General features: G+C 45.8%; 1 long non-coding RNA gene across 1 annotated transcript; it reads right to left on the bottom strand.

Moving 5' to 3' along the window:
* Positions 1 to 27985: 27985 nt before the first annotated feature.
* Positions 27986 to 53280, bottom strand: LOC109245862 (uncharacterized). Its single transcript, XR_002071126.2, has 3 exons — positions 53090 to 53280; positions 32937 to 32997; positions 27986 to 28209 (listed from the first exon to the last, which is right to left on the bottom strand). It is a non-coding gene; the product is annotated as an uncharacterized LOC109245862 (long non-coding RNA).
* Between the last annotated feature and the right edge of the window lie 18809 nt (positions 53281 to 72089).

Raw genomic sequence — 72089 nt, 5'->3', positions numbered from 1 at the left:
ATTGATTTTATCAACGCTAAGCAGATAGAAGCTGGTTCTGCTCAGGGGAAAATCCCACGGGTTAATTTATTTCCTCCTGACCCGGAAAGAAGGAATCTCTGGAACAACGTGCAGTGTTTCGCACCCTGTAATTTCCCGGATCCAAGAGGCCAAAAATCCACCAAAGAAGGTGACTTCTTTGCTCTTTCTCAAAATGTTCAAGCCACACGGGCTCCTGGACTCCTCTGAGGTTTCTAAGCGAGGGGCGAGCTGCTCTGAGGATGAGCCAGTGCCCCACGCAGCACATGAAAATTTGATGTGTGCTTTACAAAGCCTGCCTTGCTCAATGCAGGCGGCCCTTTTGTCCACAAGAGCTAATACCCTTTTGGGAAATGTGATTTCAGCTGAAATGTCGAAGGGGGAGGGTGGAGAGGGAATGTGGGACTCTGCCACGTAACCCCCTATCTCCAACCACTTAATAACTTGGCTAAAAGCTGCAATCAATACAGAGCCATCAGCCGGGCTCCGGCCCCTCACTGCCTTCCCAATCAATCAACAAGATTTAGTAAGCTACCAGTTGGAATTTATGTCACTTAAAAAGTGTGGGTTCCTAGACCCGTCCAACAGAGACTGATTAATTCCTCCCGGGCACTTTGATAAGCTTCCATTTGGAGAACAGCAGCCTGTTGATAGAGGCCCAGCTGTTAGACCTTCCAAATGCATACCTAGGAAGCGGAGGCATTTAGCACAGTGTCTGCTCAGCCGTACGTGTTCCCCACTGAGCATAACTCTGCCATCAATTAATAGCACCCTTTTGTGGCGGTGCTGGGGTCGAGAAGAAAGAGAACCACTGGAATCTCTGACAGGCGCCAAGCTTTTTATATTCGTTCTTTTGCACTTAGTCTTACAACAGCCTCAGGTGGTAGTTATAATTAGGCCTCATTTTGCACACAAGGAAACTGAGGCAAGGCCTCCCTCTCCCTCCGCAGGAGTCAAGAGTGAACCCCGGCCATCACATCTATTCACCTTGCCAGGAAACGCAGCATGTGCCTCAACCCCCTCATCATGTCACTTGGTTTTACCCCCCCCGCTCCATGCCTACAGCCACAGCCACATCGTGAGAGCAGCCCCAAATCACAACTAAACAGAATCTTTTATTTTTTATTACCATTAATTTTTTTTTTTTTTTTTTTACAAATTTAACGTTTACCTGTTTATTTTGAGCATGTGAGCAGGGGAGGGGCAGACAGGGAGAGAGAGAGAGAGAGAGAGAGAGAGAGAGAGAGAGAATCCCAAACAGGCTCCATGCTATCAGCACAGAGCCCGATGCAGGGCTCGAACTCACGGACCGCGAGATCATGACCTGAGCCGAAGTCAGACGCTTAACCGACTGAGCCACCCAGGCGCCCCATGGAATCTTTTCTTCCTATTCATAGCTATAGACTTAGTGTGGCCAGCAGCCATGCCTAATTTTCTCAGTTCACTCACTCTCCTCCACCCCCAGATTTCTACTTTACGTCTTCCTCTCTTGCCTTGAAATCCCCGGAACTTCCTCACTCACCCACACTCTCAGATACGACCTTGCTTCCTGTCTCGCTGGGAAAGGGAAACACTTTGAAGAGGGCCTCCCTGGGCTCCCGCCACCAAATCTACCTTCTCCGTGCACTCTGCCTTCTCGCCTGTTCTTATCCACGAACCATTAATTCGGTCCCTTCCCCCCTCTACCCCGTGACATCACATTAGTTGTTCTGCCACATGCCTTCTTTAACATCTAGTTCCCCTTCTACTGGATCGGTTCCATTCATAGCATAAGGACACCTACTTAAAGAGGCTGTTCCATCTTGGAGTGCCTGGGTGGCTCAGTCGGTTAAGCCTCTGACTTCGGCTCAGGTCACGATCTCATGGTTTGTGAGTTCGAGCCCCGCGTCGGGCTCTGTGCTGACAGCTTAGAGCCTGGAGCCTGCTTCAAATTCTATGTCTCCCTCTCTCTCTGCTCCTCTCCACTCATGCTCTGTCTCTCTCCTTCAAAAATAAATAAAAACATTTAAAAAAGAATTTAAAAATAAATAAATAGATAAATAAATAAGAGACTGTCCATCTGAAAGAGAAAACTTTCTCTTGACCCCATTCTCACCCCCCACCCCCCACCCGCTGTCACCTTCTTTCTCTGCTCCTTTTTGGATTTAGCAATAACCTTGACCAAAGCATTTTTGATGGTGTGATTGGGGCAAAAGCCTAATCGGAATGGGTTGAGGAACGGAGACGGTGAGCCTGGACCGTTACTTCAAGGAGTTGGCTGCAAAGAGTAGTACAGACCTCTCTTACACCAGCAGTATAGTTTTAAACTTTGAGACTTAAAGGTGAAGGAAGGGAGCCTGAGAAAGTAGGTTTACGTCGGTGCGATGCTCCCAAGAAGCCAGGCATGTTCACAAGCCTGGGAGGCAGATGATTGTCGAGAGATAGGGAATTCCGCCAAAGAACTCTGGCTGGGTTGCGGGAACACGTGAAGGGGACAGGTTGGTGGGGAGGGGACTGGATTGCATGTGACCAACCAGACAGGGGTCTTTGCTCTGTCTCTCTCTGCCCTAGGACCTCAACTTGCACACTCTCTCAACTTGGCCTTCTCGAGCTCCCACTCTGGATCTTTTTATAGCCTTACCTGAGCCGCGCAATATCTCAGGCCAACTCTTTGTAGGACTCACCTAGGGGCAGACCTGAGCCCGCGTGAGGTAGAGCGCCTCCTTCATCCAGCCCTCAGGGCTCCAATCTTGCATCCCTACGGTGGGATCGGTTGTCCTTGCCTCCGGGTGCCATCCCATGGGAGACAGCCAACCAGCTCAGCCTGCCCTCCAAGGCTGTCTCTTGGCTTCTTGCCGCATTTTCATCCAAGGAATGGGGCCGGCCGTCTCTGTCCTCAGGTCTTCACCCTGCTCCTGCTGCAACGCAGATAATGCTCACACACCCATGCTTAGCCTACACCTTGGCTTTCACTCTCCAGAAAGCATGTCAGAACACAAGTAAACAAGAATACAAAGTTATTCCAGGGGTAACTTTGGTGCTACTCTGATTAGTTCTGAAAGTGAATCACTTGCAAATATTGATGCTCTAACCTGTCATTAGCAACTTATAACTAGCATCCTACCTCGCAAGGGGTCAGGACACTCCCTGCAATTGAAAACTGTAATTAACATATTCAAGCTAAGTGCAGGCAGAGGCCAGACAGATCAGACAGAGGGGGAGAGGGCTGGGTGGGGACTAAAACGGGTGTCTATCAGCAAGGGGTAGAAAACCAGTCCCCTCCGATCCATTGCTATTGTCGTCCGCCAGACACAACCCATTTTCTGAGTTTTCCAAAGAAGCTAGAAATTCAAATTTTAGGGGAAACTTCTTTAAAAAATTTTTTTAATGTTTATTTATTCTTTAGGGATAGAGACAGAGGGTGAGCAGGGGAGGGGCAGAAAGAGAGTGAGACACAGAATGGGAAGCAGGCTCCAGGCTCCAAGCCATCAGCACAGAGCCTGACACGGGGGCTGGAACTCACAGACCGCGAGATCATGACCTGAGCCAAAGTCGGGCGCTCAACCGACTGAGCCACATGGGTGCCCCTAAATTCTTGATTTTTAAATACTGAACGATAATGCAAAACCTTCAAAAACACTTTGCATGCCAAAATCCAAATGCAGGCTGAGTCTGGTCCCTGGGCCCTGCCAACTGGTTCTCCACCTCTGGGTCTGTGTTCCCCAGATGGCTCCCTCCCTGTCTCTCCAGCTCTGTGTGTCTGTCTGACCCCACTGTGCTTCTCTTCCAGATGGTGTTTCAGCACCGTGCCCTGAAAAGCGTGGTGTTCACCCTCACTGGCAGAGGGGCCTGGAGGTGGGGGGCAGGGGGGGATGCACCTGCATTGCCAAGAGGTGGCCAGACAGGAAAGAGAGCAAAAGTGCTGGGGTAAATGCCAAGAGAGGCAGGGTCTGAAGACTCGGGCCACAAGGCCAACCCACTTCAACTGGAGTCACAGGGACAGAGAATGGGGTCACCTCTGCCACTTTCTGTCACCATCACATCAGCTGGGACTCCAGATTCCGTGTGCACTTGAGGGGCGCCTGGGTGGCTCAGTGGTTAAACGCCTGACTCTTGGTTTCGGCTCAGATCGTGATCTAGAGGTTCATGAGTTCAAGCCCCGCGTCGGGCTCTACGCTGATAGCATGGACCCTGCTTAGGATTCTGTCTCTCTCTCTCTCTCTCTCTCTCTTCCCCTCTCCTGCTCACTCTCTATCTCCCCCTTTCTCCAAAATAAATAAATAAATAAACATTAAAATAAAAGACTCCGCATGCATTCGAGAGTTGGCTTTAACTTGTGGGAGGAGACTCTGAAGGCTTGTATTTGGTTAGGGGGCAGGGGTGCACCTAATCTCCAAAGGGCTCTTCTTTTTTAAGGAAAGAGAACAGTAAGGCGTTGATGAGTTTGCGGAGAACCTGAATCTCTGGTCCCTATACTGAGTCCCCGTGAGGTCAGGGAACAGTCTCTGTGAAATCACTAGGTTCAACACAGTGGCTGGCACATAGTAGGGGTTCAAAACTCTTGTGGAAAAGACAGACAGAAGACAGAAAGGAAGAAGGAAAGAAGAGAAGGAGGGAGAGAAGGAGGGGAGGGGAAAGAGAGGTGTCTCTGAGAGTCGACCCTGTAGGTGAAGCCTTGCAGAATGTCTGATAAAGACTATTTCATTTTCAGGGAAAGCGTGGGCCGAATACCGGTCAGGCCTTTCTCTTAAACACCCCACACAGAGGAAGGAGGAAGGAGAAGCCTTGCAGGCACAGATTTTCGATCTTATCTTATCTATCTTATCTTATCCTTCTGTTAAAATATAAAACTTTCCCTCCCATCTGGAGAGAAATCGTTTTAGTAATGTGGCAGCTTCAATTCGCAGCTGGAGAAGTAATTTAGGAACAGGAACATGAAACAGTTCTGGAAGAATGACCATATAATTTAAGGCCCAGAATGATCACATTAATGGTGTAGTTAATATTGTGCCAGCTTTGAAACAGGGAGAAGGAGGCCGGCCCACCGGCGTGCAGTCTCCCTGAACCACCAACCAGTGGGTGCTGTGAGGTTACTTTCTCCGGGTTGCGGTGGACCTTGGTTCCCTAGGGTGGCCGTGGCTTCCCAAAGGCGCTGTTTCTGGAGCTGAGTGAACAGAAGGCACGCACTTCCCTGGCTACTGAACTCAAAGCCCAGTGAAGACCAGGTTCCGACCAGTGCGTCTCACTAATGGGTACAACATCTCCAAAAGCACTGACTGCATGACCTATTAACAACTCTGATGCGTCCTCTCCGTCTGGAAAAGGGGCCGCCATTTTGTCCTGGGAAGGAGAATGCCAAGTTCTTTTCTTCTCATGCAAATCCCTCAGTGACTTGCTCCCTCTGTTGATCCAGTGAGCCTTCCGGGGGTATCTTCCACAGGCCCCCAATGCAGTTCTCTGGGCAAACCCCAATGAACACAACACCTGCTGTCGATGGGAGCCATTACTCCCTCTTCTCTTAGGAGGAGAACTTCCATCTTTCTTCACTGCTCTATTGCTGTTTCTTCTTCAGAGAGGAGGAGTGACTTATCCAAATGCCAAAACTGGAGAACGGAATCTTGCCTGTGTAGCTCAGCACGCTTCCCTTTTCTGCTTCTCGCTTGGATTCTGCTTTGCGTGGTAAATGCCTTGCTCTGCCTCCCTCTCTGGTGTGTGTGTGTGGGGGGGGGGTGAGTGGGGAAGAGGGAAATATGAAGTTAAACCACAAGGTAATTTCCATGGGTGAAGGATAATTGTTATGGACTAAATTTAGTTCCCCAGGGCAACTTGCTAATAATAGAGTTAATGTTGTGGTTCTCATCTAATTTTTGTGTCAGTTGGTTCAGACTGTGAAGGAGAGAAGGGCATGATCAATGGCCCCCATATGCTCCATCATCTGTCTTTAAGGAGCCCACGGTCAACTTGGGAAGCAGAGGAGTAACCCAGTGATACAGTGATAAGAGTGATAAGTATAAAGGACTGTGACAGCCCAAGTGAGCCACATCGAGCCACGGAAGGCTTGGGGAATGAATAGAATTGGCCAGATGAAGTCCAGCACGAGCCTTCAACATGGTGGGAGGTGGGGAGCAGGAGCAGATAAGCAGAGACCAGGGAACAAAGAACCGTATGACTCTTTGTGGAGGAGTTTGGATTTTATCTTGAGAACAATGGGGGCCAAGCCAGGGTTTTGAGGAAGGGGGTGAAAGAGTGAATTGATCAGACTTAGAAAGATCGCTCTGACCTATAATGTTGAAGAGGTTGGAGGGAGGCAGGTTTGGAAAGTGAGAATGTTTTAGGAGACCGTTGAGATTATTCTGTGTGTGCCAGTGGTGGCCTGAAGTGTCGTATCGGCATAGACGAAACATTTAAGAGACTTTCTGCTGGTAAAATCCAGAGGGCTTGGTGAGTGATTAAGTAGGCAGAGGAAGCCTGATAAAGGAATCTTTGATGACCCCCAGGCTTCTAGCTTGGGTCTTGGGTGGATGGTGCACCTTTCACTGAAATAAGAAACAGGAAGGAAACAAGCTTTGAAAGAAGGAGGCTCAGGAGAAGCTGTTTGAACTAGTCTCTGTGGACAGTAGGAGAGCCTGCAGCCTAAGGGAGCTTGGAAGTGTTCTTGGCAACTGTTGAGGCATCATCCGTATTTCGAGTTCAGTTAATGCAACTGGCTGGGCGTGGGTTTATTACTGAATGTCTCCAACCTACGAATCTATGGCGTCCCTTCTTCCGTGGTCAGTCTTCACCTTAGGCCACACCCTTAAGTAGAGGAGGTCGGTTCTGAGTGGATGGGGACACTCAGGGCTTCCAAGTAAAAATGTCAGGGAATGTCTTTGCCTTCATTACCTTCAAAAGAAACTGATCTCCGTGACCCTGCCGTTCAGGGGCTGCTGGGCTGATGTCTACACCTGTGTTTACACCCTCCCTGTCTGTCTAAAGGCACTCTAGCAAACACAGTGCACACTGGAGATACCTGCAGAGCTTTCCAGAGTAACGGATGCCCCGGACCCTGCCCCGGTCCATCTGAATTAGAACCTCCAGTGGTGGAGCGCCACAGGCACTGACATTTTTTAAAAGCTCCCTAGGAGTTTCTAATGGATGGTCAGGACTATGAGCTACTGATCTAGGTACACTCTAGCCCTCTGAGCCATTAACCTTCACCAAGTTAAATAACCAGTCCTCCAGAAATAGGAAATACCTGCAGATCCGGAGATTTTGTCAATAGTGTTATAGAAAGTGATTTAAAAAAAAAAATTCCAGAATCTTCCAGCTGTAGGATAAGCTGATGTATCCTTTGCCAGAATGAGCCAGGGAGGACTGGGGGCAGTGGTGTCTGGGCTTGTCTGCTGGGGCCGCGTTAAGCCTCTGGCCGGTTGGGAGCACATCTCCCCTAAAGAGGGCAGTATTCCTACCTGTAGAGTTAGGGTGGAGATCGCAGTAAATGTTCAGCTGAGTTTCCAGAGAATTGGGTTCTGCCATGTGCCAGCCTCTGTGAAGATTGCTCTGGGCCGGTATTCCCAACGTCTGCCTGCATTTGGGATCCCACTTTACTTAGACATCATCAGGAGAGAGACTGAAGGTGATGTGCTGGCCATTGGGAATCTGCTTCAACCCTGGCGGGTTACAAACCAACCAAATCCTAAGCCCCAGTGAATCAAAGAATTGTTGACCTCTGCCCATGGGGTGGGCTCCCACCTGTGCCCCACAAGTCACTCAAAGTCAAGGACCAGACATTTGTCTTTCTTCTTTCTGCTCAAACAGGGCACTGCCCACTTTCTTGTCCCGTGGGCACCTGTCCCAGTAAGCACGGGAGCCCACAGACAGGGTTTGCAAGCCTTCAGAGGACAAGAGGGCGCGCTCACGTTTTTCCCTAAGCTACACTAGCTTTTTCACTCACAGGAGTTGCCAATTTTCTACTTTTGCAACAACCAAATGAGCTTTGTCCTATGCCCAAGACAACTTGTAATTCATCAAATCCATTTACACTCTTTTCCCTTGCTTTTTACCCAAAGAACGCAGCAGAGAAGTTATTAAATCCTTTCCTAGGGGTGAAATATGTAGAAAGGCTATGTGATTCAGCAATGCACTCCAAGAATTTAAGTAAATTTGCTATGCTTGATCTCACTGTTATGAAGCCAAATTTGCTGCTCTTTACAAGATAATACGTAAAAAAATATATTCAGCACACACAGCTCCTAATATTCCCTGCTGTTCTCAACAATGAGAGCTAAGCTTCCTGCTTTAGCTCATTTTTTCTGAATAAGAGGAAATGGAAGGACAATTTTCTGTCCCTTCCTCCTGTGCCTGGAATTTCAACCACATCCCCAGAAGGTTTTTCGGTGTTTCTTCCCCATGGTTCAGCGTTTCTACTGGGCCATCATTTATCCCCATTTCGTGGTACAGGAAAGTCCACTCTTAGAGAACAGTGCAGATGTGGAAACTATGTCTTGGAAGTGACTTGCTTTTAGGTGAAATTAACTGCATGTTTGATAATTTTGCTATATTTGGACATCTAGGAAATGATCGCGCGAACTTTTGTTGATTGAGCATGAGATATGTGCCATGCTTTACACGGATGCTTCGCTACGTCAGTTCATGGGATTCTCATGGTAACCTTGCAAGATAAACACTATGATCTCGGTTGACAGATGATAAGTCAGTGTTAAGAGAGGTTAAGTTTCAGGGCACCTGGGTGGCTCGGTCGGTTAAACATCTGACTCTTGATTTCGGCTCAGGTCATGATCTCATGGTTTGTGAGTTCAAGTCCCATGTTGGGCTCTGTGCTGAGAGTGTGGAGCCGGCTTGGGATTCTCTCTGTCTCCCTCTTTGTCTGCCCCTCTCCTGCTGTCTCTCTCTCTCTCAAAAATAAATAAATAAACATTTTTTTAAAAAGAGAGAAGTTAAGTTTCATGCTCAAGATTAGAATTAAAATCTAATGAATTTATCCATTTATTAGCTTATTTGATAGAAAAGTTCATGTAGAAAAATAAACAAGAATAGCCAGGACAGCTCTGAAAAGGAAAAGCACGATCAGGCTTTGAAATATATTTGAAAACCTCAATGGTTAAAGCAGTATGTTATGGTCCTTGAATAGACAGGAAGAACAAACCATGGAAGCAGAAATCCAGGCACGGGAGTAAGCGTGTTATGGCAGGAATGTTACCACCTGGTTAGACCCAATGGATATCTTGGAGAATTCTTCCCCTTCCTCCCACCCCTCCCCAGAGCTGGGGTTCTGCCTTCCTGCAGCAGGGCTCACAGTGAGGACTGAGGAATATTGCCAGGCAACTTGGACTTGAGTTATTCCAACCCTCTTATTTTAGAGACAAGGCAACAGAGATCCGGACATGGGAAGGGACTTGCTCATTCATCATTGGCGATGTGGTAGGATGACATTTCCAAGTATTAGTAAATATCCCACTTCCCACCTGATGTGGTACAGCTGGCGACCCCCTCCCACCCCCAGAAAGAGAGTCGAGGCTTTCACCACCCCAGGGCCAGCCCACCACCAGCAGTGAAGGCACCAGACCCTGTCGTCAGCTCAGAGAAGATCCCAAGATTCGCCCAAACACGTTCAGATAGAACTACTTCTACAATTCCTACGGTCTAGGTCAACGGTTCTCAACGAGGGAAAGTTTTGCACTGGGCAATGTCAGATGACATTTTCGGTTGTGACAATAGGAAGTGGGCATTGCGCCAACTTTGTGCATCTGGCGTCTAGCGTCTAGAGTCCAGTGATGCCACTCGTCCCACAGTGCACAGCACAGCCTCACGACAAAGAATTATCTGGCCCAAGATGTCAGTAGCAGCAAGGCTGAGACACCCTGTTCTATAAAGAGAGCTGAAGGACGGAAAGAAGGAGAATTTAGGATCGAAGAGATAGATGGAGGAAAGCAGAAGAGAAAAAGACACACCCAGAGCAGGGGCACCCGAGGGACCTGAAACAGGGACCACTTTAAGAGAAAGAATGTATTCTCCTACAAGGAAATGTGCTTTCCTTTATTCACATATTTCTGATAGCAGAGGGCTTCTGTCTTGACCAAGCACTGATGGAAAACAAATCTTCACTTACAAAGTTATTTGCCTGATGGGATGGGGAGAACGTTCCACAGATGGGATTCTGGCTCCTAACATTCCCAGGTGTTACTTTCCTGCACCGTGCCTACATTCTGTCTGCTGTGAGAGGCAGGGCATGTTCATATAGTGGTACAACTCTGGCCCTGAACCTACCTTGTACAAAGTCAAGATCTGGGTGATTGGCACAGTGGACCAGAGAGGGTCTTCCTGGAAGCCATTCCTGGACCAGGATGGTTGGCAAAGACTTTGCTATATTCGGAAGTGACTGTGAACCTCATAATTATATCCCACTAAACCCAAATTGTATTCCCAACTCAACTTCTCCCAAGCTATACACACATTCATGGTCATCCCAACGCCATCCGGTCTGAGAGGAGGTGTGGTAGAGGGGAAGTTGAGGTAGAAAGAAACAGTGACCTTATAACCAGTTGAGATGAAAATATTTGACTTCCGCGAATTTGACAATAGCAAGCGACCGCTGTGTGCGCGTGTTGCTAGGTACCTCCCAGGAACTCAGAGAGGGTCTGTGCAGGTGAGAGGCATCGAAGCTTACTTACGCTTTGCTCCCATCACCACAAATACACCTTGGTGGGTAGTCTTCGCCTACCCTGCTCCCTGCCGCTCTGGTCCTGTGTGATATAAGAGAACAAGAGAGCACATTCGTGAACAACAGAAGTTGTACAGCAGGTTATTTCTTGACTTGGCAACTAAAGTTCTGATGGCGTGGAGCATGTAGGCACTCTGGGGCCTAGACCCCTTCTTCGGTTTGCACATTTCTCTTGGTTGTAGTGATCTGAAGGGTAATAGAGAGTCTGTTAAGAATGCCAAGCGGGGAGGGGAGGGGGGGTCCCAGAGCCACACAACATGGGCGTTCAAGATGGATGCAGCCAGAATCACACAGAAAGGACGGAAGGTACCCCCAAATCTCTTGGAGTTGGAGTGGGTGTTGTGATATAATAAGAGATTTGGGCTTTGCCCCAGTTTCCTGGCACAGAGCTCCTAGAATCCTTGGGATTTCCTGAGTGATGGGAGGCCGGGAGTATCTTTTGCTCTTCATAATAAGCCCCTTTCAACCACACCTGAGTTTATGCTAATGAAGTGGCTCTTGGAGGAAGAGGCTGGTTGCCAGAGGAACCAACCATGTGATTAGAGAGTGGGTGGGAACTCTCAGCTCCATTAGAGAGTGGGTGGGAACTCTCAGCTCCAGGGAAGGTGGAGGGGCTGGGATTGAGCTAATCACCACCGGCCAAGGATCCAATCAGTCATGCCTACATAATGGAGCTGCCGTCAACAGTGAGCCTCTGGGTTCCTGGTGACATGGCGGTGCATCCTGCGTGGAGAGGGAATGGAGACCACTTTCGTGCCTTCGCCTGTCCGTCTCTTCCAGTTGGCTCTTCCTGAGTTGTACCCTTTATGGTAAGCTGATACTGGGAAATGAAACACTTTCCTGAGTTCTGTGAGGGGCTCGTGGAAACTCCTGATTTGCAGCCAGTCTCTCCAAAGTATGAAAGGCCCAGACTTGCCATTAGCATCTGAGGTGGGGACAGTCTGGCGGAACTAAGCCCTTAACCGGTGGGGTCTGTGCTGACTCTGGGTGGTTAGTGCCAGGAGTGTTGTGAATCGACAAAGCAAACAATTTTTTCCATTCAGGAGTGGATAGGGGTCTCGCCCGGTGAGGCGTGCGGAAACCAGTCTGCCCCAGGAGACACGGCTGACTTTCACTGGCCAGAGCCCAGCTCCCTGGCCAGTGTTGAAAGTACGGACAAGAATACGCAGGCAGGTACTAGCAGGAGCCAGCTTGGAAGAGCCCAAGCCGGGCCCCTCGTCATCCCCACCCATGCTGGGGTAATGGAAAGATCCATCCGCTGTTGCCTCAGGTGAGGCCGGAAGGGCCATGCGAGCCCCAGGGAGTTGAGAGCTGGTTGCGAAAAACGCAAGGCAATTACAGAAAGGAATGGCTTTGCTGTAATTTCTAACTCAGACTGGGAAAGAGTTAATGACCCTAGATTTCATTTTTAAAATATCACATTGGAATGTGAAAACTCTGATTGGACCGTATGATTTTTATCTGCCCCAGGACAGGTTAGGTTTCAGAGCCAGAAATTAAAGTCAGCCCTAGGAATTAAGAATGCTTCTTTTTTTCTTTTCTTTTTCTTTCTCTTTTTCCTTCCTTCCTTCCTTCACCCATCCTTCCATCCATCCATCCACCCCTCTGTCCGTCCATCTATCCATCCATCTGTCCTTCCTTCCTTCCTCCCTCCCTTCCTTCCTTCCTCCCTTCCTTCCTTCCTTCCTTCCTTCCTCCATCATTCCATCCATTCATCCATCCACCCATCCTTCCTTCCTTCCTTCCTTCCTTCCTTCATCCATTCTTCCATCTTTCTTTCTTTCTTTCTTTCTTTCTTTCTTTCTTTCTTTCTTTCTTTCTTCATCCGGAAGCCTGGGATTCTTGAAGTACTGATTATGCCTGTTAGATCAGCATCCAGGCTGCCATTGCACCACGGATATGTCTTACTCCTGCAGACTGCTCTCTCCCTGGCCCTTAGCTGAGTTTCTTCCTGGAGACTGAGGGGTGCTCCTGGAGTTCCAGGAGAACCAACCAGAGGAGTGCAATGAGGGTGGGCGGCACCAGAGAACTGAATTCTGTGACCTGGGACCAGGAATGGAGCGCACGCATTGGTGTGACAGCCTCACCAGATGCTAAGTTCTACCTGTACCCTTCTCCCCATCACCACCAAGACTTGTCTTGAAGCAAAGGTGAAGATGAGCAGGATTTGAAGCCTCTCATCTATGGAGAGGGGCCTGGAGTCTCTTGCTCGACCTCTGGGATAGGGAGCTGTCCTTTGTGGGACTAGAGTAGACTATTTGGGTCAAAGCCACCACTTTTAAGCAGGAAATGAGCCTTTTGCACAATGATTTATGTTGCTCACCATTCAATAGACTGTAACATTTTCTGCTCAGCTCTCATGGGAATGTTGCTAAAACATTGTGTCCACTTTCACCTCATGAAAAATGGAGGTGGGTTGCACAATGAACCCTAAATGCCAAGGGACATAGGTCCTACCTCCAGGAAAGCCAGTTTTCTTCAGCAGTGCCCAGAGAGGACAGGTGCATTTGGCTTTGAGGGGAAGCAGGGAGGGCTTCTTAGGAGGGAGGAGTCCTGAAGGCTGAATGGAGATCTCTCCTCGGGCCCAGACAGGAAAGACTTTGTGAGGTTAGGAAACAGGGAGAACGATCTGAACATATTATGTTCTGTTTGGGAAGCTCTGTAACTCCTGCCTCACAGCCAGAGCCTCTGGTCCAGAAACAGAGCCTCGATTCTACTCACTGCCTGAAAATCACAGCCCAGGAGAAGGTGGGAGGGAAGATTTTATTTCACTGAATGAATATGCTTTCTCATTTCCCGTGACCTTGGGGCCTCTGGGGAGCCTTGCAAGCACTCTGAGGGAGTCCTGTGGAGTCTGGAAGCACTGCCTTCTATACTGATAAGCATAACCGAGGCAGGCTGCGTGCTCCCTCTGCAGGGTGGAGTAGAGGATGCCCTGGGGTTTGGCTACTGAAAGGGGTGAACACTCATGCTTCACAAATGAGTCTTAAGACGGTGTGGAGTGGAAGAGAATTGCGTGGGTGTGCCTCGTGCCTGCCAAGGGCTTGTATGTAGAAGATGGCAAGCAGCAACTGGGGAAATGGATCTGTATCACGTGGGGGCTCAGATCAGGGAATGGGGAGACTTAGGGTTGACTCCCAGCTCTGCCCTCTCCTGCTCTGTGGGCTGAAACCAATGTCTATACCTCTTGTGCCTAAGTTTTCTTATCTATATATGTCATCCATTTGAACAGTATTTATTGAGCCCCTTCTCTGTGCCAGACCCTGCCGGATGTTAAGGATACCAAGAATAAAAGGCACTAAATCTTGGCTTCAAGGTGTGTGCCCCATGGTGGGTCAGAGGAGACAGCCTTTGGACCTCTCTAGTCCCATACTATGTGTTCTATTCTGAGATTTGAAAACCCTCCTGAGAAATTCCTAGAGGATCTCTTCTACTTCAGTCTCCTCTCTTTCCAGGTGCTTCGCAAAAGTTGTCCTTGGCCCCCATCCCTCATTCTTTGTCCTTCTGGAGCCCCACCCCCACCCCCATCAGGTTCCCAGGGCTCCAGGGACAGCCGCTCTCCCCATCTCCCACCTGCTTCCTTCCCTCCATGCCATTGCTGAAGCTGGGGACTCTGATGGAACTACCTAATTCCAGCCAGGGTATCTGTTATTGATTTGCATGTTTACACATTTAATCTGTTACTCCTTTCACGTAACATTTACCTATTAACGGCAATTTCCAACACGTCGATCCCAACATCGATCTCAAGAAGGGTTTGATGGTTCTTGAAAACTCATTGATTACAGAGAAGAAATAAAGGGAAGGGAGGTGTCCAAAACTAGTATTATAGATCTGAGTCTGGGTGATTAAAGAAGAATGGCAGTATTAGCCGATATGGGAAATTGAGTGGGATAATCAGGGTTTTTTTTTTTTTTTGTAATGAATTATTACTCAAATAATATATGCAAACATTATCCTCACTAAAACATGACAACATGACAGTCGTTATCACACTTGATCTTAGCCAAAAGGCCAAGAAGCGATGACAGTCGTTATCAATGACTTTCCAACAAACCCAATACCGTGCTTAGATATAAACACTTTTATTATTTTCATATGTGTTTTTCTAAGCCTTTCTTTTTACACTTAATGAGTGAAGGACAGTGCCCCAACATTGTAAGCTCTATACAAAATAACAATTATTGTTCTTTCTGACAGCGTGCGATTTCACAGTTGGAATCTGCCATAGTTAATGGGTACATTACTCTCTACTGATACATTATTGGGTGCTTGCCATTTTGCCATTATGAATGATGATGAAATTATTGTACCTGCTTCCTGTACACACGTGCCTGTGTTTCTCTACATCAATGAGGCACTCATCTTTTAAATGTCAGTATTTACCATCACCCTGCCATCTGGATGTGTTGCCTCGAAAGTGGCAGTGCCCCCCTCCACACGGAGGCAGTGTTTGCGATCTAGTTTAGAGTATGTTGAGTCTGAAGAGTCAGCACAGAGCATCTCTACTTGAGTACCTCGCGATGTTTGGGGAAGATGATGGGGTGAAGGTTTAAGGTTAGATATGTGGAGTTTTAGAGTGATTCTGTAAGATCTCCAAGAGCGTGGGAAGAGTGGGAGGTAATCAGGGCCAAAGACTGATTTAGTGGTGAAGGGAAACATTTGCACCATTGTGCAGAAAGAGAGGAGAGGAAAGCTGTAGGTTAGGGTAACTGTCCACTTAGCCAAGATGGGAAGAGTTTCCAGAATGTTGGACTTTCACTGGTAAAACTGGGTAAGTCTCAGGCAAACCTGGATGAACCTGTCACTCTACTGAGAGGAGGGATCAATTTGAAAGAGGAAGGACACTGTTTTCCCTAAAACAGTGTAAGGAAGGAGGCTCAAGTCAGGTGACTTAAGGCAGCTAGAAAACACACAGATTTTGGAGGGGGAGGCTTAGCTTCTATCCTGGAGGAAGTTTTGAAGCCCAGCATGATGGTTCAGGATCTAGCATCACAGGATGATTTGGTTGCAAGCAATAGAGAGCTAACTTCAGCAAGAGGGAAAGTACCAAAAGACTGTTAGAGATTCACAGGAGGAGGAAAGGTTGGGAGCTGGCCCCATCAACACCGGCAGATAGGAGCAGAAACGTGGCTATGATTTCGTGTCAAAGAGAGCTTGGTCAAAACAGTGGCATCCGGGGGCACCTGGGTGGCTCAGTGGGTTGGGCGCCTGACGCTTGATCATGATCTCATGGTTCATGGGATCAAGCCCTGCGCGCTGGGCTCTGCACTGACAGCTTGGGATTCTCTCTCTCCCTCTCTCTCTCTGCCCCTCCTCCACTTGCACACATGCACACACACGCTCCGTCTCTTTCAAAATAAATACAGAAACTTAAAAAAAAAAAATTGGTACCAGATAGCACGGAATAGCCACACTGTCAATAGGGAGAGACCTACTGGCCCAGCTCAACACCTGACCAGGAGAAGGTAGATATCAGAATATCAGAAGATACTCTGATCATATCCTTCCATGATGAATCCAAGAAGACAGAGGTGACTCCTCAAAAGGAAATTAGGAGATTGTCAGAAGGTAGAAATGGATAGCAGTCCACCAAAAACATTAATCGAGCTGCACTATCAGTCCCTAGAGATGGAACTCATTTCCTGGACATTCCATGTGCTGCGTGTATATATTCATATAAATGTAAATGAATGTATTAATGTGCAACACAGGTACAGTTTTGTTGGGTATAGAAATGGGTGAACATTCCTACAGAGGCTCATATACTCCATTAGCAGTGAGCAGGATGGGCTATTTTTCCCATACAATACCCTTGGTTTATACCAAGGGCAACCCCCACCCATACTAAGCCACAGACTCTTGTTTGCACCAAGTGGCTCCCACAAGAGAGCATATAAAATGTCCCAGACTTGCTGACATAAACCTGCTCCAAAGATATGGGTCCCTTTGTATCACTGACATCCTCTTAAAAAGTCATCCTTAAGTTTATTTTATGGAAAGAGTTAAACGTTTTTATGTATGTATGTATGTATGTATGTATTTATTTATTTATTTATAATATAATTTATTGTCAAGTTAGCTAACATAATGGTGTATACAGTGTGCTCTTGGTTTTGGGAGTAGATTCCCATGATTCATCACTTACTTACAACACCCGGTGCTCATCCCAACAAGTGCCCTCCTCAGTGCCCATCACCCATTTTCCCCTCTCCCCTCCCCCCCCCCATCAACCCTGAGTTTGTTCTCTGTATTTAAGAATCTCTTATGGTTTGCCTCTCTCCCTCTTTGTATGGAAAGAGTCAAATATTAGATTTAGTAGGGGAACTTTCTGTTTATAGGAATATTACAGCAGTTTTTAATACCATATTATTTGTTTTATAATTCTAGATTTTCTTCATAGATTGGATTTCTTTAAAGTGGAATAAACTCCCCATTAGGGGATTGGCTATCTGAGTTACTTAAAAAAAAAAAAAAAGACAACCCTTAGCTTCTTATACCGGATTTTAGACGCACAACATGAATTGGTGACAAAGTGTTTCTGAGTGGAGACCCTGGAGGACCACTTTGGAAACTCTCTAAAACCCATTGGTAATTGGTTCTATCCATCTTTATTCCAACGATTAATGTGCCGACGTCCTTATAATCAGTTTGTCCTAGTAATTCCCTTAAATGGGATTTATGTAATCTATTTTACTTTGCAAACCTTCTTTTGTTGCAGGGAATGCAAGTGTGAGCTTTACTCCCAATTCAGAAGCCCGATTAATAAGATTTAGGTATAATTTCAAATAGCAATCCATGAATGCTCTTAACTCTCCCATCATAGGGCCTGTGCTTCCTTTTGGGGACTATTCAGTCTGAGTTGGGGTAAGCCACGCTGGGCTTTCATTAAGGGGCAGGGGTCTGAAACCAAGCCTCCCTTGGCTAGTACTTCACGTCTCTTTTTTTAAAGACAGAGAGAGAGAGAGAGAGAGAGAGGGAGGGAGAGTGCAAGCGGGGGAGGGGCAGAGGGAGAGGGAGACCCAGAATCGGAAGCAGGCTCCAGGCTCCAAGTGTCAGCACAGAGCCCGACGCAGGGCTCGAACTCACAAACTGCGAGATCATGACCTGAGCCGAAGTCAGACGCTTAACCGACTGAGCCCCCCAGGCCCCCCTCGCTTCTCTTTGATCTTTCGGTTAAATCCTGTTGTTGCTCAAGAAAACTCTGCATTTCCATATGTACAGATGGGCTGTCTGGAGATTCTAGCTTGCATTTCTTCTGATGTCCCAGGATTTGCTTTCGCTGTTCCCCCAATACGTAGGATTTGTGTCCTTTGCATTTGACTTGTCTTTTGTTGCTTGCTATTGGCGATGATGCGTGGATCCAGGATCCAGGATCCGATTCTGGATCCATCCAGGTTTTGCCAGGACTTACAATGAGGTGCTGTCTTATGCTCTGAGGTGCTTTACAAGCATACGACGAGAAACTGAGAGTATCGGATGAGATCTCCAAGGAGAAACAGCTCCAAACCTGGGCGATAGGACCTACATAAACCTTTGCCAAGACTCACTTCTGGTAGCTGGACTTGTCATATTCCTTGCTCCCAAGCTGCTGGCCCAGGGGGCCAACGGTCTTAACAGTTCTCCACACAGGCTGGTTTCTGCCTTCACGTGTCATCCCAGGGCTACGGGGGCCAGGCCTATTTTGTGAGAATGGATCTTCTCACCAGCGACACTGCCCACAGCTGCAGTCAGAGAGCGCAAACACCTCGCACAATTGCCGTGACTTGCTCCCACCCGGGGCCTTCGTCAGATGTCACATGATACTCCTTCCTGATGAACTCAAATGTGGCCTTCCAGACCTCAACTAAGAGAGGCACTCACCGATCACGTTTAATTGAAACGGAATTAAAACCCTAGATTAATTAGATCATGTGGGGTGGTGGTTAGGAAAAGGATTCCAACATCTGGCAGTGGATGGGTTCTGATGAGCTTGGATGTCTCTTTGCGATTCTGTAACTTGGTGCGGGGCGCCCTCACCGCGAGCCCTGCTTTGCGTGGAAAGAAAGTGTATCTGTTTGCGTGGAATGCACCCTGTGCTTTGCCTGGGCTTCCTGTTTTTCCAGCTGGTCTCCGTGAAGCTGTGTGGATCCCAGGGTGACCTTGCACAGGCCGGCTTTTCTGCACTAGGTGCTTCATCTGCTTCTGTCACTCCGAGCGAACTCACCAGCTGATGAAAGCCTCGTCTTTCGGAGCAGAAAATGAAATCTGAAAAGTAAGGCCATGTTGCTGACACCTTTTGGGCAGAGCCTTTTATGAAGGGGGAATGTTAGCTTTCGTGGGTCCCATTTCCATATCCTGCCTGAGCCCCGGCAACCCAGCTGACAGCTGGCAGCAGCTGAGAGGCACCGAGAGCAGAGAAAATCAAAGCTCTCCCTCGCCACCGGAGAGTTAAACCCCAAAGGGCCTGTACAGAATGCTTACTTGGAGAGCTGCAAGGGGCTTTTTATTCTCTTCAGGTTAGCTTTGCTGATATCCAGGGGCTAAGTATAACTGTAAGCATGTGAATTTCAATAAATATGTTTCCTTCAATTACCCAGCTGGACAGTTTAGTTCACCAGAGCCTGTAATCACACAAAAGCTGCCAGGGAATTGTTGTGATTTAGATAATTTCTAATCTCCTCTCTGCTTAACCTGCAGGGGCTATGGGCAGCCTCAGAGACCAGGGGGTGGAGAGAGCCTGTTCTCATCAACCCAGAGAGGCAGTTCCTTGGCTCAGCCTGATGGACTGGTGCTGTATTCAGACAGAGAGGCTGAAGAACAGGGTGGGGGGCGAAGGTGTGAGTGTTGGGGTGTGGTTTGGGAGTGAGAAGGTTTGGGGTGTGGTTTGGTGGAGAAGGTAGAGTAGCCATGGGATGGCAGAAAAGAGCTGCTAGCCAGCCTGGGTGCTAAGAAGCAAAAGACCTCCCCCCGCCACCCTCCAGAGGCTCCCCCTCTGAGCGAGGACTCAGATTTGAGTCCCCGATCTTGCACCCAGCACCCCTTCTGCAAGTTCCAGAGGGGCCATCCATGGTCAACAGAGATCACCATTTTAATGTATTACTTGTAAATGCAATTTGGTAGACTCCTTGCCAACACAGTGTTCCCTGCGATGTCTGTTTAGCTAAACCACTAATTGTATGGAAGATTTCTCCCTAAGTTACTTGTTAGGGGGGGTCAACGATCAAGGGACTCTTTCTCGGTCTTTATGGAAAGCTGCAGAGGACAGTGGGGAGCCAGCGCTGTCGTTTGGGGGCTGGGTAGCCGTGCTGTGAACTTGGAGGTTCTCTCTGGTTGCATGTGTGGTCCAGGGCCGTTGGGATTCTAGACTGCAGGGGAAAAGCATTCCTCAAAGAACAACAGCATTTGTCTCTCCTCTTTCCTGTTTCCTGGATGCTTGGCATCTGTTTCCGTTCTTCAGCGCCTTCTGATTTCCTCTGAGGCAAAGTTTCTTCCTTGTTAAATGCAGTCTGATGGAGAAGTCATTGGAGGTTCATCATCTCATGACCCGGTCTAAGCCAAGGAGGTGAATTCCCCCTTGCAAAGAGACAGGACGCCCGAAAATGGCTGGCATTCCATTGCATCCAGGGACAGGGTGCCAGCCAGTCACTCTCGTTATGGGACAAATGTGGCCCCGGCCTCTTGCCTCTGGAATTCTGCCATTCCCAAGCCCGACTCTCCCAACACCCCTGAGTCCTTTATGACCCATTATCCCTTGAGCTTAACTTAGCCAGAATTGGATGCTCTTCCCTACAAGTAGCAGACTCTGTCACCGCAAAGATCCACATCTGGTCCTGGCAGCAAAGGCATAATGATTCGTTTATTGCAGGTTTTATTCATTCCAGGGCAGGGACTTTAGAGAATTCCAGAATCCTTCGTGTTTTGTTTTGGCTTTTCGTTTTTAAGATGTGGGGAAGCTAAGAAATGAGATGGGTTGACTCGCCTGGCGTCCTGTGGCTGGTTAGTGACAGAGCAGGGACGCCAAGTCGGGACTTGGGTTGAGTCTCAGTTCTTCCTGCGGCAGCCCACATCTGCCTCAGCTGAACGTTCTGGCACCTTTGTGGCCGGTCTGCCCTTTGGCTTGCGAGCAGCATGGAGGAGAGGCACACGGCCAGCAGTCGCGCCCTCTGCAGCGGGGGGCTGGCCGGGGCGTGTGGCAGGGCTTCGGGGAGAGAAGGGAGCTGCGTTTCAGAAACTACCTTCATCTGCCCTCTGCTTGGTCAGAGAGGTCGAGCCCATGGTGGTTCGAAGTGGCACATAATAAGAGGACATTAATATAAATAGGAAATAAATAAGCAATAACCACAACACGCACATCTCAAGATCACCTTGGAAAAAAGTCCTACAGATCCCCCCAGGGACAGGTTCTTCCTCCCTCTGCCTTATTTCTCAGTGTGACCCCCCCCCCCCCCAGGCCCTGCCAGCTGCCATCTCTTCCACTCACTTCAGTGTCTTAGCAGGAAGCTGCCCTCTGACACTCCCCAGGGCCCTGGGTGGGCCCTTCCTCCTGTGAATAACCGCACTAACGAGGGTGACATTTCCACTTCCCCTCCTGTTGGCTTTGTCATCCTACAACATCCCCGGCCTGGTCTCCTGGGATACCTAATTAAAGAATTGACAGTGTTCTTACCAATAGTCATGTTCGGAGGTGAGCAAAAAAAAAGCAAACAAAAAACAAAAAAACCCCCAAAAAACCCCGACGACAACAACAACAAAAGCATCTTTGTATCTGTTGCAGAGGCTTACTTTCCATACGGTAACGTAGCCCACACCGTAGGCTGCACACGGTAGGCAGCCGGTGTCAGACCGCATCTGCAGCCCCTGGGGACACCGTATATCATGGCGCAGGGTAATAATGGATGGTTTTCACGACAACCCAGACTATGTTCATTTGTTACGCTGATGCGTTTACCAAGCATGAGCTGCCTTGTATGTGCTCGGCGCTACGCGAGGAAAATGAAGATACATGAGAGAACAAGAAGACAAGGTCCCTGCTCTCAAGGCGTCTAGGTGTACCGGGCCTCTGCCGTGTGTGACTCACTTTGGACCTGGCCCGTCCGAGTACATTTGCACTCCTTCCAAGCTGCAGTGATTGGCTCCTGGAGGGAACATGACCCAGGGCGGTCCCAGGGAGAGTCAGTCCAGGAACTCTTATCAAGACTCTGGGGACTAAGGTGTTCTTCTTCTGCTAAGAGGCAGAACGGAAGCCTGGAGATTCTCACAGCCATCCTGGCAGCCTTCTGCTTTGAGAAGGAAGTCACACTCCTGAACTCGTCATTGGAGCCCCTGTATCCCATGGTGACAGAGCCACCCACGAAGTTTGCAATTCCACAAGCTAATCAATTCTCTTTTCTTCTTAAGCCAAGTAGAGCTGGGTTTCTCCCTTTGAAATAAAAGTAATCCTGTTACTAATACTACGAGAAGAGTTGATTACTTACCACAACACACTGTCTCAATCGAAAGGCACAGAAATGCCATAGGAGTAGAGCGTGGGGAGAGCCTCACTCCAAAAAGAAAATCGGGGAGGGATTTGGAAAAAGATCCCAAGAAAAGAGACCACTCGGATTTAATCATGACAGATGAGTGGGAATTGACTGGATACATGGGGGGCATTCCAGGCCATGGAAGAACACACATAAAAACAAGCTCGCATTTCATTTTTTTTTTTAAGTGGCATTGATGTCCAAAAGGAGGAACGTCCGTTTCATTCATTGAAGAATGTGGGGTAATGATGCCGTATAGTTATGGCTTATGATGCCATATAGTTAACTACTGCTGTATTGATGAGCTAACTATTCCTGGACATCCCCTTCAAGTTCTTTAAGAATTCTGGAAGCAAAACATGCCCACATCGGAGAATGGGATCTGTGGCAGTGGTCCACAAACCTGGACGCTCATGAGAATCGGTTGGGAAAGTGAAAGCCCAGACACGTACACCCCACCTCTGACTGAATGAAACTCAGAGTGGCATCTAGTGTTATATGAAAGTTCCTCTGGTGATTTGGCTGTGTAGCCAGTTCTGGTGCACTTAATCTAAAGAGAGGAGAAACAAACAAACAAACAAACAAACCCAATGATAGAAAGCACCAAGATTTGGAAATCAAGCCTATCTGGGACCCCAGGTTCATCATTTTATCCGCAACACTAAAGTTGACCTCATTTGTGAAACAGAAACAATCATATTCATAGAGTATTTATAATTATTTGTGGGATGTTTCCCAGGTACTGGGTGCTATATTATATGCCTGGGATATATTAGTGAATAAAACAGATGAAGATCTCTGTCCAGCAGAGACAGATTGTGAAAATAGTTCAATGGGTAAGTTACATGTGATGCAAATTAATAGGTGCCGGGAGAAAAAGAGAACAAAAGGAAAGGGGGATTGAGAGTGATGGGGGTGGTCAGGGTACGTGAGGCTGGTCAGGGTGGGCTCATTGAGAAGGTGATTTGAGCAAGTACTGAGGGAAGAACAGGAGTTAGTGCTCATGGGTTAGAATCCCACAGGCAGAGGGTTGGGATACTGAGATTCAGAGAGTCACCCCAGGGATGACTCCAAATTCTAGGTCTGAGAAATTGGAAGGATGTAGCTACCATATATGGAGACAGGTGATCAGCTTGTGGATAAAGCAGGTTTTGGAGGGAAGATCAGCAACCCAGTTTAGGACATGTTAAATTGGAGATATCTATTAGATCTCCAAGTGGAGATGTTGAGCACGTGTTGCTTATATGGTTTCAGGTTTGGAGTTTAGAAGAGGTTTCTTAGCTGGAAATGTAAATTTGGAATCCAGCACAGATGAGTTTTGAAAACCTTGGAACTCTAAGAGTCCAAGGAGGGAGAGGGTAACCCTGCAGAAGAGAGGAGGATGAAGAATTGAGCCCTGGAACTCTCCAATGTGGAAATGTCAGAGAGGAGAGGAGGAAGCAGCAAAGGAGACTAAGGCTATCCAGTGAGGTGTTCTGGAAGCCAAGAAAAGGAGTGCTTGAAGGACGAGGGAATGATAAAGTATGTTAAATATTGCCACTGTTGCCATATAAGTAAGAGGAATGCGAAGAATTGACCATTGGCGTGGAGAAAATTGTTAGCCATGACCAAAGAAGCTCTGAAGGATTGGTGAAGTCAAAAAGTTTTGTCAGAGAGAGTGTGTGAGTTTCCATCACATGATTGTTATGAGGATTATATGATAGCTCTAATGTGTAAATTAATTACTATCGTGGGTGGTATTTAGCAATAAATCTTAATCCTCCTTTTTGATCTTGAAACACCTGAATGTGTCTTCATTCCCAAATGAGAGCATAGCCCAATACTACAACGGTGGACATAAACTCAGGGATTTGGTTTGGGATTGCACTGAATCCATAAATCAAGTGGGGAAGAATTTGATATCTTAATAAAATTGAGTCTTCAATCCATGAACATGGAACACCTCTTCATTTATTTAGATCTTTGATTTCTTTCATCAGTTTTGTTGTTTCCACATGTACTTCTTGTACATTTTCTTAGACTCATACCTAATATTTTCCTTGTTTTTTTTGCAGTGCTATTGTAAATAGTATTATAATTCTAGTTTCAAATTCCAGTTGTTCATTGCTGTTATATAGGAAAGCAATTGACTTTTGTGTGTTAGCATTTTATCCTGTGACCTTGCTGTAGTTGCTTATTAGTTCCAGAATATATGCTGATTCTTTGGGATTTTTCACGTAAACAATCATATCGCCTCTGAACAAAGGCAGTTTTAGTTCTTCGTTCCCATTTTGTACACTCTTTATTTCCTTTTCTTTAAAATTTTTTAATGTTTATTTATTTTTGAGAAAGAGAGAGACTCAGAGCACCAGCAGGGGAGGGGCAGAGAGAGAGGGAGGCACAGAATCGGAAGCAGGCTCCAGGCTCCAAGCTGTCAGCACAGAGCCCGACACGGGGCCTGAACCCACAAACCGTGAGATCATGACCTGAGCTGAAGTTGGACGCTTCACCAACTGAATGACCCAGGCACCCCGTTTGTTTCCTTTCCTTATCTTTCCCCTCACCCCACACACTGGCTAACACTTCCAGTATGATGTTGAATAGGAATGGTGAGAAGGGACATCCTTGCTTTGTATGTATCTTAAAAGAGAAGTATCTGGACAGTTTCTCACCATTATGGTGTTTGCTGTGCACTTTTAATAGATTATTTTGGTCAAGTTAGTTTCTCTATATTCTTAGTTTTTTGGGAGTTTTTAATCATAAATAGGTGTTGGATTTTGTCAGAATATTTTCTGAATTAGTTGATATTTTGTGATTTTTTTTCTTCCTTTGTTGATGTGCTGCATTATACTGATTGATTTTCAAATGTTACACCAGCATTCATACCTGCAATAAATCCCACGAGATTGTGGTACATAATTATTTTTACACTTTTTCCCCTCTTAAGAAATTTTCTTTTTTTGCCTTCTCTGATTATAATAGAGCATTTCGTATGATTCCATTTTGTCTCATGGAATACCAATTATACTTACTAAAAAAAAAAAAATAGTGGTCGCCCTAGAGTTTGCAATATATATATTTAAGTAACCTAATCCCACCTTCAAATAACATTATACAATTTGGCATTTAGTACAACCACCTTATAACAGAATAATCCCAATTCCTCCTTCCTATCCCTTGTGGTATTACTGTCATTCAATCCGCATATCCATATGTCCTAAATACCCAGTATATATACTGTTGTTACTTTAAACAGTTATCTTGTTGATAAATTAAGCATAAGAAAAAACATAACACTTTATTTCACCTTCAATTACTCCTTCTCCAAAGCTCTTCCTTTTTTCATGTAGATACGGATGCTTCAAAATTTTTCTCTTTGCTTTTGATTTTCTGAAGTTTGAACACAATATGCCTAAGTGTAGATTTCTTGGTATTCTTTTTGCTGTGTTCTCAGAGCTTCTTGGATGTGTGGGTTGGTGTCTGCCATTAATTTTGACAAGTTCTCAGTTATTATTATTTCAAATATGTCTTCTGCTTTGTCCTTTCTTTGCCTTCTAGAATTCCAATTGCATGCATGTTACACCTTTAAAATTGTCCTACTGTTTTTGAACATGCTGTGTTGTTGTTGTTGTTGTTGTTGTTGTTGTTGTTGTTTTCATCCTTTCTTCCCTTTGCATTTTAGTTTGGGAAGTTTCTCTTGACCTCTCTTCAGGTTGGTGATTCTTTCCTCGGTGATATCAGAGGAAAGAATTTTCCTGACGAGCCTATCAAAGACGTTTTACGTTTCTGCTACAAAGTTTTTTGATTTCTAGCATTTGCTTTTTTATTCTTTCTTAACATTGCACCTCTCTTGATTACATTACATCTGCTCTCGCGTGTTGTTAATTTTTTCCATTAAATCCTTTAACATATGAATCACAGGTATTTTTAAATCCCCTAGGTGATAATTCCACAATCTGTGCCATATCTGTGTCTGGTTCTCATGCTTGTCTCATATCGTCAGACCATGTAGACGTCTTGTAGCTTTCGTTATCCTTTTTAGTTGTGAAGCAGAGATGATAAATCTGATAAGAGGGCCTGAGTAAATAAGGCTTTGGAGTGAGGTTTTATGTTAACCTGGCTAGGAGTTGGCTTGTGGTTACAAGTACCAGAAGCTTTACATTCCTCTCGTGCCCTTGTTTTTGTCACCTCCTTTATCTTTGCGCTTCCCTAAGAATTCCTCTTTTAAAAAAAAAAAAAGTTTATTTATTTATTTTTGAGAGAGAGAGAGAGAGTGTGTGTGGGCAGAGGAGGGGCAGAGAGAGAGAGGGAGAGAGAGAATTCCAAGCAGGCTCCATGCTCTTAGCACAGAGCCTGACACAGGGCTCGAACCCATGAACCATGAGATCATGACCTGAGCCGAAATCAAGAGTCAGATGCTTCACCGACTGAGCCACCCAGGCGCCCCCACTAAGAACTCCTCCTTAAATAGAGTCTGTACCTTGCAGCCCTTTTAGCTGTAAAATGTTATTATATTGGAGGCCTGTTGATGTGGTGATAAAAAATCAGAGAGGGAAGCATTCTATAATCTTAGGATTAAATCTCAGTGTTCAGTGGGTCTGTGTCCTGGGTTGTGACCTTTACAAGTTTTTCATAGCTTTTATTTTACTTCTTAGGTGACAGAAGAAAACTACAGGGTCTGGAGTTAGAGATATGCCCTTCCCCTGAGTGGGATGTGTCTTTCCCTGTGGAGAATAGTCCCTGTGATGGCGAAGGGTCTCGGTGCATTCACAGCGATCACTCTCCTCCTTACCCTGCCAGAGCCAGGAGGAGCTCTTTCCCATCTCTTACTGCTGTCTGACCTCGGGTGAGGAAACCAAACTTCCCTGAGACTCAGTATTTTCATCTCTAAAATAATTCAACCTCCTCACAGGGTGGTGGTAAGGATCAAGTCCAATGACTCATGTAAAACACATGATGCTGTGCCTGACACGTGTTAAGACCTATTTTGGTCACTCATTGCCACTACTTTATATGTTCCCATTCCAGGCTCCAACCTCGTGTCGTTTCTGGTAAATATAATAGAAAAGCCTGCTTCGTGTAAATATGAGCCCGAGGAGACCTCTTTTATCTCCTTGATCTACTCATTCAACTACTTTTTCGCCCTTTAATGTTAGAATCCTCCAGGAAATGAGGATTTTTCAGGTTAATTTCTGTATTACTTTGCTAGGGCTGCCGCAACCTAGGACTGCCGACTGGGGCATGAACAACAGAAATGCATCTTCTCACAGTTTTGGAGGTTGGAAGTTCAGGGTCAAGGTGTTGGTAGGGTTGGTTCCTTCCGAGGGGTCCAGGGGAAGATCTGCTCCACACCTCTCTCCTTGGCATGAAGATGGCCATCTTCTCTCTGTCTCTTCACATGGCATTTTCCCTCTATGGATAAATTTCCTTGTGCCTAAATTTCCTGTGCCTAAATTTCCCCCTTTTAAGGGACCCCAATCAGAGTGGATTAGGGACCACTCTGATGAACTCACTCTAACTTGACTACCTCTGTTAAGACCATATCTCCATATAAGGTTACATCTGAAGGTACTAAGCGTCGGGATTCAAAATGCGAATTTGGGGGGGACGCAGTTCAACCTGTAACAATCCCCTCGCCAGTAGCTTCTTCCCGCTGCTACGCCTTTCCCGTCTTGCATCCTGCTATTGCCGAGACTGAGGGACCTCTGTAAAAGTTAGTCATTGCTTTGCACACCTTTCCCTATTTCAGAAGTTTTTGGCTTCATTCATTCTCTGCTCTTGGGCTGTCATTACCTTCCGTGACTCTTTCCTGATCCACTGAAGAGAAATGTTATCACGAGTTGGCTGTTCTCATCTTCTGGCTGCGTTGTTTGTCTTGGCTTTGAAAAAATTCCAAAAATAATTCTTGGTAACCTGTAATTTTATCTCTGTGTTGTCTTTTGTTTTTCCCCACGTTTCTGGAACCATGACAGAAGATTCTGAGTAATTCTGATCAGCATATATTCATGACAGCTCCAAAAAAAAAAAAAAAAGGTTATTTTATGCTTCGGCAGATGCACCTGTAACTTTGCATCTCTTAGTACTTTTGGACGTACCGGGGAATTAGTATCTGGACTTGGCTTTGGAATGCTATGTATTTGCATACCTAGAGATTTTGTTTAATTTATTTCAACTCAACATATATTTATTGAACACTTAACTAAGCTTCAGATCCTGAAGGCATAATAATTTATAAGATGTTGCTAATTGCCAGAAGCACTTGGTCCAGCAGAAAGGACACAGGTAAATACCATATTGACCCAGGGTGACAAATGAGATACCCATATGGTAGCTATAAAATGCCGTGAAAGCTCATGTTGCTTTAGTTTTTTCATTTTATTTCATTTTAGAGAGTATTCTGGAGCTTTTCTTCTCCTCCCTCCCTTGAAGTTTTGTCATGGAGGTTAGCCTGGAGTATTCATGATGATTTACCTTGATTTCATGGCTTTCCAGAGTTCTCAGGATATACTTAAAAGCCTCTGGGGGCACCTGAGTGGCTCAGTCAGTTAAGTGTCGACTTCGGCTCGGGTCATGATCTCACGGTCCGTGGGTTCGAGCCCCACATCCGGCTCTGTGCTGACAGCTCGGAGCCTGGTGGCTGCTTCGCATTCTGTGTCTCCCTCTGTCTCTGGCCGTTCCCCTGTCTCTCTCTGTATCTCTCTCTCTCTCCCTCTCTCTCTCTCAAAAATAAATAAACATTGGGGAGCCTGGGTGGCTCAGTCGGTTAAGCGGCTGACTTCGACTCAGGTCATGATCTCGCGGTCCGTGAGTTCGAGCCCCGTGTCGGGCTCTGTGCTGACAGCTCAGAGCCTGGAGCCTGTTTCAGATTCTGTGTCTCCCTCTCTCTGACCCTCCCCCGTTCATGTTCTGTCTCTCTCTGTCTCAAAAATAAACGTTAAAAAAATAATAATAAAAATAAATAAATAAATAAATAAATAAACATTAAAAAAAATTTTTTTTTAATCCTCTGAGTGTCCTACGGGGCTCTGTGTGATCTGGCCCCTGCCCCACTCCCCTGCCTGCACTTGAGTCACCCTATTCCCTAAAACACTGGTGGTCTTCCTTTCGGCCAGAGCTCTGTACTTTTTTTCCCGCTCCAATGTTTGAGCACAGGCCTCTGCCCGGGATGTCCTCATCCGCCCCACTTAGTCAATACCTCTGTTTCCTGCGGCCTTCAGATGATTAACCTCTTGTTCAAAAGAACTCTGCTGGGCTCCCCTCTACCCATCTCATCCAATTCCACTGTATGGCCCCCCTTGTCACTCTGAATAGCACAGTTTATTTCTGTTGTCATGTGTGTCTATAATAATTCTTTTTTTTTAATGTTTATTTGTTTTTGAGAGAGACAGACCATGAGGGAGGGAGGGGCAGAGAGAGAGGGAGACCCAGAATCGGAAGCAGGCTCCAGGCTCTGAGCTGTCAACACAGAACCCGACGCGGGGCTCGAACCCATGAACCGTGAGGTCATGACCTGAGCCCAAGTTGGAGGCTTAACTGACTGAGCCAGCCAGGTGCCCCTGGGATCCACACTTTTGAGGGCAGAATTCTGAGTGTTTTGACAAAGCTATAGAGTCATGTGACCAACACCACACAATCATGAGACACAAGAGTTCCATTACCCCCACGTTCCACTGTGCCCGTTCCTGTCTCCCAGCCCTTCTTCTCCCTGTGTAATTTTGCTTTTGCCGGAGAGTTATGTAAATGGAATCAAAAGTTTAGCTTTTTCAGTCTGGCTACTTTTACTTACTTATAATCCATTTGAGAAGTCATCCATACTGCTCATGGGAACAGAGTTTTAATGCAAGTTTGTAAAAAAAAAAAAATCAATACAATGGATTTTCATTTACCTGTTTAAAAATATTTATTGAACTAATCTTTCTTTCCTTTCTCTTTCTTTCTTTCTTTCCTTCCTTCCTTATCTATCATCTTTATATCTGTATCTCATAAGTTATCATAAAAATTTTTATTTTTATTTTTATTTTAAGCACATTTGAAATGGGTACTTAGAGACAGTAGTTTCTGAGAGCATTCCCAGGAGAGAGAGGTGTTTCTTTACAACAGGGGATGTTTTCGTAAGGTGGATGCATTGGAGTGAGCCTTGAAAAACGGCTAGGGCATTGCTTCAGGAAATGTCAGATATCACTCAGAAGGCATCAAAGTATTCTCTTTGGCCTCTTAGGGACTCATCAAGCCTCCCCTACGTCTAACCCAACCTTACATCTGTGCACAAGCTGGACAAGGAATGGCCTGATAGATCTTATCTTTCTTTATCTTTCCTTAACAAACATTCACTAACCATATACTAGCTGAGAAGTTCAATGCAAGGTGCCCAGGGAAATGTGAAAGTAATAAGAGAGTTTTGCCTACTTGATTTATCCCCTGTCGATACTCCACTTTCCTTTATACTAGCCTCATTTTTCCATTTTCTCTCTTCTTATCTTGTTTCATAAGTAAGAGGCAGCTTGCAAAAATATATGGAAAATAAATCATGGAAAATGTTGGGACAAAGAAATAATGTGGGTGAAAAAACAATCCGAGGGCAAATTTACCTACCTCTCATTGCCACATTGTTTTATAGAGGCACCCAAGATGGACCACTGATGGGGTTGTATGTTTCCCGGAAACCAAAGTAAGTAGGGAAATACGCGCTGTTAAAAGATCCAGATCGTCCGCAAGATAGAGACAAACCCGTTGTTTAAAGTTTTCTCATCTTGCTGACCTAAGAAAAATTCTTCCCTCGGGTCTTCATAAAGAAAACACTTTTTAATTCAGACAAGAACATCCTGGACTCCAGCCCAGCAATAAATACAAGAGTAAAGTTTGCCCGGCTGCTTCTTACAGCATCCCTCAATGCAAGCCAGTCTCACAACAGTGAAGTTCAATCCTGTCAAGTAAATTTGACAACAGTCAGAATGATGCCATTCCGATATGCAGCTCTCAGATGGTGTTATTTGATCCAAGGGTAAAATTTATCATTTCCAGAGAATAGATGAATAACATGTCCTTCAGGCAAATCCTCCATAAATATCTGTTCTCATAAACAGGATTTTGATGGGATTTGGACAACAGAGTTATCTGACAAGCAGCTAGGGTGCATCTGTGTGGGCTTTCCATTAAGGGCTGACACCAATCAGACCCAAGGTAGGATAAAATTGTTGATTAAAAATCATGGAGACTGTATAAAGCATATTTAAACAGGTTATTCCTCTTTATAATGGCACCAGGGTGTACTTATTCCAGAAGAAGGCAATAAGCTGAGAGCTTTAAGTGTATCCTGTCGTATCAATATCCTATAACATTCCTATTAGTACCTTCTGTTTGTCACCCCATTTTACAGAAGAGAAAACCAATATTAGGAGGAGTTCAGTAATTTGTTAAGCATTACACAGCTTGTAAAAAGAGCCAGGATTCAAACCAGTTCTCTCTGGAATCGGAAACAGCATGAACCTTTGTTTTTGTCTTTTGTTTGTTTAAAAACATTTTACACATAGGGACACCCGGGGGCCAACTTCAGCTCAGGTCATGATCTCACAGTTCATGAGTTCGAGCCCCGTGTCAGGCTCTGTGCTGACAGCTCAGAGCCTGGAGCCTGCTTTGGATTCTGTGTGTGTGTGTCTCTCTCTCTCTCTCTTCCCCTCCCCTGTTTGCAGTCTCTCTCTCTCTCTCTCAAATATAAATTAACATTTAAAAAAAATTTTTTTAAATAATGGCAAAAGACATTTGCATAGATATTTCTCCAAAGAAGATAAACCAGTGACCAAGAAGCATAGACACAGATGTTCAACATCACGAATCATTAGGGAAATTCAAGTCAAAGCCACAAGACCCCACCCTCCACCCATTAGGGTGGCTATTATCAACAAAGTAGGAAAGAAGGATTGGTAGGATGTGGAGAAACTGGGACTCTTGTTTATTGCTAGTGGGAATGTAGAGTGGTATAGCCACTGTGGAAAAGGGTATAGTGGTTCCTCGGAAAGCTTAACATAGGATTGCAAAAATGGTCCAGCTGTTATACTTCTGGATATATACTCCAAAGGACTGAAAGCATACTTGAAAAGATGTTTGTAAACCATATTCATGGAAGTGTTATTCACAATAGCCAACTCCAGTGTCTATCAATAGATGGATAGATATACAAAGGAATATTATTCAGCCTTAAAAAGGAAGGAAACTCTGACATATGCTATAATATGGATGAACCTTGAAGACATTATGGTTTTTGTTGTTGTTGTTTTTCTTAGAATGGTTTTATTTATTTATTTGCCTGTTTGTTTGTTTTTAATATAATTTATTATCAAGTTGGCTAACATACAGTGTATAGAGCGTGCTCTTGGTTTTGGGGGTAGATTCCTGTGATTCATCGCTTATGTACAACACCCAGTGCTCATCCCAACAAGTGCCCTCCTCAGTGCCCATCACCCATTTTCCCCACACCCATCAACCCTCAGTTTGTTCTCTGTATTTAAGAGTCTCTTAGGGTTTGCCTCCCTCCCTCTCTGTCTGTAACTGTTTTTCCCCCTTCCCTTCCCCCATGGACTGCTGTTAAGTTTCTCAAGTTCCACATATGAGTGAAAACGTACCAGATCTGTCTTTCTCTGACTGACTTATTTCACTTAGTGTAATACCCTCCCGTTTGAAGACATTATGTTAGATGAAATAACCCCATCTCAAAAGGATAAATATTGTATGATTCCACTTACATGAGGTATCTAGAGTAGCAAATTCATGGAGACAAGAAAGTTGAATGGTGGTTTCCAGGGACTGGGGAGAAGAAAGAATAGAATAGTTATTATTTAATGGGTATGGAGTTTTCTAACAGTGTGGATGTACTCGGTGCCACTGCAAATGGTTAAAATGATGCATTTTACATTATGTATATTTCGCCACATCAAAAATACATTTTCTTTAAAAAAAACCCACAAAATACTTATGTATCAAAATAATATAATTTTATTATAATTTATTTCCTTTTGAAATTACAGTTGTCATACTTTTATGAGTTTATAAATATAATATCTTTAATTGAAGAATCAAATAGCATTACATTTTTTTTAATGTTTATTTATCGTTGAGAGACAGAGAGAGACGGAGCATGAGCAGAGGAGGGTCAGAGAGAGAGAGACAGAATCCGAAGCAGGCTCCAGGCTCCGAGCTGTCAGCACAGAGCCCAACGCGGGCTTGAACTCACGAACCGCAAGATCACGACCTGAGCCGAAGTCGGATGCTTAACCAACTAAGCCACCCAGGCGCCCCATTAAGTAGCACTTTAAAATTATGTTAATTTCTTCAAGGGTTTAATGCTCCTCAAAGGAGACTGTTCCTATCTTCAAGATAAAGTAAAGTTGCCTTCCTACTCTCCACCAAATGCTCAAAACCACACCAACAATTTAGTTTGCTTCATAGGAGATCCTAGAATATCTGTTTTATGTTGACTTGTTGAAAACAGAAGAACAATAGAGAAAATCAGTAAAACCAAAAGTGTTTTTGTTTTGAGAAGACAAATAAACAGATAAATCTCCAGCAGGCTAACCTAAAAAAGATACATAGTAAGGAGCCGCACATTAACTATACCAGAAATGAAAGAGGAATCAACCTGACTGATCACATGGACATTAAGAAAGTAACAGAACAGGAAGAGCATGTACAGGACCAGGCATTTGATACTTAAATGAAACTGATCAGTTCCTTGAAGGATACAAGCTACAAAAGCTCATTCAAGAAGCAATAGACAATAGGAACATTCCTGTATCTGTTAAAGAAATAGAACCAATCCTTAAAAAGCTTCCACAAAAAGAAAACACCAGGACCAGATGGTTTTGTTGGAGAATTCTATAAAATATTTAAAGAAGAGGTAGCACCAATTTCCCACAATCTCTTCCAGAAAATACAAGTAGAGGGAGGAACACTTCTCAACTCATTCTATGAGAGCAGTATTAGGCTAATACCAAAACCAGATAAAGACATTACAAGAAACTCCCATAAACATAGATATAAAATCCATTAAAAATTTAGCAAATCAATGAGGCACCTGGGTGGCTCAGCCGGTTGGGCGTCCGACTTCAGCTCAGATCATGACCTCACGGTTCACAGGTTCGAGCCCCGTGTCGGGCTCTGTGCTGACAGCTCGGAGCCTGGAGCCTGCTTCGGATTCTGGGTCTCCCTCTTTCTCTGCCCCTCCCCCACTTGCACTCTGTCTCTGTCTCTCAAAAGTAAATAAGCATTAAAAAAAAATTTTTTTTTAAATAGCAAATCAAATCCAGCAGCATATAAAAAAGGATACTTGATGGTGACCAAGTAGGGCTCATCCGCAAAGCCAGTTTAACATTTGTAAAGAAATTAATGTAATTTATCCTATTAATAGACAGAAAAATCAAAACGATGTGATCATATGAATTAATGCAGAAAAAACTTTTGACAAAATTCAACACCTATTTGTGACAAAAACTCTCAAAAAAACCCCAAAAAAACAAGGAACAGAAGGAAATTTCCTTAACCTAACAATAGCTAACGTAATAATTCATGGTGAAAAACTGAATGCTTTTCTCTGAAATAGGGAATAAGGAAAAAATGTCCTCTTTCAACTCCTGTTCAGTGTTGTCTTGGAAATTCTACCTAGTACAATAAGATAAGAAGAAGAGATTGAAAGTTTGTGGGTTAGAAAGAAATAAAATTGTCTGTATTTGCAGGTGACATTATTATCTGTGTAGAACAACTTAAATTATGTACCAAAACACTGATAGAACTTCTAAGCATGTATAGCAAGGTCACAGGATACATGGTCAATGTATAAAAGTTGATTACTTTCCTATATACCAGCAATGGACAATCAGAAATTAAAATTTAGAATCAATACTATCTATAAGCACACCAAAAAATTAAGTATTTGGGCATATTTCTAATGAAGTATGTATGGGATGTGTATGCTGTACAAAACACTGGTGAAAGAAATTTTTAAAAAACTCAATAAATGGAAAGATATTTCATGTTCATGGATCAGAAGAGTCAAAATTATAAAGATGTCAGTTTTCCAAACCAACTTAATCTGTGGATTAAAGGCAATAAGTTAAAGGCAACCAGAATCCCAGTAAACTATTTATAGATTTGACAAACTTAATGTAAAATGTATATGGCAGGGGTGCCTGGGTGGCTCAGCCGGTTGAGTGACTGACTTTGGCTCAGGTCATGATCTTGTGGTTCGTGAGTTCAAGCCCTGCGTCAGGCTCGCTGCTGTCATCACGGATCCCGCTACAGATCTTCTGTCCCCCTCTCTTTCTGCCCCTCTCCCTCTCATCCTTCCTCTCTCTCTCTCTCTCTCAATAAGTAAAACATGTTTTAAAATACAATAAAATTTATATGGGAAAGCAAAGGATCTAGAAAAATGGACACACTATCGAAGAACAACAGAGTTGGAAGATTCACACTAACTGTCCCAAGACTTAATATAAAGTTACTGTATTCAGGACAGTGTGGTATTGGCAAAGTATGGGCACATCAATCAGCAAAAGAGAAGAGAGAAGCCAGAAATAGATCCACATAGTCAACTAGATTTTAACAAAGGTGCAAAGCCAATTCAACGGAGAAGGGATAGTTTTTCTTTTTAAAAAAATTTTTAATGTTTATTTATTTTTGAGAGAGAGAGAGAGAGAGAGAGAGACAGAGTGTGAGTGGGGGAGGGGCAGAGTGAGAGGGAGACACGGAATCCAAAGCAGGCTCCAGGCTCCGAGCCATCAGCACAGAGCCCGACGCGGGGCTCGAACCCGTGAACCGTGGGATCATGACCAGAGCCGAAGTCAGACTCCTAACCGACTGAGCCACCCAGGCGCCCCAAGGATAGTTTTTTTCAACAAATGATGCTGGCTGGCACAATTGAATGTTCATATGTTAAAAAAAAAAAAAAAAAGCGGGGTGGGGGGAGGGGGGAGACCTAGACCTAGATCTTACACTTTTTAGTAAAATTAACTCAAAATGTATCATAGACCTAAATACAAAATGGAAAAGTGTAAAACATATAGAAGAAAACCTATGAGAAAGTCTAGATGACCTTTGACTAGCGATGAGTTTTTAGATACAACACCAAAAGCACAATCCAAGAAAGAGACAATTAAGTTAGACTTTATTACAGTGGAAACTGTTACTCTGGGAAAGACATTGGTAACAGAAATGAAAAGGCTAGCCACATAATGAAACGTTCTCGAAGCACGTGTCTGATAAAGGACTTATATCCACAATATAAAAAGAACCCTTAAAATCCAATAAGAAAACCAGCAACCCAATTTAAAAAATGGAAAAAAACATCTGATCATTTCACCCAAAAAAAGATATGTAAATAGCAAATAAACAAATGAAAAGATACTCAACATCATTAGTCATTAGGGAATGGCAATTTTTTTTTTAAGTTTTGTTTTCTTGGGGTGCCTGGGTGGCTCAGTCGGTTGAGCGTCCGACTTCGGCTCAGGTCATGATCTCACGGTTCATGGGTTCGAGTCCCACATCGAGCTCTGTGCTGACAGCCCGGAGCCTGGAGCCTGCTTCAGATTCTGTGTCTCTCTCTCTCGGTCCCTCCCCTGCTCTCTCTCTCTCTCTCTCTCTCTCTCTCCTCTCGCAATTATAAATAAATATTTAAAAATAAAAAAATAAATTTTGTTTTGTTTTTTATTTTAGAGAGAGAGCATGTGCAAGTAGGGGAGAGGGGCAGAAGGTGAGAGAGAGAATCTCAAACAGGCTCAACGTGGGGCTCGATCCCACGACCCTGGGACCATGACCTGAGAAGAAATCAAGAGCTGGACCACTCAACCAACTGAACCACCCAGGTGCCCTGGGATTTGCAAATTTAAGCAATAATAAGATACCAACCATACAGAAGATCCCCAACTTACTATAGTTTGACTTACTTCTTTGCTTTAATTTTACCATAGTGTGGAAGTGATACACATTCAGTGGAAATTGTACTTTGAATTTTGAATTTTGATTTTTTTCTTAGGTTAGCAACATGCTGTAGGGGACCCGCTCACGATCCTGGGTAGCAACAGTGAGCAGCCGACCCCCCATCAACCCTGCAATCATAAGGGCTAACACTCGATATACGTAAAACCATTCTGTACCCACACGACCATTCTGTATCTCACCTTCAGCACAGTATTCCATAGATTACATCAGATATTCAACATTGTATTATAAAACTTTTTAAATGTTTATTTATTTATTTATTTATTTAGAGAGAGGTGGAGGGGGGCGGACAGAGAAGGAAAGAGAATTCCAAGCAAGTTCCACACTGTCAGCACAGAGCCCAACGTGGGGCTCAAACTCACGAACCATGAGATCATGACCTGAGCCTAAATTAGGAGTCAGACGCTTAACTGACTGAGCCACCCGGGCTCCCCTCAACATTATATTATAAAATAGGCTTTGTGTTAGATGATTTTGCCCAACCCTAGGCTAATATAAGTATTCTAAGCATGTTTAAGGGAGGTTAAGGTAAGCTATGGTGTTTGATAAGTTAGGTGTAGTAAATGCACTTTCTACTTAATGATTGATATTTTCAACATGTGATGGATTTGTCAGGGTGTTATCCCGTTGTAAATCCGGGAAGATCTGTGCAATCCGGGATTCCTGACTAAAATCCAGGAAACTGACCATATTAATTAACTGGGGAGGCTATGGGGCAGTAGGAATTCTCACTCAATGCTGGTGGAAATGAAAAATGATACAGTCACTTTAGAAGAATTAAAACATAATCTTACCATATGATCCATTCTATTGTCAGTATGTATCCAACTGATTTGAAATTTTCATGGAGGAAATTGCTTACAGTTTTATTTTCTGCTGGTTTCTTTGTCTGACCTTATTATCAGGGTGATGATGGTCTCATAAACTGATTTGAAAGTGGTCCCTCTTCTACTTCTTGAAGAGTTTAGGAAGGATTGGTATTGATTATTCACTGAATGTCTGATAGAACTTACCTGTGAATCCATATAGCACTGGGCTTTTCTTTGTCGAGAAGTTTCTGATTACTGATTCAATCACCTTATTTGTTACTGGTTTGTTCCGGCTTTCTATTTCTTCTTGATTCTGTTTGGATAGGTTGTGTGTTTTTAGGTCTTTGTACATTTCTTCTAGGTCATCCAATTTGTTCGTGTATAAGGTCCCTCAAAAAATTAAAAAATAAACTGCCTTAGGATCTTTCTAGGTGTGTATCCAAAGGAAACAAAACCATGATCTCAAACAGATGTCTACACTCCCATGTTTATTGCAGTATTATTCATAATAGCCAAGATATGCAAACCACTTAAATGTCCATTGATGAATGAATGGATAAGGAAAATGTACACATATACAGTGGAATATTATTCATCCTTAACGCAGAAGGAAATCTTGCCATTTGCAATAACACGGGCAAGCCTGGAGGACATTATGCTCCGTGAAATAAGCCAGACACAGAAAGACAACAGTGTTGAAATGTTCTCATTTACATGTGTAATCTAGAATAATCAAATTCATAGAAGCAGAGAAGAGAATGGTGGTTGCCAGGGGCCAGGGGGAGGGGGAAATGGGTCCAGGGCACAAAGTTTCAGCTACACAAGATGAACTAATTTCGGAGATCTAACGTACAACAATAGGAGTGTAGCTAACGATACTGTGCTGTATACTTAAAACTTGCTAAGAGGATAGATCTTTTTTTTAATTTTGTTTTTAATGTTTGTTTATTTTTGAGAGACAGAGAGTGAGAGACAGAGAGAGAGAGAGCATGAGAGCAGGGAAGGGACAGAGAGAGAGAGAGGGAGACACAGAATCCGAAGCAGGCTCCAGACTCCGAGCTGTCAGCACAGAGCCCCACGCTGGGCTCGAACTCACCAACGGTGAGATCATGACCTGAGCTGAAGTCGGAGGCTCAACTGACTGAGCCACCCAGGTGCCCCTAAGAGGATAGATCTTAAGTGTTTTCACAACAAAGAAAAAAAAAGGAAAGAAAGAAAAAAATGCTAACCCTGTAGGTGATGGATATGTTAATTAGCTTGATTGTTGCAATTATTTCACAATGTATACATGTATCAAAACATCAGGTTGCCTATCTTAAATATACACAATTTTTATTTGTCAATTATACCTCAATAAGCCTGGGGGGAAGAAAGAAATGAGCTATCAAGATTCGCAAAAACAAAGATGAATCTAAATGCATATTGTTTTGGGGGGTTTTTTTGTTTGTTTTTTAATTTTTTTAATTTTTATTTTTTTAATGTTTATTTATTTTTGAGACAGAGAGAGACAGCATGAATGGGGGAGGGTCAGAGAGAGAGGGAGACACAGAATCTGAAACAGGCTCCAGGCTCTGAGCCATCAGCACAGAGCCTGATGCAGGACTCGAACTCACGGACTGTGAGATCATGACCTGAGCCGAAGTTGGACGCTTAACCGACTGAGCCACCCAGGTGCCCCTCTAGATGCATATTGTTAAGTGAAAGATGACATTCTGAAAGGGGCAGAACTATGAGAGAGTAAACATCATGTTTGTGAGGGATTAGGGGGTACGGTGTTGGATAGGTGATATTTTTAGAGTGGTGAAACTATTCTGTATATTATAATGATGGATACTGAAAAATTGGAGGGGAGAAGGTACCCTGTGTATTGAATGATGAGACCATTCAACTTCCTTCTTCTCCTGGGCTTGTGGAAGGCCGTCCCACAGGCTACACCTGCAGGGAGGAGATAGCAAGATCATTCCTCAGGAACATGAAATAACCGGGAGAAAGGATATACCGAAACTGATGGTAAAGGGAATTTCTCATCAAAACAACCTTAACCAGAATGCCTTAGTCAAAAGCTCTACTCAGGCACACACGGGTTCCTATTAACTCCAGCAGGTGCCTTGCTACGGAGATCACCAAGCCCCGAGGAAAACCTGTATCATGAGAGACATGATAGAGTAGAAAAGAAAAATCTCAGAGGAGGGACAGCAGCAACACCGGCAGGTGAAGAAAAGCCTAAAAATCCTTTTATGTATCTCCACAGAGACATAAGAGAAAATATTGTACTGTGAAACAGAAACAGGCTGCTATAAAAAAGGAATATTTTACGAGAAACGAAAAGCTTTGGGGAGTTAAAAATATGATAGAAGATGAAAAATTCAATATAAAATTTGGAAGATGATGTTGAAAGACTCCCTCACAAATAGAGGAGAAAGCTAAAAGAAACAAAATACATAGGGGACCAGTTTGGTGGGGTTTGACAGCCGAGAATAGGAGAGGACTGAGAAAATGGGTGGAAAATGTTTTTGAAGAAATATATCAATAGAATTCCACATATCGGAGGTGTATGACTTTCCAGACTGGAAAGGCAAACCAAGTATCTGTCTTGTATCTTTACAAAGAGAGAAGGAGAAAGAGAGGGGGGGAGAGAGAGAGAGAGAAGGAGAGAGGATGGGAGGGAGGGAGAGAGGAGGAGGACAGGGAGGAGGGGGGAGGAGGAGGGGAGTGAGAAATCATATACAAAGTATCAGGAATCAGACTAACACTGTAACTATTCAACTAACCTGGAGGCTGGATGGCAACCCAATCAGTGCCTTCAAAATTCTGAGAGAAAATTGCCGCTTAGTTTCTGTAGCTAGCCAGATTATTGATGAAGTGTTAGTGTAGAATGTACGCATCTTAGATGGGAAATGTCTGACACGTTCTATCTCCTGTGCCCACTGGCCCACTTTCTCAGGGGGTTACTAGAAGATGAAGCCTGTAGAAACAAAGAAGCAGATGAAAAGGGAGAGAAACAAAAAACATGATCCTGGAAAGCAGGGGATCCGATACACGTGAAACATAAAGGCAGCCCTTTGGATGATGGTAAATAGAGTTCCCAGGGGCTTTGGGGACAGAGAACGACCAGTTCAGGTTGGAGCAGGAGAGGGGGGGAAGGCTCTGGAGGAGGCTGGGATCAAGCATGCCAGTTACTAACGTGTTGAAATGTACCACGAGAGGATGCGCACAATTGGTAGAGAACTCGGGAATGAACTGGTTATGGACACTTGCAAAATGAAGCAAACGAGGCTCAGAAAAAAAGTAACACGATACCAAGAAAGGACCATCTTGCTCAACTGTGAATAACAGTCATATAGTAAAAATATGGTAGGTAATAAATGTGTCTAACCAAAGCAAGATAAATCTACATTTGGAAGGAGAGGTAATCTCTATGTCTATAGAGACAGGGAGCTTGGCATCGGAGAGCTAAATTCTCATCATCTGCAGTGGTAGTTCAAGAGACAATATTTAAAAACTGAAAAGAAAAAATCAAAGACCGAAAGCATGTTACTTAGAAAGGTAGAGGTAAATACAGCAGGTGTGGACGGGGGCGGGAGGGAGGGGAAGGAGAATGAAAGGAACTGAAAGATGTTGTCTCTAGAAAATGGGGATTAGAGATGTTGAGGGGTAGGTAAAGCATAGTTCTTTTTTTCGTTTCATTTTGTTTTGTTTTGCTTTAAGTCATGTAGAACCATTGGACTTTTTCAACAATTATTCAATAAACAAATAAATACACCAAGAGAAATTGACTAATGGAAAGTTGGTATACTTTGGAAACTTCAAGAGGTTTGCCTCTGGTGGTGTTTCTCGATGATTTATTAAGTGTCTTGGGTATAGCTTGAAATATCTATCACCTTAGGGATAAAATATCCTAATTTTAAGGATGAAAAATCAAACATCGGGATTTTCCAAGGAGACCTAACTTGGGACAAACAGCTCCACTGTTGAAAGCTTTCTTTTCTATAACTTAGTGATTTTTCTTTTCACTTGTCAAGAAGTGACTTGGGGGCATATTATTTAAAATCACGGGGGTGCCTGGGTGGCTCAGTCGGTTAGGCATTCGACTTCAGCTTGGGTCACGATCTCACAGTCCGTGAGTTCGAGCCCCGCGTCGGGCTCTGTGCTGACAGCTCAGAGCCTGGGATCTGCTTCAGATTCTGTCTGTCTGTCTCTCTCTCTCTGCCCCTCCCCTGCTCATGCTCTGTCTTTCTCTGTCTCAAAAATAAATAAAAACATTTAAAAAAATTTTTTTAAATAAAATCATGTACAAAGGCTGCCACAAATGTAAACCAATACGGATCACTGGGTCCAGTCAAAGCATAGATTAGGAGCTCTTGACCATCATCTCCGGAGTTGAGACACCCAACCTTCTAGTTTGAACTTTGTTGTCTTCATGGCACGATGTGGGAATAGTTTTCAGTGAGAAATCTTTTTGGGTCCACCCAATTCTCTTAAAAACAAGCAAGTGCTTGTAACTGCCACTCATGATGACCCACCGCTGAGATTTAGAGCTTTCCAATTTGGGAGAAATCAGGTGCACAGGAAAAAATAAAATAAAAAGAGAGAGAGATAGAAGGAAGAACTGGACTGAGCCATCAGTGAACCGGGCACTGCTGGCTAAATGCAAGATTGTCATCGGCATCTCACATTGTGATACGAAACAATATTGTTGATGTAAAATACTTCCCTTTGTAATTGCATGAAAAAAAAAATGGTGGTACATTTAAAATTATTACTAGACGTCCAAAGGTTGACCAAGCTTACCCATTGGAAGGTAAGGGCGGGGGCGGGTGGGTGGGGGGAGCGCAAGCCCTCATGTTCGTTCTGGCTCCAGAAGCCAGACGCAGGTGTTACGGGTGGACCTTTACTCTATGGGCAGAACAGGGCAAGTGCAATCATGGTCTCCGGAGTCCTGGAGGACAGCCTGGAACTGAGCCCCCTCATTCGGGCTTTCCAGCTGCATGACTTTGACCTTGGGCAAGTCACTTAACCCACCTGGATTCCTGATCGCCGGGGTCAAGCAGAAGCTGGCTGACAGCTTCCTGGGGACGGGCAGGTGCATGCAAAATGCAGGAGGCGGGATTAGAAAACGTTGCACCCCTTTTCGCTTCTACTTAAGGGGCTCAGGTCTGAGCCACGTGGTTCCTGAGCGGGGTAGACAGGCCTGGCGTGCTGGCTTGCAGTCTGTCGCTGCGTCTCACGTGCCTGGCCATGGTGGGACCCGGTCCCTGGGGACTTCGTCGGTGTGATGGACGGCAGACTCTGGACTGGGCCCGAGAACAGTCTTCCCTTCAGCGCGCACTCAGGGCAGAGCTTTGGTGCCCTCCGGGTCTGCGAAACTCCACATGCAGAAAACCACCACAACAAAGGCTTGGAGCAAGCCGCACAGGAAGGAGCTGCGTGTCTCTCGGCGCGAGGAGGCATAAACGCGCGAAGTACGATGTGTTTTGACACAACGAGCTCACAGGCACAAACCCACTCTGTCTGCCGGGCTGCGTCTCTCACGCGCACCAGCCGCCTGCAGACGGGAAGATGCTGTCAAGGCAGAGCAGCATGAGAGACAGAGAGTGAGTGGGGGAGGCGCCCCCATACTTTTTTTTTTTTTAATGTTTATTTATTTTTGAGGGAGAGATAGACTATGAGCAGGGGAGGGGCAGAAAGAGGGAGACACAGAATCCGAAGCAGGCTCCAGGCTCCGAGCTGTCAGCACAGAGCCCGACGTGGGGCTCGAACCCATGAACCGTGAGATCATGACCTGAGCCGAAGTCGGACGCTGAACCGACTGAGCCACCCAGGTGCACCCTTTTTTCTTTTTTAAAAAATTTTTTTAAGGTTTTTTTTCTTTTCTTTTTTTTTTTCTTTTTTAACTCGGCACTGTGTTAAGCTCCAGGGATTCAGCAGCTAGAAGGATCAGGGGTTTTGATCTGAGGTTCCCGAGGAAGGAGACAGAACGTCTGAACACGAACATAATTTCAATTAGCGATAAGTATCATAAAAAAAATAAAACAGGAAGAGGACATAACAGGAAACAGAGTGTCTTGGAGACACGAGTTTAGATAGGGTGATTGTGGGAGGGTGAGTTTGAATCAAAATCTGAAAAATGAGAAGCAACCAGTCTGATAATAGCCCCGGGGTGGGGGCTGAGGGGGGCGGGAGAAGAAGGAATAGTAGGGGTGAGGGGTTGGGGCGGAAGCCTCAAGAAAGAAAGCAGTTTGGTATCATCTGCAACCAGGAAGCAGGCCAGTGTCCCTGAAACTTCGTGATCAAGGTAACTTAGTGATCAAGAAACTTAGTGATCAAGAGTAGACAGCCAAGTCAGACGGTCAGGCAGAGGCCAGCTCATATAGGACCTCATAGGCCATTGAAAAAGAGGCCTGAGGACAGCAGAGATCACTGGAAGGTTTTAGGCAGGGAAATGACAAGTAGACTTTTTCTAAGTTTATTTTTTATTTAAAATGTTTAATGTTTATTTTTGAGATGGAGTGTGAACAGGGGAGGGACAGAGAGAGAGGGAGACACAGAATCCCACGCAGGCTCCAGGCTCTGAGCTGTCAGCACAGAGCCTGACGCGGGGCTCGAACCCACGAACCGTGAGATTGTGACCTGAGCCAAAGTCGGACGCCCAACCGACTGAGCCATCCAGGCACCCCCGTGATTTTAAATAATATGCCCCCAAGTCACTTCTTGAGAAGTGAAAAGAAAAATCAGTAAGTTATAGAAAAGAAAGCTTTCAACAGGATGACTGAGCCATCCCGGCGCCCCGAATACTTTTTTCTTTTTAATTGCAAAACCAATATGACAACATTAGAGAAAACACATCACATGAAATGTCACCGCCCCAATATGATTTCTATAATTTGTCTTTACTCGCGATCTTTTTTCCCTGTGCTTCTTACCTTTTCACACAGTTGTAACTGGTCTTTGGACTTAATATTATTAACATAAGAATTTTCTTGAGTTTTGTCTTGGTCTTATTTATGACCTATTTTCTTTTTAAGTTACCCAATGCTATCTCATATGCATTCACTGTACTTTAAATTACTAATCACGGGGGCATCTGGGGGGCTCAGTCGGTGAAGCGTCTGACTCTTGATTTCAGCTCAGGTCATGATCTCACGGTCGCGAGATCCAGCCCTGTGTCAGACTCCACACTGGGCTTGGAGCCTCCTTAAGATTCTCTCCCTCTCAGAGGGACACCTGGGTGGCTTAGTTAGTTAAGCTTCAGGTCATGATCTCACAGTTCGTGGGTTCAAGCCCCGTGTCGGGCCCTGTGCTGACAGCTCAGAGCCTGGAGCCTGCTTCGGATTCTGTGTCTCCCTCTCTCTTTGCCCCTCCCTTGCTCATGCTCTGTCTCTCTCTCTCTCTCAAAAATAAATAAACATTTTTAAAAATTAAAAAAATATTTAATGCCCTGAGGAGGGCACCTGTTGGGATGAGCACTGGGTGTTGTATTGAAACCAATTTGACAATAAATTTCATATTTAAAAAAAAAAAAGATTCTCTCCTCTCCCTCTGCCCTGTCCCCTGCTTTCACTCTCTCTCTCTCTCAAAAAAACAAAACAAAACAAAACAAAACAAAACACACTAATCACAGACTCCTGGACTTTAAACTGCTACCAATTTTGTACTATGGTAATATTGATCATTTTGGCTTCTTTTTTATTCCTTTTACTCACTTGCATTAAGCAGGATTCCTGGATGAAAGAGTATAGGTATTTTTATTACTCTTACATATTTTTTTTTTTTACTTAAATAATAAGCAATGGTCTTTCGATAAAATAATGCAGACTGATCACATGTGTTTGTGTGTTTGTATCTTTGTTCTCCCGAGATCCTACTAAACTGACAGAGGGCGGAGAGCACAATACGTGTTTGGAGGGCTCGAGATAGGGACTGAACACAGGGGTAGGCTGTAGCCTGCTGGAGAGACCGTGTGGTGAGGCTCTGGGGATGCAGAGAGGAGGGGCCGGCTGAACTGGAAAAACTAGAACAATGAAAAGAAAAAAGAGGAAATCATAGAACACACCTCAGCCTCTTGTGAATGTACCAGAATCGGCTTAACCTTTCCCCAGCATTGAATGTCGTAATGGCTCATTTTATGTGTCACCTTGACTGGATCCTGGGGTACCTAGATATTTGGCCAAACATTACTTCCGGGTGTGTCTGTGAGGGTGTTTCTGGAAGAGATTACGTTTGAGTCAGTAGACCGACTATAAAATAATAGAAAACAATAGAATATATTTAATTGGTCTCTGCCCCTGACCCCGGGCACAAAGCTCCTAGAACCTTCATAATTTCACCTTGTTCTAATGTGGCGACTCTCGTGGGCTCTTGGGTGGCTGCTGGGTGGGGGCTGGTCACCAGAAGGACCAAACCATGATTAGAAGCTTGGAATTTTCGTGCCCAACCCCCATCCTCCAGAGAAGGGAGAGGATCTGGAGGGGTTCATGGAGCTTCCAGACTGGTAAACACCTCCACATTGGGAGGGTGATGCTCTAACTCCGTGGGAGACAGAAACCCTTGTGCTCAGGACCCTCCCAGAACCTCTCCCTATGTATCTCTTCATCTAGCTCTTCCTCTGTGTTGTTGGACAAACTGGTGAACATAAGCGTTTCCCTGAGTTCTGTGAGTGTCACCAACAAATTAATCCAACCCAAGGGGAGGACTGTGGGAAGCTCCGATTGGCAGCCGATTGTCCAGAAGCCCGGGTGACAGCCCCGACTCGTGGTTGGCATCTGAAGGGGGTGGTGTGCAGTCTTGTCCGACTGAGCCCTTCACCTGTGGGACCTCATGCTACGTTAGACAATGTCAGAACGCAGCTCAACTGTAGGATACTCAGCTGGTGTCGGGGAGAATTGTTGGGTGTGGGGTAAATCCCACACCCGTTTGGTGACCACGAGTGTTAGGAGCGTTCTTTTTTTTGTCTTCTTTTTTTAGTTTATTTTTATTTACTTTGAGAGAGCAATAGGGAGCCAGTGGGGGAGGGGCAGAGAGAGAGGGAAGGAGAGAATCCCAAGCAGGCTCCTCACTGTCGGCGCAGAGCCCGACGCAGGGCTAGAACTCACCAGCCGTGAGATCACGACCTGAGCCGAAACCAAGAGTCGGATGCTTCATGGACTGAGCTACCCAGGCAACCCCATTCGCGTTCTGTATGAGCAGAGGAGACATAGTCAGGAGGACTGGGTAGCTTTTCTAACTCGCTGAGTACAGCAGATTGCCCTTCCCCAAGTGGGTGGGGATCGTGCAATGTGTTCAGGGCCCGAATGGAACAAAAAGGCAGAGGAAGGAAGCATCTACCGTCTCTGCTTGACGGCTGGTGCTGACCTTGGTCTTTGGCCCTCGGTCTTTTGCCTGTGGTTCCCACATCTATACCGCTGGCCTCCCTGGGTCTCTGGCTTACAGATGGCTGGTGTGGGACTTAGCCTCCATAACGGTATGAGACAGTCCCTTATAATGAACTCCTTTATATATTAAAAGAGTATGTAATATATCAAAAGAGTGTGGCTAATATACAAAGAGATTTTACATATGCCAAAGAAAATATATATATTATATCTCTAGTATCTATCACCTACCCGCCTGTCCTATTGATTGATTGTCCTATGGCATTGTCTAACACGATAGGTTACCTCTAGTGTCGTTTGGCGCCTATCGTATGACATTGGTTTGCACTGTGAACCACGTTTCATTGACTGCCCGTGCACATCCCAGCTCCCTAGGACGGCAGCCTCCTGGGAGTGAACTCGCCAGGTCACGCCATTGGAGGGTCTTCTCCAGGTTCTTGTCAGGCACTGTCAAGTTGCCTTCGAAAGGGCCACCCCGCCCCCCCTTTGCATGCCGAGACGCTGGTGTCCGTTTCTGCGCGTGCGCAGTTTCACCCCGGTGCACCGGCGTCCTCAGAACCTTGAAATTCACCTTCCTCTCTCCTTTGGAGTCCCCCATGCTGCCTGCCCCTGGTGTTTTCCTAGTGCCTCTCCTCTTTATTGACTCTCAGATAACCCACCCCTCTTCCTCTTCCAGCCCAGGATGCATTTCATCAGAAGTCCAGACCCAGCTGTTACAGGACTTGGGGAAAAAATCACTTAAATCCACTGGAAACCAGTTCCCTCAGTGGCAAAGTGAGAGGATCTTATCACATAATCTCTAAGGTCCTCTCATTTTAAGGTTTTATTGATAATAGAGAATGATTGAAAGTAACCAAAATGTTTGGGGTGCTTGGGTGGCTCAATGCATTAAGCGTCCAACTCTTGATTTTGGCTCAGGTCATGATCTCGCAGTTCATGAGTTCAAGCCCCGCGTCAGACTCTGGCCTGATGCCTGGAGTCTGCTTGGGTTTCTCCCTCTCTCTTTCTCTCTCTCTGCCCCTCCCCTGCTTGCTATCTCTCTCCCCCCCCCCCTTCTCAAAACAAATAAAAACATGATTTAAAATTTTTTAAAAAAGAGGGGCGCCTGTGTGGCTCAGTTAGTTAAGCATCTGACTTCGGCCCAGGTCATAATCTCACAGTTTGTGAGTTCAAGCCCCTCATCAGGCTCTGTGCTGACAGCTCGGAGCCTGGAGCCTGCTTTGGATTCTGTGTCTCCCTCTCTCTCTGCCTCTCCTCTACTCCCTCTCTGTCTCTGTCTCTCTCAAAAATAAACATTAAAATTTTTTTTTAATAAATGGAAAGAAAAGAGAAAATAACCAAAATGTTTGACAACAGGGTTTAGTTAAATAAACAATGGTATATCCAGAGGATAGGATACCAAGCAGTCATTTTTTTTTTTTTAAGATGGACCTAACTGTCTCGTGTTACCATGCTAAATGAAATCCGCACGACCCTGTAGGATTCCACATTTAATCTCACAAATCTTAATGCCTAAACATAAAAAGAAACACACCGCAAGGCTAATAGCAATTTTCTATATAATAATTATATTCTCGGTAATACCGTCGTCATAAAAATGGCATTTTCTTTCACTATGAAAACCAGATACTGAAGTAGAATGAGCTTAAGCTTTTTGGCCTCTGTGCAGCTTTTCTGGACCCCCAGGCAGGACTAGGGCACTTGGTCCCGGCTCCCACCGTATCTAGAACAAGCCTCCATCACAGCAGACATTACCCTGCATGGTCATCACAAGCCAATGGGTCTGCTTCCTACCGAATTCTGAGTCTCCTGACAGAGTCTTTGTCTCGTTTGTTGATGTAGCATGTGACGCCTGGCACTTCGAACACGCCAGACACATGTTGACTGAAGAGTGAAACGATTGATGTCGGAACTCCGGACCGATTCAATCGGATTTACTTCGGACGCTTGATATTGCCCACTACCTCTCAGTTTCTACGGTGAATACTGTGAGCCCCTCAGATCATAGTTTCTCCTCAAGGCTTTGTCTACAACTGAGCTGAACTGCAACCGGGAGATGGGGGCTGCCCAGGCATATGGGTAGGAAAATTCCTTCGAGGGACATGGGGGCATCAGGCAGCCATACCTGGTGCATCAATTACGTGCACATACATCTATCTCCCCACGCAGGCTTCAAGCTGTGATTTCGCTTCTTGCGCAAATGTCAAAACGGAGTAAATGTGCCAGCTGGGCTAGAGGACATGAGTAACTGTTCCCCCCGGCAGTTACGTTTCTCAGGGCAAATTAAAGAATGGGCAAAATTTTGTTAGCTCAGCCTTTCTGAACTCCATTAACTCTGGAACACCGAGGAAATTAGTTTTGGGGATCTGCGAAGCTGGGGATGGGATTTCGGACTCTGGGGACCCAAATGGGGTATTGGCGCGCCCTGGAAAGCCTCCTGGGATGCTTTATGCTTGGGATGCCACCCTCCTCACCTCCACCGATGGTCACTGTCACGAATGCCATAGAAAATACGTCCAAGACAGGAAGGAAGTTGGTTAACTGTGGACTATGGGCTGTGGACAAACCTTCAGGTTTTGGTGCAAGAAAGTTTTAACATGGAGTAATTCTACCCTTGCCCAGGAGAAGATCAGGTTAAATATGCAAGGGTGTGGTTAAACATTAATGGAGCAGGTAGAAGTGGCCCTTAAGCCATTTACTCTCTAAATGGTTTCCTGCTTATATATGCAGCCAGTGCAATTGATATTTATGTGTAGCTATTTAAAATCTGTATTTTTTGTTTTCATAGAGAAGATCTTTTAAAAAGTAAAAGCATCCCAGCTTCTCTTTTCCATCCGTTTGATTCCCCAAGCTCTCCTGTGTAGCCCATCCTGGCACCGCAGGCAGACCCAGACCAAAGGCTACGTTCTTGAAAGGGCAGGTAGGACAGTGGTACTCTGTGTGTTAAAAGTCTCCTTCGGTCGGAGCACCTGGGTGACTCAGCCCATTAAGCATCCGGCTTCAGCTCAGGTCGTGATCTCGTGGTCTGTGAGTTCGAGCCCCACGTCGGGCTCTGTGCTGACAGCTCGGAGCCTGGAGCCTGCTTCGGATTCTGTGTCTCCATCTCTCTCTGACCCTTCCCTGCTTGCTCTCTGTCTCTCTCAAAAATAAATGAAACGTAAGAAACAAAAAAAAAAAAAAAAAAAAAAAAAAACCTCTCCTCCGGCTCTTGTGGATACCCCATAAAGCCCAAATTCCTGAGCTGGTATAAAAGGGCTTTCACAGTCTGACCCAATTCCCCACCACAGAGCCCATATCACAGACACACTGAGATGTACACATTGCTCTGGGATGGCTTCCCGACTCATCACGCTCCTGTGTCTTTGCGCCCGAAATACTTCTGCCTGGAGAGCTTTCCTCTGCCTCTTTGGAAATTTTGTTTGCATCCTTAAAATCAGCAAGCATGGATTCTTGCTCTTTCCTTTGGGTTTTCACAGTCCCTTAAGCAAACCTATTCTCTAGCAATTACCCCTGGCGTTATAAATATCTGTTGACGTATGTTCGTCTCTTACTAAACTATGAGATTCTTGAGAGCGGAGACCTGCCATTCATCTCTGTGGAGCCAGTGCTTAGCAGAGTGTCTGACTCATCATGGATCCTTAATTCATGTTTATTGAATTTATTAATTAAGCCATAACCAAGGCATCACCATCCATTTAATTGCAAATGAAGTCCCAAAGATGAAATTAACAGCCTCATTTCTATCAGCCTCACTGATAAAGTGATGACAAACACTGAGTGCTTCTCACCATACCAGCCAACGTAGAGCAAAGAAAAGCATCCAAGGGCATTGGCCTTGCCCTCGAGTAGATTGTGATAGAGTGGGAAAGATAAGATTCCCGTTTACAAAACAAATTGAGGACAACATCAGGAATGTTTGAAAGCTATGTTAGTTGTAGCGGGCCTCTGAACTGCCTGGGAAGATCCCCTTCCTCCTGGCCCGCCATCTCTTCCTAAAGTGTGGTTGGAAGGTGTAGTCGTTTGGAACCCAATGTGGGGTGGGGGGCAGGGGACCTTGAACTCATCAGGCTCAGAAGAGGTTTCTAGATGAAGCTAGGTCAAGGTTGTTGACAAAAATATGGTTTGGGGAGGAGTAAAGAAGAAGATTGGGAGGAAAGCATCTAGAAAGGGGAAGCAATGCTGTGAACCCACATCACAGGCAACCTGAGTCAAATCTTTAGGTACCACAGTTGTTTGAAGGATTCTGTTGTGCTGTGGACATAGAGAGCAACAATAAAGATAACTCTGTTCATCTTTTTTTCTTTACCATCTACACAGCGTTGATGCATCCTTGAAATAGTCATTGGGTGATCCTCATGACGATCATATCTGGCGTGTTAAGTGCTTAGAGGTTGAGTCTTCCTTGACCCTGTCATACCATAGGCTAAGGCAGAAACCCTTCTCCATGCTCCAAGGGGCCTCCGAGGTTCAGCAGAAACCCTTCTCCATGCTCCAAGGGGCCTCCGAGGTTCCCTGTGACACAGCACATTCACATGCTATGTTCATTGGTTTATTCCTGGGGAGAGTAGGTGCCATATCTTACTTGTGTCCAGCACCTGGAGTAAAATAGGAGCTTGGTAAATGTTTGCTGCATGAGTGATTGAATGCGTAAGTGGAGTACAATCCATGGCGACCCTACTTGCCATCACTATGGTCTCCATAAAGTGCCTCATTCTCCCCCTGAGTTCACAGGTTACTCACCAAGTCCCTGGCAGCGAACACAAAGATTTCCAACCCATCTCAGCATCTCCAGCTCACCAAACACCAAATGCACAGAGTTGCCCAGCAGAAAGTTGGATCCGTCCTTCCTCCAGGCTTGGCGTTACTAAAGGCTGGATAATAAAGATAACAAAGCGTGGCATGCCAGCTAGAGCACAGAAACAGACATGACCCAGCAGCCCCAGGCTCTGCTGATAACAAAGGCTTTCTGAGCAATGGCCCTTCAAAGCAACAAATCAAGATAGACAGCCTGCCAAAAACATGCCGATCCAGCAGATGCAGAATCCTTTACCCGCCGAGAAACAACCCTTCCAGCCCATCCATCACTTAGACAACTCAAATTAGATGGTGAGAACATCAAAGAAGCAGAGTCTGCCTTTGTGGCTGTAGGAAAGCTCCTGGGCAACTTTGCTCCAGGTACTCCCCTCCTCCGCACCTTTCAGGTAACCTAAGGCATAAGTACCCTTATCTGCCTGTCAGATTTCCATTCATCTTTCAAGACTCAGCTCCAATGCCCTCTTCTGTGATGCCTTCACCCATCTCCAAACAGCACGTTGTTAGGTCAAGAGTAGATTTTAATGTTGTTCTGGCTAAGGGTCTGTGCCCTGCCCAAATTCCAATCTTCTGACCCATCACCTTTTCCCCAAAAGAGGTACACACAAAGAGAAGTGATATGGGGCACAAAAATCCCATTTGTATTCAACGCCTCAATGTATAGCTCTCAGAAAGAGCAGAACTAGATTATAAAATTTAACTTGAAGCCCAAATTGGGTTTCTATCTCCTCCTAAAGCCAGAATCCAAGTCCTGGGGTCTTAGCCCCCTTAAACATGGCAATGATGAGTGCATTCACTTGTGTAGGATGAAGGAGAGACTTGGCAGTCCTGGCCTGATGAGGCAGGCTCTGAGTTCACGCATCAATCCTACCCCATGGGAGGGGTAGGCGGGAGAGGAGAGAGATTATTACTTACCTTTTTCAAATCAGGTGGCCCCACTCATGTATGGCTTGGCCAATGGCTTGGACTCTGGCCAATTACATTAGCAAGGAGAAGGAGGGTCACCTTTCTTTCAAATGTGACTTTAACCCTTTAACTACTGATCACATATCCATGGAATCCGATTTTTGAAGTGACTCTTCCATACTCAACACCTGTGTTCTGATTTGGATCCAAGAGCCTGGAAAGTTCCGCTTTCAGGTGCCGCTTAACAATGCCCTCTGTGCCTTCTCATGAGTGGGCAAATTCAGCAAGAGGAAGGGTGAAGGTGCTCCATTTTATAAAGAATCAAAAATATCTAAGTCCTACAATGGGCTTATGTGTCGTAAGAACAGCTCATGACACTTCAAGACTGTCTTGGGGGAAATGTTCAGGACTTGTCTCCAGGATGGAGTGGGACACTGTTAGGGAAGGAGAAGTAGAGGTGTACAAAAAGTAAGGAGATCATTTAGGGAGGAAAGAAAAAGAAGCTGGGAGAGATCAGGGAAGGAAGGGACCCCTGACATCCTTCTGTGAAGACCCTAGGGACTGAAATGAGACTCAATAGACAAGTTTGTTTGGGACCACCTCTACTCTGGTTGAGTTCATGGTCACCTGATTGTGAAATTACCTCTTAGTAATACACTGTACCTGCACAGCTTCCTGAATGTGTGGATATAGCTGAGAACTCTGTTACTTCTGGGAACACTCCAGCTTTCCCATCCTTGGTTATGGATCCTGGTTTCAATTCTGGCATTTCAGACCCAAGTGGCCTCTAGTATGACGTCTGCCCTAAGGTTTGGCACAGATTGTGAACTATGTCATCAGCTCTTTCAAGGGCAGGGGAATCGGTAGGACAAATATGGCACATGTACGTGTTGGAACACTCTGCCTGGCAGTCTGCTTACCAGTATGGGGCCCCCTCCCCTTTCAGACACAAGGAAGGATTGTATTTCCCTGCCAACTTTGATGTTAAATCAGATACAAGACTACCTTTGGCCTAGGAAATGTGAGCCAGTGTAACTTCCATAAAGGTGCGGAGCATTTAACTGCCAGTGGCCAACTTTCCATTGCTTTCTCCTCCTCTCAAAAAACGTAAAGTGTTATGTTCAGATAGAGGCATAATAAATAGTGTGGAGTGGTTATGTGGAATAAACCACCTCCCAAAACAGTGGGGCTTGCGGCACAGACAACAGATTTTTGTTGAGTTAAACCACAGAGTTTTTGCTGTTTTCTATAATATACATTAGATGTAAAGTATAAATCTAGATAGGAGCACTGGGGGTTCAGTTGGTTAGGCATCCGACTCTTGGTTTCGGCTCAGGTCATAATTTCACAGTTTGTGGGATAAAGCCCCACATCAGGCTCTGCACTCGCAGTGGGGAGCCTGCTTGGGATTCTCTCTCTCCCTCTCTCTCTCTGCCCCTCCTCCACATGTACATGCTCTCTCTCTCAAAACAAATAAACATTTAAAAAGTACAATATCCTTTTGAAAGTAAATCTATAATATTTATATATGAATAATATGTACAATTTTTTTGAATGGTAATATTAGTTCTTTCATCATTTAACTCTTTTTCACCATGAATGTATGTTATTCTTATAGACACAAAAGTGCGATTTTTAATAAATATGTGTATGTGCTCTTTCTCACCCTGGTGCTTCCCTGAGTGGGTCGTCTGATAGGCTGACAGTCCTTGAAGGCCGAGTTTTGCTTTCTGCTTCTCTCACGCAGATTTGTCACACACAGATGGTGCTCAAAGAATATGTGTTCAATGAATGAATGATTAGATGGAGGCTCTCTCCTCCTTAGCTGTCAGAGAAGCTCAGAAGAGCATCACCTTAAAGCAGGAATGGAGACAGAGTGAAGGGTCAAGGAGAAAATGAGAATGATCTGGACACAGGAAGTCGATGGGGAAGTCCAGGGTAAAGAACTTTCTGAAGACCCATCAGACACAGTGCCTTGGAAATCTTGTCTACCACCTCCTATCCATCCTTCGAGGACCAATTCAGATCCTACTTCTTCCATGAAGCCTTCCTTGACTTCTCCAGTCTTCAGGAGTCTTCTTCTTCCAAGTCCTACAACACTGAGACTATAGATCAATGGGATTTCAAACATAATTCCTTATGGGGTCTTGGAGCCCTCCTGTCCTCCAGAAATCCCTTGTGAATGGGGCGACTTGGTGGCTCAGTCGGTTAAGCGTCCAACTTCAGCTCAGGTCATGATCTCATGGTCTGTGAGTTTGAGCCTTACGTCGGGCTCTGTGCTGATGGCTCAGAGCCTGGACCCTGCCTTGGACTCTGTGTCTCCCTTTCTCTCTGCTCCTTTCCCCCTCATGCTCTGTCTCTTTCTCTCTCTCAAAAGTGAATAAACATGTAAAAAATTTTTTTAAGAAATACCTTGTGAACTATCTCAGAAGAGGGAAGATGTGCAATCTCTCCATCCTGTCCTTGACCAGAACAGCTAAGACAACTGTCCTATTTCACGTGCTTCCATATACAAAGAACAGGTTCTGCTGCTATAACAAAAGAGGGTGTGTGTGTGTGTGTGTGTGTGTGTGTGTATGTGTGTGTTAGTTAAACAGGCTGTGGTATCTCCTCAGATACTTTATTTCAGAAGGCGTGGAGACCAAGGTTTTGCATCTATTGGGGTGTCTGGGTCTTCTGCCACTGGTGAGGGAGAGGTTAACTGTGCCCATCTGTGATCTGGCAGGCAGGGCCTCTCAGCCATGGGTTGCCATAGTGACAGTCACAAGACACTCAGTAGTACAGACAACTGCATCAGGAGGCTCCCCCTCGCTCAGCCTAAGGCAGGTATGTTCCTACAGACAGTGTATTCTGCTCTTGTCTTTTCCCATTCAGATTCCTTGGAAACTGCTGCCCCGAGAATCCATGTAAAAGAACGTCTCGTACTTCCGGTGTATTTTTCAGCTCACTTGCCCTTTTCAGGAGAGCAAAGCAAAGCCGGACTTCCATTTTGGAAGTCAGAATCAGAGGGGACCTGATGAGCTACGTATAGAATCATTGCTTAGACTTTGGGTCCCAAACTGAGACAGAGCCTGCCTCTATGCTGAGATCTCTCTTCTTCATCAGATGGTGCTTCACCCAGACCCTCCAGTGTCAGAGGCTGGCTCCCTGAACAGTGGTCCTTGCCCACTATTGGAGCACTCTGTTGAAATTCTTTTTCTAATCCTAGTGAAACCAAAGAGAATATGGCCTGGACACAATGCTCAACACCTTAAATACTTGTTCCCTATTTTATATACGATAAAATCGATGTGAGGAAAGTCAAATTGCATGCCTAAGATCGTATAACCTGTCGACTCCAAAGTTCATGCTCTCAGCTACTCTGCTGTCTTGTCTCTCATGCGAAGCTGAAACTAACCTCCCTGGTGACTTCTATCCTCATTCATTCTCTGGAGCAGTAGAGGCACAACTCCCCTTCCATTTCACAGCCCCGTACCTTGGAGAGAACATACGTGACGTCCTTCAGTGGATTGGGAACACCACAGGCAGTTGTGATGCTCCCTCAGGCCCCTTCCACTCCAGACCAAACTTGTCTGTCCTCCCTTAAAATGTATGACAAGATGATATGGTCATCATTCCTAACAAACAGATGCGTTTATATCAGAGTCTTTCCAGAAAAGGGCAGACGACTCTGGAATGCTGCTCCCCCAGCCACCCCCTCCAGTGACTCAGCATTGGGCCACCAGGAATGAAATGCCTGGCCTCCACACCATCAGCTTATGCGCTGCCTAATACCTGTCAAGCAAGCAACAACTATGAGGCCATACTTGGTCCTCTGGTCCCAGTAGTCATGCCAGCGACAGGAGCAAAAGTTCGTCTGTCTTGGCACAGACTTTGGGAAAGCAACTAGGTGACAGTTTGGTGACAGACAGGATACACCTTTGGGTATTGACTAATTGTCAAGCATGGGTTGAAGTCCTCAGAAACTCACCCCTTTTGCATTGTGCCTTCAGAGAACCCCATGATTATAGGATGCGGTATTTAAAGGGACAAAGGTGATTTTTTTTCTAATCCAATCTGATAGTAACTGAGACCCAGAAAGATGAGACTTCGTTGTCAGCAGCATCAGGAATCAAATCCAGGTCTGTCTGAATCCAAAGTCCATCCTCTTAACCCCCACACTGTAAGGTGTATTGTTCTCTAGTATTGACCAACACCCTGGCTTTGGGAAGTGTGCGAAATGGACATAGTATAAGTACAATATAGAACTATGAATACTAACTGGAAAATAATCTTCCACCTGCCCAGCCCTCCCCATCAAAGGTAGCCAGTGTCGTCAGCCGGGACCAAGACCCACACCTCTCTCGTGTTTCCCTGAGGCAGCCCTTTGTACTCTGTACATCAGCCTCCCTAGTGCACCTTATCACAACATGGGCAGGGATGGCATGATCTGGGGCATAGAGTGACCCAACAACAGAATCATGGCTCTCGGTGAGCTTGTGATTCCATGGTAGATGCAGAAACAACCCCACCTCGTGCATCTTCTCAGCAGACTGTGACACAGCTGTGTGATTCGTCCTTCTTAAAACCCTTCCCTCTCCTGGTTTTGGAGACAGTACCATCTATGACCTCCTACATAATCATGAACTCCTTTGCTGACTCCTCATGCTCTCCTAGATCTCTAAGTGTTGGTGGCCCTCAGGGATCTTCCCTCTTATCTCCAAAGAGACCTCATCCTAGGTGACCTCATCAGTTGCACGGTGTTGAGTACCAACAGGATGCTGACGACCCTGACATTTTCCTCTTCAGCCTTGACCCCCTTCCTAAGCGCCAAGCTCCAACATCCAACAACCTATATGATGTTTTCAGTCCAACGGTTCCAAGGATCCTTGAACTTAACATTTCCCAAACTGAACCATATTCCCCCATCCCAAGCCCATCTGTCTCCCTCACTGCTATTGGACTTACCTTTCATTCCCATGGGGTATTCATTCAACATATGTTTACTGAGTGTCATCATTATTACAGGCATTATTCTAGTCCATGGGGCAAAAAGAAAAAAAGACGAAGTCCCTGTTTTCATGAATCTTATACTCTAGTAGCAAAACCAGAAAATAAAGCAGTAATAAGCTCGATAAATCACATAATTCAGGCATCAATACTTATTCCTCCCTCTACATCTCAGTAGATGACATCACCATGGCTACTTGCTGAGGCCCACATGCTTGAAGTCATTCTTGACTCCTGCCTTTCCCTCAATATCTCTATGTGATCCATCAGCAAGTTCTACCAGCTCTACCTCCAAAATATATTTGTTTTGAAGAGTTAAGTGGTGGAGGTGTTAAGAATGGATGGGATCAGGGATGACTGAAGTATAAATCGTATGCTGTATCTGAAAAAAAAAAAAAGGAATATGTTAGATGAAAAAAATTTTTCTTCATTCTTCAGAGAAATACAGGGAATGGGGATCAATCACCAAGCACACTCATGTTGGTTACCGGGACAATTCATGCTATTGCTGCTTTCCTGGGTTTTGTATTTCTCCAGGACTTGTTTTTTGGGGAGGGGGCTCTCTAATTCCTCTTTTCACTGAGGTGGGGGTGGTGGTACATCTCTTGCCATTGTATTCAATCCAAGGAAGATCTCCAATTGTTCTTACGAAGTCTGACTGAGGCATGGGTGCAGGGGCATGCCTTTCCATGCCTCTTCCCACCTCATTGGTATGTCCTCATCCCATCCTCTGAGTATGGGTCTTAGAAGTGTCTTGCAGTGTTTAAAGGAGGGCTTACAAATGGAGTAAGTTAGATGGCAACCAAAAATAAGTGTGTGCATCATAGGTGTCACTTCTGTAGGATGATCATCAAATGATCTGTTGGTCACGGCTGACATCAAAATGGGGGACAGCCACAGAGTTTCTCTACAGGGCTCATGCCCCCTGCAAGGACTCACTTGGCTCCCACGTTTTTCCGGAGTCTTGGCAATATTGAAAGCTTTCTTTCTGACACAGGGTGAAGTTTGGGAAGCTCTTTGTGTTGATTCCATATCTTTCTGCCTGGTCCCTCTGGGTGTCATCCATACTCTGTCACCTCTCTTTCCTTTCTTTGGTGGTGGTGGTGAGGTAGAGAGAAGCCTTGCTTTGACGCAGCCTGTACAAAATCTATTGCCATAATCCTGCACTGCCCCCCTTCTTCCTGAGACCTCGCATTTCAAATCGCAAAAGCTTAGCCATTTTGCCAACCTTCTTCTGAGACAAATATGTAGAATGTCTAGTGGACAGAATGGTGAAGTTGATGGTGAAGAAAACACACCGAAAATAACAGAATCTCTCTACCAAGGTCGTGTTGTCATTGAGAAAGTCCCCAAATTGTGGGGTAGGCTACACCTGTAAATATAAGACCGTTGGGGTTTATAAAGAGTCTCTATGTACAAAATCTCACTTAATCTTAACATCAATGCTGTGAATTAGTTACAGTTAAGATATACAAAGGATAGATGATAGATAGAGTAGGTAGGTAGGTAGGTAAGTAGGTAAGTAGGTAGATATGATGGGTGGGTAGATGGATGGATGGAGAGAGAGAGAGAGAGAGAGAGAGAGAGAGAGAGAGAGAGAGAAGGGTGGGGGAGAGAGAAAAGCTGCCCAGACCTTATCCCCAGGTGAAAACCCTGGCATTAATGACTACCGATTCTACTGGTAGACCTCTACCCTGGACCTTTGACCCAAATACCCAACGTTTATCCATCTGAGATTCACTCAAACAACCAACTTAAGGCAATTTCTCTTCCCCTCTCAGATCTGGGAAGCCCATCATGGGGTCATAGGCTTACCGTCCTTCCCCACTGCCCTGAGTGAGTCCTATACTGTTGCTGTCCCCCACTTCCTGGAGATAATGTGATCTGGAACCAAGGCAGGAAGATGGGGCTTTAAAAGAGATGGGTAAAAGGGAACAGACTTACAGGTGACTGTGACAGGGGTGGGAGGGAGCTGCATGCTTGAGCTTTAAAGAGTGTGGAACAAACTTTAGGTCTTCCAACCATGAGCAGCATAAAGAGGAATGTGCTGATTTTTTTCTTTTTGATTTGTTTTTAACTAGACATGTTCCAGGGGGGTAGAGCAGACCTGCATTGCTTCTAGGAGAACTTGAGTTTCAACGCATCTGCCAAAAGCCCTTTAAGGACACTGTTGGCTTCTATCCTTCTTATCATGGCCGAGAAGTGAAGGTGCACTGAAAAAAAAAAAAGCAAAAAAACAAAAAAAAAACTCATTCTGGTTTAAACAAGAATGGGGGGAGAGGAATCTGGAGTCGACCTTCTCTGCTTTTTGTGGTGAGAGACCACTTTATATTATTCATGATTGCAGCAACGTTAGAGTATCAGTGCTGGGTGGAAGGCCACTTTAAGAAAAAGAAAAAATGATAGAAGAACAAATATTAGAATGAGAAAATAGCCAAAATGAATTTCCGGAGCCGTGGGAACTCAACTACTTTTCTTTTGAAATCTCTCTTCAATTTACAAAACAAAACAAACAAACAACCCCCCCCCCCAAACTGCTCAAAACCCCAAATCCTGCAGTTTGAATTGAATAGAAACAATTTCCGATGACAAAGCTGGTGTCCCCACTCCTCCTGGAATACTCCACAACCCTCAATGGCTCCCAGCATTTGAGGTCTCTGAAGGGGAGGGGGCCCTGGAGGCTAAGCACCCATTGGCTTCTCAGGAGATGTACAGACATTGATAGGTTGGTTGCCAGTGGATTGTAGGGAAGAGGGTGTGTCAGAGGGGTTGATTACCCTTCCTCTTACCTCCGGAACATCCCTGGGCTGTGGGGAGGAGGCTGTGGTGAGCTGTCCCCACCCCAGCTGGTCACATACTGAACTGGTTGGACATCTCTGCTCAGGAGTCTGCCCCCCCCCCCCTCACCGGCAGCCTGAGCTGGCTGAGGGCATCTCTCAAGACCCTGGTACCTCTTTATTCCAGGCTTCAAGTGGTAGCCAAGGCAGGCTCTGGATGGGGGCATCTGAAGCTTTTCTCCTGCATGGGTCTCTTTGGGCATATAGACTCTTTCCCCATTTTTACAGTGGTAGCTTCCCTCCCAGTATCTCTTCTTCACCCCACAGGGAATGGAAACTTCTATTCCCTCTACCCATGATGGGTAGGGCTAGGTAGAGGAACTTCATCTCTCTGCCAAACCCACTTAGAGACTTGTCACAAGAGCAATGAATTACTAATCTGACTGTCCCACATCTGGATGTGTTTAATGACTATAGTGACAGCAACCAAGATCATTTTCTTCTTTTACTTTTGGAGTCCCACCTCCCTGCCCCAGACACACACACACACACACACACACACACACACACACAAGCCGTCTCCCCATGAGGTCAAGCATGCATAAGGTCCCATCTGCCTTTCTGGGCTGACTGGCCAGAACCTGCGTGTCTCCGCCTGCACCTGGGAGGAGGAAGCAGACTGGCCACCTTTGTTCTTGTGGTGGAGGGGACAGGAGAGCATTTCTACAAGACAAGGAAATCCTGCTGGTCTCTTTGGGCTTATACGCCTGTACTGGTAGAGAACTGGCACATTGGGACACATCAAACACTGGCTCAGAGGCTCTGGTTTACAGCCTTTTTTCTTTCTTTTTTTTTTTTTTTTTTCTGTATTGAGTTCTCTATTTGGCTATTTTTCCGTCTCTACCTCTCCTTCAGTCGAGAACCCAGGAGGGAGGAGAAATGCACTGCAGGGTTCAAGGACTGGAGCGCCATCTGTGGCCTAAACACGCACAAGTGTGTCGGGGCAATTTTGCATACCATTTTAGGGGTGTCCCAGATCTTTCTAAGGAAACCAAGGAGGTCCTCTAAAGCAGGTCTGAACGCAGACCCTGACTCAGGGGGCTGGGGGGTGGGACTTGCGGTCTGCATTTTTAACAGGCTCCCAGGTGACGCCCATGCCTCTCATCCAGAGCATCTAGACCCTCACTACTCAAAGGCAGTCCTGGGACCAGCAGCGTCAGCACCCCTGGGAGCTTGTTAAAGATGCAGAATCTCGGGCCCCAGCCCAGATCTACAGAAACAGAAACGCCGGCTACCACTAGGTAGCTAATCACCTTCTCATTTTTCTTACCGCCCCCACCCCTCCCACTCCACCCTGCCAGCTCATCCAGGGTTGCAGTGCTTAAACACATGCCGTCTGCATCTGTTCCGGGCAGGACTTGGTTAACTCTAGAGGCTGGTCAAGTAGGAAAATCGCTAATTTCCCCCAAGGAGCCCCAGAAATGCCACTGGCAGCCAGCCTTCCTCTGTGAGTCATTGGAAGGCTTGCAAACAGGACCTTGTGCAGTGTTTGCGGAAGGTAATGTGGCTGAATTAATGACGATGCAGGAGCCTTCACAGAGGTGATTCTTGGCTCTTCTAATTGTACCATTTCTCAACCTTAATGCTGCCTCACTGTCATTTCTGAATTATATCACCACGCGCATCCAGAGACACGCATGCCATAGATTAATTCTCCCACTCCAGCTGATCAACTACCCACCACATAATTTATACTCATCTGTCTTTGCCTTAATCTAGCCAAACCCCCTTCCTTCTTCTACTCTGTCAACCGGCGTGCTTTTGAGAAAATTAGTCTTTGGAACGTGTCCCTGTCCTGACGCGCCATCCATGAAAGTCCATTCAGAAAGCTACGTAAGGAAACTGGGGACGAGAAAGGTCTAGGCTCTTTCCTGACTTTTATCTCTGGCTTCATTCTGATCGGGCACGTTATCCAACCATCAGTACTTTACATACTGAAAGTTGTGTGCTGTTCCATCACTGACCAGGAGACTGTCCTTCTCCAGCCGCCCTGGACCCCACGGCTCACCACGCCCTTGCCCCCAGCCTCAACTCTGTGTCCTGACCTCAGAGCTGGAAATGCTGCTTTCTCCAATCAGCACCCGTAGCTGGCTTCCTTCCCTTTCTAGTCTTACCTTCTTGGGCACCTGCCCTGACTGTTGGGTCACAGATGCCAAGAGTGCTCGGCTGTGTCACCTTAGCAGACACTGCTGTCTCCTCCCCAGCCTTCCTTGAGCTCATGGGGAAAAGAGCCACGGACTTGATTCTGACTCAGTGGTCCCACCCATTGTTGCTCCTGGCGTGAACTTGGCATCTTGCTGGCCCCGGGCACATGGTGCCCTGTGTGACACGTCTTGTCCCAGCTAACTTCTGGGGTTGTGTCTGCCTTTAATCATGGACCTATGGTGCTCCTAGAGTCTCCCAGACCCCTCGGGTCCTCCTGAAAGTCACCTTCTTGTATTTAGACAGCCACCTCAATGTTTGTCGGCGTTCTCCTATCCGGCTGGCTGTCCAGTCTTTGTGCTGTGGCCTCCCTGCAAGTCCCGTCCTGCTGTGGTCCAGGGCCCTGGAAGGATCCAAATCTCCATCCAAATCCAGAACGTGGGCTTCTTTCTCCAGCTAAGACCCTCCTGGGCACTTGGTCCTCAACCCTATTACTCTCCCCAGATGGAGCCAGATGAAGCCAAGGGGCCCGGGGGACGCAAGGAGTCCTGTTAGTGACAACCCAGCCAGCAGGCCCATGAGACCTATTACGGTGAGCCAGCAAAGTCTTAGTTTGGGATTGGGGGTTGGGTGTGGGGGAAAGAGCGTGGACCCAACTGTCTTCCACAGACAGCTCCATTGAAGATTCTGGGAGTCAGCACAATGCTCCACAGTAAAACAACAAAGGAACTGGCCCAAATGTGGGGCCAAAAGAGGCACAATTTTAGATATTAGTCTTTGTTCTTTGCTATTGGATTCAACCGAGCATCGTGAGGTCCCTACCTTTGGCAAATCACAGGAGAAACTATTAGCTTACGACCCCATCAGGGGAGGCACTGGGGTGGGGGGCCGGAAGGGGGAGTTTCCAGAAGTTATGAGCTGTAGTCACTTTTGCTCCCTTACAGAGCCTGACGTGCATGGTCAGCCATTTGACAGTGATCGCGGAACTCCCATAGAACAGAGTTCCTGACCATTTGTTCTGCCCACGCCCCTGCTCTGAGTAAATTGCACTGTTTTTTATCTCCACTCCTTGGCTACGGGGTCTTTCTAGAGAGAGTTATGAAACAGTCCCTGTAGATCACAGATCTCTGCTATTGGATCTCAACAGGGGCTTCTCTAACACTCATCAAGCCTTCCCTCCACCATGTAGCAGGGTCTAGTTCCTCATGCCCCTACAGCCCCTGACTTTATTCCCACATGCACATTCTAAGCTGATGACCCCCTCCCTCCCCGCTTTACAAAGTGCTCCTCCAGGCCCAGCAGCTACTTGACCCAGCCCCTCACTATCTCCCTCCTCCCGCTGCCTTCCTGCCATCCTTGACCCAAGGTTTTGGCTGGAAATGGAGAAGACTCCGCCTGCAGAGGCTGGAATTCGCACACAAAACACCCACTGTTTCTTTGTTAGCTTTTATTTAGAGGAGGAGATGATATTGACTACAAATAACAGGACTGAGGAAGTCTCTGGAAGTTCCTGGCATCTCACGGGACACAAAGTCAAGCCTTAAAGTTCTGGCTTCCAATAAGCTCAAGGCAATCGCCAAGCACTCCCTTCCAGGGGGAAGGACAGATGCAAGGGCTTGAGGTGGAGCCCCAGGAAACTGTTAGCTGGACTGTGCCTGAGACTGTAGGATCCTCGGGGAAGGATGGGGAGGGGAAGAGAAGATCCAAACCCCAAGGCACCATTCAAGGAAGTATGGTATTGTTGGCATCACTCTGTGCTCTAGGTATGTCCTCTGATGGAATACAAATGCCTTCTCATTTTTCTCTTCTTTTAAAGTTTATTTATTCTGAGAGAGAGCGCGCGCACGCCAGAGGGGAAGGGGCAGAGAGAGAATCCCAAGCAGATTCCACACTCTCAGTGTGGAGCCCGATGTGGGGCTCGAATCCACGAACCGTGGGATCGTGACCTGAACTGAAATCAAGAGCTGGACGTTCAACCGACTGAGCCACCCAGGTGTACAAATGCCTTCTGAATTCATTCCTATTTTCCATCAGAACTGACCTTCTGGCCACATCACATATTTCTTCTTTGCTTCAGTGTCCCCCCCCCCACCTCCTTTTCGCTCTCTCTCCTGGTTTTATTGGACAAAATCCATCCAGAAAATCAGAAACCATGCGAAATACTTCAAATGTCAGAAACGCGCTGGATGAAATACGTTACAAAAGCATTGGAAGGGCTGAAAGAGCCACAGAGAGGAAGATGAACTATTCCAGAGATTCAAAATGGCAGGAAGCCACCATTGCCTCCTGGAGGAAACAAAGTGGGGAGGTCCCGGAGCCCAGGCGCACAATGGCGGCTTGGATCACGGGAGGCAATTCAGAGCGATCACTGATGTACTACAGGAAGCAACAAAAGGCCACTGGACCTGACAGCTGCCTGCCACTGCTGGAATTAGAAGTACCCCTCCTGACACCTGCAGGGTGCTGGCCGCTCTTAAGACCCAGGACCCAATGAACCACCTGGGATGGGCTGATTTACCTGGGGGAAAGTGGAATTCTCTTCAGGACCAGCAGAAAAGCTTCGTCCTTCCCTGCACCCCTCCTTCCTCCGGGTCCACATTCTCCTTTTATTTTCTCTTCTCTCCACCAGCCCCTGTCCTGGAGCGTGTAAGGCTGAGAGACCCCCAGATTCATTTTTCTGGTTGGCCAGTGCACCGGACCCTGTTATGACAGCCAGCAGTGTGGGGGAAGCAAGCTCTCTACTGAGCAACCTCTCCTTATAGCCTGAGTGGGGAAAAACTGCCCAGTGTTCATGCAAAACAAGCTGATCTGGAGGGGGCTGTTTCTTTGTCCCCTGTCCCCCCAGGCCCTCTGCCCCTAGCACAGCCCCCCTCTTAGGCTGCCCCCACAGGCTGGTCTGTGCCCATGGACACCTCTGGGCCCATCAGCTGTCCCCATAACGAACAATGACAGCTCATCACATTACCGGCCTGCCCCTCTGGCAGGAAGGTTAAGGGCTGGTGAGGCTCATTAGCATCTGCCTGGAAGGGGACCAGGCCCTGCAGGCTCTTCCTCCTCTCAGAGCCGCCCCCTCCTTCCCAGGCCCAGTTCTAGCAGGCTCTGGGCTGTGCGTCGCGAGCAGTTGGGGTGTGTCGTGAGCCGTCCTGAAGGGGGTCAGAGTAATCTGTTGTTTGACGGTAGTAAAGGGAGGAAGGCACACACACGCTTTGCTTTTGAAAACTTACAGTGGGTTGAAGCAGTCATTTCCCGCTCCCTGGAATTCCAAGATGCTTTCTTGAGTAGGAGAGGAGGAGGTAGGGTCAGCGAGAGCTGGGGCTAACGTGCCGGGAGCTTGTCCCACGGAGGTGAGTGTGAATATCCCCCCGAGCATTGCCGGTGAAGAAAGAGTGAGGCCAGGACTGCCCTCTGACTGTCCCCCTGCGTCCTGACTGTTGGCTGGGACAGGCAGAGATGAAGGTAAAAGGGCCATGCGTCTTCTTAAGTGGCCCACGATTAGAACATCCGTCCAAGGGGATCCTGACCCAGCACGTCTCCAACGCGAGTGCCACAAAAATCTCCAAAGGATCTTGTTAAAATGCAGACTTTGACTCAGCGGGTCTGGCGCGGGGGCAGCTGGGGATTTCCATTTTCACTGGTGTGAAAAATGGGGGAAATGTGCCAAGGCTTCTAGGCCCAAACCATCCAACACCTTCTGTGAAGTAGAGTCTGGAGGTGGAGTGTTTTCTTACAGGGTCCCTTTTCCTAGGGCTCCTCAGAGTCCCCTAAGCCCAAGTCTTCAAGGACAAAGGCCACGCTGGACCCCAGTGACCATGACGGGGGCTGGTTATGCGTGCCTGAACTCGTGCACGCTAGTTTGGAATGGCTGACTTATTCACGAAATGTAATTACATCCCGCTTCTCTACATTTAATTGAAATCACAGATGGACCAAAATTTCAAACTGGAGGGGACTGTAGAAAATATGCAGTTCAATTCTCTTATTTTAAATATTTTTAAATGTTTATTTATTTATTTATTGGGGGGGGAGGGGGAGAGAGAAAGAGTCCCAAGCAGGCCCCTCACCATCAGTGCAGAGCCTGACGCAGGGCTTGATCCCACGAACTGTGAGATCATGACCTGAGCTGAAGTCAAGAGTCGGACGCTTAACTGACGGAGCCCCCCAGGCTCCCCCAATTCTCTTATTTTCCAAAGGATGAAACTAAAGCCCAAATGCTTACATTAGTGGCTTAGCCCCCAACACAGGGTCTGGGCCATCAATATTGGTTCGTCCAATTGATGAAATACCCAGCATCCTGCCTTATAAAGTCCATCAGAACAAGGGCCCTTTGCTGTTGTTTTCCAACTTTCTACATTAGTAGTTGCAACGGCACGTCTGCAGGGGCCAAGGACTGAGGTGGCCGAGAGGAGAGAGCTGGTGGGGGACCCAGGGAGATGGCTGATGCTTTTTTTTCCAGAGAAGTTTGGGGTGAACATCTGATGTTTAAATATGGGCAGCTAATTCAAATTTAAAGTAGAATACTAAGGAGCCAAAACAAGATAAGTTGCCAAAGCAGATAAATCTGCTTGCTATCAGCCTCCGATCTTCGTGGATGTCAGGGGTTGAAAAGTGATTTTTGTTCACATGTCTGTCTGGATGCCACAACACAGAGCCAAGGCTCAGTAAATACTTTCCCTGCTAGCTTAGTCAGAAAGAGAGCTTCTTTCCTAAATACGAAGGGAAGTTTTCTGACAGTCAGGATGTAGGCGATAGGTCAGACTGTAGAAGTCTCTCTCCGTGTAACCAGAATAAGTCGTTTAGCAGATTTAACTCAGCTTGGAACATGCTTGGAAATCACCTTAAGGATGGGTGTCCAGTACTCTAAGGCAAGTGACTGGGGATTTTTCTGAGCTGAACTGCTCACTTAACGAGCGAGCCGTAAATGGGTCCCCGTATCGACCTACACACTCAGTAGATTGTGTGCAGGGATGTTGGATGAGGTACAAACTGTAGTGTGACTGTCTGTCCAGTAGGCATATTTTGTAAATGTTTAATCAACATACATGCAAGAAATGTGCACATAATCTAAAAACAGGAAAGTGCACAGAAGAATACCATTGAATGTGGTAGCTACTGTTGTGGTGAGCATAGCACAATGTATAGACTTGTTGAGTCACTAATGTAACCCTGTGTGTCAACTATGCTTCGATTTTAAAAAATACCATCCAATGCATTTTTATAAACTGAACATACCTGTATAAACAGTACCCAAATCAAGAGAGAATATGACCAGCACCCCAGAAACCCCTGAGTCCCCTTTTCCAGTTACTCAACCCCAATCCCACCAGCGTGAACACTCTCACGTCTTCTAACAGCATAGAGTTTCTTTCTTTGTATACATATTGTGTCTGGCTTCTTTTGCTGAACGTTGTAAGATTAATCCATCCATATCATGTGTCGCTGTGTGGCCATGGTGTATCATTGCTAGTCCTCCATTGTGTGTATGTGACACTCTTTGTCCATTCTACTATTGATGCACATTTGAATGGTTTCCATTTGGGGGGTTATTACAAATGGCGCTGCTATGAGATTTCTGGTACATTTTTTTGTTTTGTTTTGTTTTTCTCTTTGAGTCTATCTATTTAGTTTGAGAGAGAGAGTGTGTGCGAAAGAGAGAGAGAGAGGAGGAGGAGGGACAGAGAGAGAGAGAGAATGCCAAGCAGGCTCCGTACTTTCAGTTCAGAGTCCGACACAGAGCTCAATCTCACAAACCGTGAGATCATGACCTGAGCTGAAATCAAGAGTTGGACGTTCAATCAACTGAGCCACCCAGATGTCCCATCCAAGACATTTCTTTGGATGAACATATGTACATATTTCTTTGGAGTATATACCTAGGACTGGGATTGCTGGACCATACGTTATGCATATGTTAAGCTCTGATAGATCTGTCCGTTATCCAAAATGATTGTATCAGTGTGCATTCCTGCCAGCAGTGAATGAGTGTTCCGATTGTTCCATATCCGTGCCGACACTTGGTTGTTGAAAGAGAAAAGCTCAGTTTTGTTTTTCATTCGGTGACAGTGTACTGTATCACATCACTATATTTTAATTTGCATTTTCTTGATAACTAAGAAAGCTGGGCACTTTTTTTGGTATACTTAAGGGCCATTTGGGTATCCTTTTCTATGAAAAGTCTGTTAAAATCTTTTGCCCATTTAAAAAGAAAGGTTATCTTTTCGCTCCATTAATGGTGTCTTTTGATAAATAGACATTCTAACGTTTATGTTCACCCATTTATCTTTTTTTCGTCTTTATGGTTAGCTCTCTCACGTCCTGTTTAAGAAGTCTTTGTCTACTCAAGGTCACAAACATATTTCCTTGCAAAGCTTTATTAAGTTTTACCTTTCACATTCTAAACAGAGATTGGAGTGAGCTTCTTTCTGTCGTCTCGAGATAATTTCTCCCAGGCCCAGCAGGCCCATGGCATGGCTGAGCAGCCATACTCCACGCGGGCAGGAGCAGGGATCTGAACTTGGACCGCCAGACCTTCCAATCACCAGCTGCTTCACCTCTCTGTGTCTCACTTCTCCAGGGATAATAACCCTGGCTTCCTCGTGGTTTTCTGGTGAGGACTGATTATGTGAATCCACACCCAAGACTGAGAACAGTATCTGACACAAAATAAACACTCACTGAGGGTTGGTGATCTTTACCAGTCTCATTTGATGAGCTAAGGCAGAAAGAGTGACAAGGAGGGATAGAATGGGCCATCAGTGGGTCCCAAATCCTGGAGAGGGTAGAGGGGAAGAGACTGAGGACCACTCATCTCTATCCACCGCTTAAGTAGGCTCATAGGTCATAGACCGTCAGAGTGTAAAAGTCGGAAGGTTCCAAGAAGTTCACTCTGGGAATTCAGGGCCACAAAGCCCAAATAGCCAGGAAGCCCCTTGGTCACATTTAGCCCCTCCCCTGAGGCTAGGAATGACAGGCCATGACTGTACAACTTACTTTAAGCAGAAAATAATTAAACAGTGAATTTTGGGGAGGAATCAGATATGTTGACAGTCTCAGCTTCTGAGAGGTAGATCCTCATCTGGGGGTTTAAACGGTTTTCCCAGAGTGGGTCCCATGGGAGAATGAGCACTTGACCCTAAGCCCACCAGGCAGAGACCCGAGGACCGGATCACTTAGGGGATCAAGAAATTCCTCGAGAGGATTTCTAGAATTGTGTATATTTCTTCTATTCAGATAAATCTCCAGAATTATATAAAGTAACATCATACCCCTTTGCTCAGAACAGGGGTCCACAAACTTCATGTGTAAAAATCCAGCCGCCAAATATATTCTGGGCTCCTTGGTTTCTGTCGCAACTTCTCAACTCTGCCGATGTCTTGTGAAAGCAGCCACGTAGACAACACGTAAACAAGTGAGCGTGGCAGTGCTTTATATTTATGGACACTAACATTTGCATTTCATATAATAGTCATATCAGAATATGATATATATATTTGTTTTTTTCCAACCACTTAAAAATGCAAAACCATTCTGAGTGTGTAGGCCTTGCACAAATGGGCACTAGGCCAGATTGACCCGTGGGAGGTAGTCTAAGTCAATCCTAATCAGTGGTCTCCCAAGTGTGGTCCCTGGACAGCATCAGCATCACCTGGCACCCTGCCAGAAATGGGATCTCTCAGGCCCAACCCACATTTACTGAGTCAGAAAGTGGGGGAGGGGCCCTCACGGTGATTCGTATACATGGTCCAGTTTGAGAATCGCTGGGCACTTGTTCCAAGCCAATGTTCCCACCTTCTGTCTCCATCTTTTTTTTGCATTAGACAAGCCAATTAACCTGAAATCTGGAACCCCTTCTGAGAAGTCCTGCCCCATAGCTGCTGGTTGAGACAAATGGCTCCAGAAAATTACTGGCAGGTGTCCAAGTCCTGGGCCACCTGGGCTGATTTGCCTAGTACCAGATGCACGATCAAAATCTGGTATCTGTCACCAAAGTGAATGCGATTCACCTTTGTGAGCATTGTAACTGGCTAGGTCGGTAGGAAACCATTCACTGCTGTGGGGGCCAAAGTAAAGACCCAAAACTGCAGAGATGGAAGGCAGCACACAGCTTTCATGGGGCAGGACACGGTGAGGGGACAGAAGTGTTAGGGGAGGCAGCCAGCTGAAGCTCATCGTTACAGACAAAGGTCTCCAGGAAAGCGGGTAACTGAGCTCCCTTAGCAGCCAAGCACTAGGGAGGACATCAGACGACATCTCCACTAAAGGGGCAGCAGGGAGACCTGGTCACTGAACTGCTTTGCACCCTGAAACATGAGGCTGCCTCCCATGCCTGGGGGATCCCAGGTCCCTGTAAGATTTCTGGTCCCACGTGAGTCCTGCCAACACACAGGGTTGGAGTGTCTGTTCCTTGGCACCAGAAGAATAGAACATTCTCTCAATGGACAGAACTCAGGCTCCACTACCTTATTGAGGCTTCCCTTAACGCGTTATGCACGTATGTGTTTTCGTCTCCGACATCTCCTCCTTCATGGACCTAAATCTTACTCTCCAGGACCTCACTTAGAAGCAGTCCTCCCCCCAAAAAAGTCCCCCTTGGTTCCCCTGCTCTTCCTGCCTGATGATTTCACCTTCCCCCCAGAGCCAGCACCGTTACCGGAAGCCCTGTGCATTGCATTCTGCCATATTTTAAGTTAGCCATTGCAGGGCTGTTCAGGTGACTTGAGGACTCAGGAACCTTTGTGTCCTTGCCATCCCCAGTCCATGGTCGAAGTTTAATCAAAGTTGGGGGGAGGTCAGAGAAGGTCCAGTCATCCCATTCTGGGTGACCTCTCCACCCTCGCCACCCACAGCCATTGCACAGACAAGAAGAACAAAGTCCAGAGAGGTGACAAGATTTGACAGCCTTGGTTGAACAATGTTCTGGGACAGGAAGGACCGGACGTCCCTGGTAGGTCCCCTTTCCAAGCCCTGTCTCCTTCACACTTCTAAATCCCTTCTCCACACTTCAAGCTGAGGGGACCCGAGATAATTTCAAGGGCTTTCAATGA

The sequence above is a fragment of the Panthera pardus genome, unplaced genomic scaffold, assembly GCF_024362965.1.
Source record: "Panthera pardus isolate Hobbes unplaced genomic scaffold, ASM2436296v1 HiC_scaffold_3, whole genome shotgun sequence".
Classification (NCBI taxonomy): Eukaryota; Metazoa; Chordata; class Mammalia; order Carnivora; family Felidae; genus Panthera; species Panthera pardus.
The sequence above is the reverse complement of the archived record's forward strand: the minus strand, read 5'-3'. Positions and strand labels throughout refer to the sequence as shown.